Consider the following 72089-nt stretch of genomic DNA (forward strand, 5'->3'; position numbering starts at 1 on the left):
TACTCCAACAAGGAAAGGAGGAGTCCTACTCCCAGTGGGAGTAGGACTCCCCCTTGGTGCGCCCTCCTCCTGGCCGGCCACCTCCCCCTTGCTCCTTTATATACGGGGGTAGGGGGGCACCTCTAGACACAACAATTGACCATTGATCTCTTAGCCGTGTGCGGTGCCCCCCTTCGCCATATTCCACCTCGGTAATATCGTAGTGATGCTTAGGTGAAGCCCTGTGTCGGTAGCGTCATCAACACCGTCATCATGCCGTCGTGCTGACGGAACTCTCCTGCAAAGCTCTGCTGGATTGGAGTTCGTGGGACGTCATTGAGTTGAACGTGTGCTGAACTCGGAGGTGCCGAACGTTCGGTACTTGATTGGTCGGATCGTGAAGACGTACGACTACATCAACCGCGTTGTGCTAACGCTTCCGCTTTTGGTCTACGAGGGTACATGGACAACACTCTCCCCTCTCGTTGCTATGCATCACCATGATCTTGTGTGTGCGTAGGAATTTTTTTGAAATTATTACGTTCCCCAATAGTGGCATCCGAGCCAGGTTATGCGTAGATGTTATATGCACGAGTAGAACACAAGTGAGTTGTGGACGATACAAGTCATACTGCTTACCAGCATGTCATACTTTGGTTCGGCGGTATTGTTGGATGAAGCGGCCCGGACCAACATTACGCGTACGCTTACGCGAGATTGGTTCTACCGACGTGCTTTACACATAGGTGGCTGGCGGGTGTCAGTTTCTCCAACTTTAGTTGAACCGAGTGTGGCTACGCCCGGTCCTTGAGAAGGTTAAAACAACACTAACTTGACGAACTATCGTTGTGGTTTTGATGCGTAGGTAAGAACGGTTCTCGCTCAGCCCGTAGCAGCCATGTAAAACTTGCAACAACAAAGTAGAGGACGTCTAACTTGTTTTTGCAGGGCATGTTGTGATGTGATATGGTCAAGACATGATCCTAAATTTTATTGTATGAGATGATCATGTTTTGTAACAGAGTTATCGGCAACTGGCAGGAGCCATATGGTTGTCGCTTTATTGTATGCAATGCAATTGCCCTGTAATTGCTTCACTTTATCTCTAAATGGTAGCGATAGTCGTAGAAGCAATAGTTGGTGAGACGACAACGATGCTACGATGGAGATAAAGGTGTCACGTCGGTGATGATGGTGATCATGACGGTGCTTCAGAGATGGAGATTACAAGCACAAGATGATGATGGCCATATCATATCACTTATATTGATTGCATGTGATGTTTATCCTTTATGCATCTTATCTTGCTTTGATTGACGGTAGCATTATAAGATGATCTCTCACTAAATTTCAAGGTAAAAATATTCTCTCTAAGTATGCACCGTTGCCAAAGTTCGTCGTGCCGAGACACCGGGTGATGATTGGGTGTGATAAGCTCTACGTTCATCTACAACGGGTGCAAGCCAGTTTTGCACACGAAGAATACTCGGGGTAAACTTGACGAGCCTAATATATGCAGATATGGCCTCGGAACACTAAGACAGAAAGGTCGAGCGTGAATCATATAGTAGATATGATCAACATAGTGATGTTCACCGTTGAAAACTACTCCATTTCATGTGATGATCGGTTATGGTTTAGTTGATTTGGATCACGTGATCACTTAGATGATTAGAGAGATGTCTATCTAAATGGGAGTTCTTAAGTAATATGATTAATTGAACTTAAATTTATCATGAACTTAGTACCTGATAGTATTTCTCTTGTCTATGTTGTTGTAGATAGATGGCCCGCGCTGTTGTTCCGTTGAATTTTAATGCGTTCCTTGAGAAAGAAAAGTTGAAATATGATGGTAGCAATTACACGGACTGGGTCCGTAACTTGAGGATTATCCTCATTGCTGCATAGAAGAATTACGTCCTAGAAGCACCGCTAGGTGCCAGGCCTGCTGTAGATGCAATTGACGACGTTAAGAACGTCTTGCAGAGCAAAGCTGATGACTACTCGATAGTTCAGTGTGCCATGCTTTACGGCTTAGAACTGGGACTTCAACGATGTTTTGAACGTCATGGAGCATATGAGATGTGCCAGGAGTTGAAGTTAATATTTCAAGCAAATGCCCGGGTTGAGAGATATGAAGTCTCCAATAAGTTCTATAGCTGTAAGATGGAGGAAAATAGTTCTGTCAGTGAACATATATTCAAAATGTCTGGGTATAACAATCACTTGATTCAACTGGGAGTTAATCTTCCGGATGATAGTGTCATTGACAAAATTCTTCAATCACTGCCACCAAGCTACAAGAGCTTCGTGATGAACTATAATATGCAAGGGATGAACAAGACAATTCCCAAGCTCTTCGCAATGCTAAAGGCTGCGGAGTAGAAATCAATAAGGAGAATCAAGTGTTGATAGTCAACAAGACCACCAGTTTCAAGAAAAAGGGTAAAGGGAAGAAGAAGGGGGACTTTAAGAAGAACGGCAAATAAGTTGCTGCTCAGGAGAAGAAACCCAAGTCTGGACCTAAGCCTGAGACTGAGGGCTTCTACTGCAAGCAGACTGGTCACTGGAAACGGAACTGCCCCAAGTATTTGGCGGATAAGAAGGAGGGCAAGGTGAACAAAGGTATATGTGATATACATGTTATTGATGTGTACCTTACCAGAGCTCGCGGTAGCACCTGAGTATTTGATACTGGTGTTGTTGCTAATATTTGCAACCCGAAACAGGGACTACGGATTAAGCGAAGACAGACTAAGGACGAGGTGACGATGCGCATGGGAAATGGTTCCAAAGTCGATGTTATCGCCGTCGGCACGCTACCTCTACATCTACCTTCGGGATTAGTTTTAGACCTGAATAATTATTATTTGGTGCCAACGTTGAGCATGAACATTATATCTGGATCTTGTTTGATGCGAGACGGTTATCCATTTAAATCTGAGAATAATGGTTGTTCTATTTATATGAGTAATATCTTTTATGGTCATGCACCCTTGCAGAGTGGTCTATTTTTATTGAATCTCGATAGTAGTGATACACATATTCATAATGTTGAAGCCAAAAGATGCAGAGTTGATAATGATAGTGAAACTTATTTGTGGCACTGCCGTTTAGGTCATATTGGTGTAAAGTGCATGAAGAAACTCCATATTGATGGACTTTTGGAATCACTTGATTATGAATTACTTGGTACTTGTGAACCATGCCTCATGGGCAAGATGATTAAAATGTCGTTCTCTGGAACTATGGAGCGAGCAACAGATTTGTTGGAAGTCATACATACTGATGTATGTGGTCCGATGAATATTGAGGCTCGCGGCGGGTATCGTTATTTTCTCACCTTAAGAGATGATTTGAGCAGATATGGGTATATCTACTTAATGAAACATAAGTCTGAAACATTTGAAAAGTTCAAAGAATTTCAAAGTGAAGTGGAAAATCATCGTAACAAGAAAATAAAGTTTCTACGATCTGATCGTGGAGGAGAATATTTGAGTTACGAGTTTGGTCTACATTTGAAACAATGTGGAATAGTTTCACAACTCACGCCACCCGGAACACCACAACGTAATGGTGTGTCCGAACGTCGTAATCGTACTTTACTAGATATGGTGCGATCTATGATGTCTCTTACTGATTTACAGCTATAGTTTTGGGGTTATGTTTTAGAGACGGCTGCATTCACGTTAAATAGGGCACCATCAAAATCCGTTGAGACGACACCTTATGAACTATGGTTTGGCAAGAAACCAAAACTGTCGTTTCTTAAAGTTTGAGGCTGTGATACTTATGTGAAAAAACTTCAACCTGATAAGCTTGAACCCAAATCAAAGAAATGTGTCTTCATAGGATACCCAAAGGTAACAGTTGGGTACACCTTCTATCACAGATCCGAAGGCAAGACATTCATTGCTAAAAATGGATCCTTTCTAGAGAAGGAGTTTTTCTCGAAAGAAGTGAGTGGGAGGACAGTACAACTTGATGAGGTAACTATACATGCTCCCTTATTGGAAAGTAGTTCATCACACAAACCGATTCCTGTGACGCCTACACCAATTAGTGAGGAAGCTAATGATATTGATCATGAAACTTCAGATCAAGTTACTACCGAACCTCGTAGGTCAACCAGAGTAAGATCCGCACTAGAGTGGTACGGTAATCCTATTTTGGAGGTCGTGTTACTTGACCATGGCGAACCTACGAACTATGAGGAAGCGATGATGAGCCCGGATTCTGCAAAATGGCTTGAAGCCATGAAATCTGAGATGGGATCCATGTATGAGAACAAAGTGTTGACTTTTATTGACTTTCCCGATGATCGGCAAGCCATCGAGAATAAATGGATCTTCAAGAAGAAGACTGACGATGATGGTAATGTTATTGTCTACAAAGCTCGACTTGTTGAAAAAGGTTTTCGACAAGTTCAAGGGGTTGACTACGATGAGACTTTCTCACCCGTAGCGATGCTTAAGTCTGTCTGAATCATGTTAGCAATTGCCGCATTTTATGATTATGAAATTTGGTAAATGGATGTCAAAATTGCATTCCTGAATGGATTTCTGGAAGAAGAATTGTATATGATGCAACCAGAAGGTTTTGTCGATCTAAAAGGTGCTAACAAAGTGTGCGAGCTCCAGCGATCCATTTATGGACTGGTGCAAGCCTCTCGGAGTTGGAATAAACGCTTTGATAGTGTGATCAAAGCATATGGTTTTATACAGACTTTTGGAGAAGCATGTATTTACAAGAAAGTGAGTGGGAGCTGTGTAGCATTTCTAATATTATATGTGGACGACATATTGTTGATTGGAAATGATATAGAATTTCTAGATAGCATAAAGGATACTTGAATAAAAGTTTTTCAATGAAAGACCTCGGTGAAGTTGCTTATATATTGGGCATCAAGATCTATAGAGATAGATCAAGATGCTTAATTGGACTTTCACAGAGTACATGCCTTGATAAATTTTTGAAAAAGTTCAAAATGGATCAAGCAAAGAAAGGGTTCTTGCCTATAATACAAGGTGCGACGTTGAGTCAGACTCAATGCCTGACCACTGCAGAAGATAGAGAGAAAATGAAATATGTTCCCTATGCTTCAGCTATAGGCTCCATCATGTATGCAATGCTGTGTACCACAGACCTGATGTGTGCCTGGCTATTAGTTTACCAGGGAGGTACCAAAGTAATCCAGGAGTGGATCACTGGACAGCGGTCAAGAACATCCTGAAGTACCTGAAAAGGACTAAGGATATGTTTCTCGTTTATGGAGGTGACAAAGAGCTAGTCGTAAATGGTAATGTCGATGCACCGGATACATGTTTATATTGAACGGTGGAGCTGTCAGTTGGTGCAGTTCTAAACAAAGCATCATGGCGGGATCTATGTGTGAAGCGGAGTACATAGCTGCTTCGGAAGCAGCAAATGAAGGAGTTTGGATGATGGAGTTCGTATCCGATCTAGGTGTCATACCTAGTGCATCGGGTCCAATGAAAATCTTTTGTGACAATACTAGTGCAATTGCCTTGGCAAAGGAATCTAGATTTCACAAGAGAAACAAGCACATCAAGAGACGCTTCAATTCCATCAGGGACCAAGTCCAGGTGGGAGACATAGAAATTTGCAAGATACATACGGATATGAATGTTGCAGACCTGTTGACTAAGCCTCTTCCACGAGCAAAACATGATCAGCGCCAAGGCTCCATGGGTGTTAGAATCATTACTGTGTAATCTAGATTATTGACTCTAGTGCAAGTGGGAGACTGAAGGAAATATGCCCTAGAGGCAATAATAAAGTTATTATTTATTTCCCCATATCATGATAAATGTTTATTATTCATGCTAGAATTGAATTAACCGGAAACATAATACATGTGTGAATACATAGACAAACATAGTGTCACTAGTATGCCTCTACTTGACTAGCTCATTGATCAAAGATGGTTGAGTTTCCTAACCATAGATATGAGTTATCATTTGATCAATGGGATCACATCATTAGAAGAATCATGTGATTGACTTGACTCATTTCGTTAGCTTAGCACTTGATCGTTTAGTATGTTGCTATTGCTTTCTTCATGACTTATACATGTTCCTATGACTATGATATTATGTAAATCCCGCTTACCGGAGGAACACTTTGTGTGCTACCAAATGTCACAACATAACTGGGTGATTATAAAGGTGCTCTACAGGTGTCTCCGAAGGTACTTGTTGAGTTGGCGTATTTCAAGATTAGGATTTGTCACTCTGATTGTCAGAGAGGTATCTCTCGGCCCTCTCGATAATGCACATCACTATAAGCCTTGCAAGCAATGTGACTAATGAGTTAGTTACGGGATGATGCATTACATAACGAGTAAAGAGACTTGTCGGTAACAATATTGAACTAGGTATTGAGATACCGACGATCGAATATCTGGCAAGTAACATACCGATGACAAAGGGAACAAGTATGTAGTTATGCGGTTTGACCGGTAAAGATCTTCGTAGAATATGTGGGAACCAATATGAGCATCCAGGTTCCGCTATTGGTTATTGACCGGAAACGTGTCTCGGTCATGTCTACATAGTTCTCGAACCCGTAGGGTCCGCAAGCTTAAAGTTTGGTGACGAAGGTAGTTTGGAGTCCCGCTTAAAGTTCGGTATTATGAGTTTTTGTGTTTTGATGTACCGAAGGTAGTTCGGAGTGCCGGATATAATCACAGACATGACGAGGAGTCTCGAAATGGTCTAGACGCAAAGATCGATATATTGGATGACTATATTCGGACACCGGAATGGTTTCAGACATATACCGGAGTACCGGGGGGTTTCCGGAACCCCTCGGGGGGTTTATTGGGCCTCATGGGCCTGATACGTCTCCAACGTATCTACTTTTCCAAACACTTTTGCCCTTGTTTTGGACTCTAACTTGCATGATTTGAATGAAACTAACCCGGACTGACGATGTTTTCAGTAGAACTGCCATGATGTTGTTTTATGTGTAGAAAAGAAAAGTTCTTGAAATGTCCTGAAAATCCACGGAGGCACTTTTTGGAATTAATAAGAATTTCTGGGCGAAAGAAATACACCAGGGGGCCCAGGGCCTGTCCACGATACAGGCCCCCCCCCTGTAGGGCGCGCCCCCCTATCTCGTGGGCCCCCTGGACCTCCACCGACCTCAACTCCAACTCCATATATTCTGTCTCACGGAGAGAAAAATCAGAGAGAAAGTTTCATCGCGTTTTACGACATGGAGCCGCCGCCAAGCCCTAATCTCTTTCGGGAGGGCTGATCTGGAGTCCGTTCGGGGCTCCGGAGAGGGGGATTCGTCGTCGTCATCGTCATCAACCATCCTCCATCACCAATTTCATGATGCTCACCGCCGTGTGTGAGTAATTCCATCGTAGGCTTGTTGGACGGTGATGGATTGGATGAGATTTACCATGTAGTCAAGTTAGTTTTGTTAGGGTTTGATCCCTAGTATCCACTATGTTCTGAGATTGATGTTGCTATGACTTTGCTATGCTTAATGCTTGTCACTAGGGCCTGAGTGCCATGATTTCAGATCTGAACCTATTATGTTTTCATGAATATATGTGTGTTCTTGATCCTATCTTGCAAGTCTATAGTCACCTATTATGTGTTATGATCCGACAACCCCGAAGTGACAATAATCGGGATACTTCTCGATGATGACCGTAGTTTGAGGAGTTCATGTATTCACTATGTGTTAATGCTTTGGTCCGGTTCTCTATTAAAAGGAGGCCTTAATATCCCTTAGTTTCCACTAGGACCCCGCTGCCACGGGAGGGTAGGACAAAAGATGTTATACAAGTTCTTTTCCATAAGCACGTATGACTATTTACGGAATACATGCCTACATTACATTGATGAACTGGAGCTAGTTCTGTGTCACCCTATGTTATAGCTATTACATGAGGAATCGCATCCGGCATAATTATCCATCACTGATCCATTGCCTACGAGCTTTTCACATATTGTTCTTCGCTTATTTACTTTTCCGTTGCTACTGTTACAATTACTACAAAACCCAAAAACTATTATGTTTACTTTTGCCACCGTTACCTTTATTATCATACTAGTTTGCTACTAAATACTTTGCTGCAGATACTAAGTTATCCAGGTGTGGTTGAATTGAAAACTCAACTGCTAATACTCAAGAATATTCTTTGGCTCCTGCTACGTCTCGAGCTTACGTAGGATTTCCCCGAAGAGGAGAGGATGATGCAGCATAGTAGCGTAAGTATTTCCCTCAGTTTTTGAGAACCAAGGTATCAATCCAGTAGGAGACCACGTGCAAGTCCCTCGTACCTGCACAAAATGATAGCTACTTGCAACCAATGCTTAGGGGTTGTCAATCCCTTCACGTTCACTTGAGGGTGAGATCTGATAGAGATAATATTTTTGGTATTTTTGGTATAAAGATGCAAAGTAAAAAGTAAAAGCAAAAGCAAGTAAATAAAGTGATGGAGATTGATATGATGAGAATAGACCCGGGGGCCATAGGTTTCACTAGTGGCTTCTCTCAAGAGCATAAGTATTCTACGGTGGGTGAACAAATTACTATTGAGCAATTGACAGAATTGAGCATAGTTATGAGGTTATCGAGGCAATGATCATGTATATAGGCATCACGTCCGTGACAAGTAGACCGAAACGATTCTGCATCTACTACTATTACTCCACTCATCGACCGCTATCCAGCATGCATCTAGAGTATTAAGTTAAAAACAGAGTAACACCTTAAGCAAGATGACATGATGTAGAGGAATAAATTCATGCAATATGATAAATACCCCATCTTGTTATCCTCGATGGCAACAATACAATACGTGCCTTGCAACCCTTTCTGTCACTGGGTAAGGTCACCACAAGATTGAACCCAAAGCTAAGCACTTCTCCCATTTCAAGAACTACCAATCTAGTTGGCCAAACCAAACGGATAATTCGAAGAGACTTGCAAAGAAAACTCAATCATACATAAAAGAATTCAGAGAAGAATCAAATATTTTCCATAGATAAGCTGGATCATAAACCCACAATTCATCGGTCTCAACAAACACACCACAAAAAGAAGATTACATTGAATAGATCTCCACGAGAGAGGGAGAGAACATTGTATTGAGATCCAAAAAGAGAGAAGAAGCCATCTAGCTACTAACTATGGACCCGAAGGTCTGAAGTAAACTACTCACACTTCATCGGATGGGCTATGGTGATGATGTAGAAGACCTCCGTGGTAGATGCCCCCTCCGGCGGAGCTCCGGAACAGGCCCCAAGATGGGATCTCGCGGATACAGAAAGTTGCGGCGATGGAATTAGGTTTTTGGCTCCGTCCCCAATCTGTTGGGGGTACGTAGGTATATATAGGAGGAAGGAGTACGTCGGTGGAGCGTCAGGGGGGCCACGAGGCAGGGGGGCGCGCCTAGGGGGGAGGGCGCGCCCCCCACCCTCGTGACCGCCTCTGGCACTTCTTGGAATAGGGTCCAAGTCTCCTGGATCACGTTCGGTGAGAAGATCACGTTTCCGAAGGTTTCATTCTGTTTGGACTCCGTTTGATATTCCGTTTCTTCGAAACACTGAAATGGGCGAAAAAACAACAATTCTGGGTTGGGCCTCTGGTTAATAGGTTAGTCCCAAAAATAATATAAAAGTGGAAAATAAAGCCCATTATATTCCAAAACAATAGATAAAGTAGCATGGAGCAATCAAAAATTATAGATACGTTGGAGACGTATCAGGCATCGCCAAGCTTAATTCCTGCTCGTCCTCGAGTAGGTAAATGATAAAAAGATAATTTTTGATGCGGAGTGATACTTTGGCAAAATTTCAATGTAAATCTTCTTAATTGTGATATGAATATTCAGATCCGAAAGATTCAAGACAAAATTTCATATTGACATAAAAATAATAATACTTCAAGCACACTAATCAAAATAATTATGTCATCTCAAAATAACATGGCCAAAGAAAGTTCATCCCTACAAAATCATATAGTTAGGCTATGCTTCATTTTCGTCACACAAAGATGTTCCCAACTTCTATACCCCCGATGACAAGCCAAGCTATTGTTTCATACTTAAATAATCTCAAACTTTTTCAACCTTCACGCAATACATGAGCGTGAGCCATGGATATAGCACTATGGGTGGAATAGAATATGATGATGGGGATTGTGTGGAGAAGACAAAAAAAGGAGAAAGTCTCACATTGACGAGGATAATCAACGGGCTATGGAGATGCCCATCAATTGATGTCAACATGAGGAGTGGGGATTGCCATGCAACGGATGCACTAGAGCTATGAATGCTCAACAAAAGAAAAGTAGTGGGTGTGCATACAACTTCCTTGCTCATGAAGACCTAGGGCTTTTGAGGAAGCCCATCGTAGGAATATACAAGCCAAGTTCTATAATGAAAAATTCCCACTAGTATGAAAAAGATAACTTATGAGACTCACTATATGAAAAACATGGTGCTACTTTGAAGCACAATATATGAGACTCACTACATGAAGAACGAGGTGCTACTTTGAAGCACAAAATATGAGACTCACTACATGAAGAACATGGTGCTACTTTGAAGCACAAGTGTGGAAAAAGAGATAGTAACATTGCCCTTTTCTTTTTTTTGGGCCTTCCTTTTTTTATTTTGGCATTTCTCTTTTTTGTTTATTTGGGCAATGCTCTAATAATGATGATCATTACACTTCTATTGATTACAACATGAGGATTACAACTCGAAACTAGAACAAGGTCTGACTCTATATGAATGCCTCCGGCGGTGTACCGGGATGGTGCAATGAATCATGAGTGACATGTATGAAAAATAATGCATGGTGGCTTTGCCACAAATACGATGTCAACTACATGATCATGCAATGGCAATATGATAAAATTAATGTATGTCATAATAATGATGAATGGAACGGTGGAAAGTTGCATTGCAATATATCTCGGAATGGCTATGGAAATGCCATAATAGGTAGGTATGGTGGCTGTTTTGAGGAAGATATAGGGAGGTTTATGTGTGATAGAGCGTATCGTATCATGGAGTTTGGATGCACCGGCGAAGTTTGCGCCAACTCTCAAAGTGAGAATGGGCAATGCACGGTACCGAAGAGGCTAGGAATGGCAGAAAGGTAAAAGTGCGTATAATCCATGGACTCAACATTAGTCAAAAGAACTCATATACTTATTGCAAAAATTTAGAAGTCATCAAAAATCAAGTACTACACGCATGCTCCTAGGGGGATAGATTGGTAGGAAAAGACCATTGCTCATCCCCGACCGCCACTCATAAGGATGCACAAGCCAAGTACACTTCATGCTTCAAATTTGTTACACAACTTTAACCATACGTGCATGCTACGGGATTTACCAACTTCAACACAAGTATTTCTCAAATTCACAACTACTCAACTAGCATGACTTTGATATTATTACCTCCATATCTCAAAACAATTATCAAGCATCAAACTTATCTTAGTATTCAACGCACTCAAAAGAAAGTTTCACATATCTTGAACACCAAGTATATTAACATTAAGCAAATTACCATGCTATTAACAACTCTCAAAATAATCTAAGTGAAGCATGAGAGATCAAGTTTCTTTAAAACAAATCCACCACCGTGCTCTAAAAGATCTAAATGAAGCACTAGAGCAAAAATTATCACGCTCAAAAAGATATAAGTGAAGCACTATGAGCAAACTATCAAGCTCAAAAGATATAAGTGAAGCACATAGAGTATTCTATAAAATTCCAAATCATGTATGGCTCTCTCAAAAGGTGTGTACAGCAAGTATGATTGTGGTAAACTAACAAGCAAAGACTCAAATAGTACAAGACGCTCCAAGCAAAACACATATCATGTTGGTGAATAAAAATATAGCTCCAAGTAAATTACCGATGGAAGTGGACGAAAGAGAGGATGCCTTCCGGGGCATCCCCAAGCTTTGAATTTTTGGTGTCCTTGGATTATCTTGGGGTGCCATGGTCATCCCCAAGCTTAGTCTCTTGCCACTCCTTGTTCCATAATCCATCAAAAGAATTCACCCAAAATTTGAAAACTTCACCACACAAAACTCAATAGAAATCTCGTGAGCTCCGTTAGAGAAAGAAAACAAAAGACTACTTTAAAGTACTGTAATGAACTCATTCTTTATTCATATTGGTGTTAAACCTACTGTATTCCAACTTTTCTATGGATTGTAAACTATTTTACTAACCATAGATTCATCAAAATAAGCAAACAACACACGCAAAACAGAATCTGTCAAAAATAGAACAGTCTGTAGTAATCTGTGACTAACGCAAACTTTGAAACCAAAAACTTCTACCAAAATTATACGGCCTGGACAATTTGTTTATTGATCAGCAGCAATTAGAATAATTAATTTATCACGTTCTGGTTATTTTTAACAATTCGGGCACTGAGCACAAAGATTCTGGAAATTACAGCAAGGTCAAATAACTATCATCCAAGAAGATCCAATAGGTCCAACTTGGCGCAAACACTAATTAAAAGATAAAAACACATCTAACAGAGGCTAGGTGGATTATTTATTCCTAAACAGAACCAAAAACAAAAAACACAAAATAAAATTGGGTTTCCTCCCAACAAGCGCTATCGTTTAACGCCCCTAGCTAGGCATAAAAGCAAGGATAGATCTAGGTATTGCCATCTTTGGTAGGCAATCCATAAGTGGCTCTCATGATAGATTCATATGGTAATTTTATTTTCTTTCTAGGAAAGTGTTCCATACCTTTCTTTAAAGGGAATTGAAATCTAATATTTCCTTCCTTCATATCAATAATTGCACCAATCGTTCTAAGGAAAGGTCTACCAAGAATAATAGGACATGAAGGATTGCAATCTATATCAAGAATGATAAAATCTACGGGCACATAATTCCTATTTGCAACAATAAGAACATCATTAACTCTTCCCATAGGCTTTTTAATAGTGGAATCCGCAAGATGCAAGTTTAGGGAGCAATCATCAAAATCACGGAAATCTAGCAAATCACACAAAGTTTTGGAATAGTAGAGACACTAGCACCCAAATCACACAAAGCATAAAACTCAAAATTTTTAATTTTAATTTTAATAGTAGGTTCCCACTCATCATGGAGTTTCCTAGGGATAGAAATTTTCAACTCAAACTTTTCTTCATAAGATTGCATCAAACCATCAACAATATGTTCGGTAAAGGCCTTATTTTGACTATAAGCATAGGAGAATCTAGCATGGATTGCAACAAGGAAATACAACCAATTAAAGAGCAATTTTCATAATTAAATTTCTTGAGATCCAATATATTGGGTTTAGCAACATCTAGATTTCTATTTCTTTCAATCCCACTTTTATCAATTTCATCATTAAGATCTAAAAACTCCGAATTCTTAGAACGCCTTCTAGGTAAAGGAAGATCATATTCAGTTTCATCAAGATTCATATTGCAAAACAAAGATTTAATAGGGGACATATCAATAACTTTTAGATCTTCACCTTGATTTTCATAGGAATCCGGTTTAGCGGCCATCTTATTGACTAAGGTGGCTTGCATATCCGAAATTTCAGCGGTCATCTTTTCAAGACAAGCGATTTGGGCTCTTATACCATCAAATTCTTTGGACATATCATCGAGCTCTTTATTAATATAACTCATAAAACTCTTTTGTTCCTTATTAAGCTTGTTTCTAAAGAAATTATTATGCTCAAATTGCAAAACCATAAACTTCCTGACATTGTTTTCGATCTCCTCTAGCCTTTTATGTTGAAGATCACCAGATTTAGGTAAGGCCATTACATCAAACAAGCAAACTAAAACACGAGCAAACAAAAGGCAAAGGGAAAAAGAGGAGGAGATTGGGAAAGAGAGGGCGAATAAAACGGCAAAGGTGAAGTGGGGGAGAGGAAAACGAGAGGCAAATGGAAAATAATGTAATGCGAGAGATAGAGATTGTGATGGGTACTTGGTATGTTGACTTTTGTGTAAGCCTCCCTGGCAACGGCGCCAGAAATTCTTCTTGCTACGTCTCGAGATTGCGTTGGATTTCCCCGAAGAGGAGAGGATGATGCAGCACAGTAGCGTAAGTATTTCCCTCAGTTTTTGAGAACCAAGGTATCAATCCAGTAGGAGACCACGCGCAAGTCCCTCGCACCCGCACAAAACGATAGCTACTCGCAACCAACGCTTATCGGTTGTCAATCCCTTCACGGTCACTTACGAGGGTGAGATCTGATAGAGATAATATTTTTGGTATTTTTGGTATAAAGATGCAAAGTAAAAAGTAAAAGCAAAAGCAAGTAAATAAAGTGATGGAGATTGATATGATGAGAATAGACCTGGGGCCATAGGTTTCACTAGTGGCTTCTCTCAAGAGCATAAGTATTCTATGGTGGGTGAACAAATTACTGTTGAGCAATTGACAGAATTGAGCATAGTTATGAGGTTATCCAGGCAATGATCATGTATATAGGCATCACGTCCGTGACAAGTAGACCGAAACGATTCTGCATCTACTACTATTACTCCACTCATCGACCGCTATCCAGCATGCATCTAGAGTATTAAGTTAAAAACAGAGTAACGCCTTAAGAAAGATGACATGATGTAGAGGAATAAATTCATGCAATATGATAAATACCCCATCTTGTTATCCTCGATGGCAACAATACAATACGTGCCTTGTAACCCTTTCTGTCACTGGGTAAGGTCACTGCAAGATTGAACCCAAAGCTAAGCACTTCTCCCATTGCAAGAACTACCAATCTAGTTGGCCAAACCAAACGGATAATTCGAAGAGACTTGCAAAGAAAACTCAATCATACATAAAAGAATTCAGAGAAGAATCAAATATTTTCCATAGATAAGCTGGATCATAAACCCACAATTCATCGGTCTCAACAAACATACCGCAAAAAGAAGATTACATCGAATAGATCTCCACGAGAGAGGGGGAGAACATTGTATTGAGATCCAAAAATAGAGAAGAAGCCATCTAGCTACTAACTATGGACCCGAAGGTCTGAAGTAAACTACTCACACTTCATCGGAGGGGCTATGGTGATGATGTAGAAGCCGTCCATGGTAGATGCCCCCTCCGGCGGAGCTCCGGAACAGGCCCCAAGATGGGATCTCGCGGATACAGAAAGTTGCAGCAGTGGAATTAGGTTTTTGGCTCCGTCCCCAATCTATTGGGGGTACGTAGGTATATATAGGAGGAAGGAGTACGTCGGTGGAGCGTCAGGGGGCCCATGAGGAAGGGGGCGCGCCCAGGGAGGGAGGTCGCTCCCCCCACCCTCGTGACCGCCTCTGACACTTCTTGGAGTAGGGTCCAAGTCTCCTGGATCACGTTCGGTGAGAAGATCACATTTCCGAAGGTTTCATTCCGTTTGGACTCTGTTTGATATTCCGTTTCTTCTAAACACTGAAATAGGCAAAAAAACATCAATTCTGGGCTGGGCCTCCGGTTAATAGGTTAGTCCCAAAAATAATATAAAAGTGGAAAATAAAGCCCATTATAGTCCAAAACAATAGATAAAGTAGCATGGAGCAATCAAAAAGTATAGATACGTTGGAGACGTATCAGCTCCCCTTGTGTCGAATCAATAAATTTGGGTTGTACTTCACCCTTGAAAGCTGTTGCGATCCCCTACACTTCTGGGTTATCAAGACTAATTTCTGGCGCCATTGCCGGGGACGCATAGCTCTATTCTCTGAGTCACTTGGGATTTATATATGTTGATCACTATGAAGAACTTGAAAGATGCTAAGACCAAGATTTTGCCCTCAACTACGAGGGAAGGTAAGGAACTGCCATCTAGCTCTGCACTAGATTCTACTTCTGTTATTAGTAAGCTTGCGACACCTAAACCTGCTACTGCTATAAATTCTGATATGTCGCATGTTATTGATGATGCCACTTCTACTATGCATGATGAAACTATTTCTGTGCGTGATACTACTGTGCCATTAGGTGAATTCCTTGACGAACAACTTGTTAGGGCTACAGAGAATGAAAATATTGAAGATGCTATTATTGATGATAGTGATGATGAAAATTCTCCCAATGATTATGTATTTCCTGTTGTTCCTGAGGGTTATGTTATGAATAAAGAAGCTGCTGAAGCTATCTTTGCTTGCAATGATAGATATGATCTTAAGAAATTATTAGCTAAATGGAAGCAGCAATCTCTTAATGCTAGAATGAAACCTGACCCTGCTTTTGCTACTTCACCTATCTGTGTTACTGATAAGGATTATGAATTCTTGGTTGATCCTAAAATTATTACTTTGGTAGAATCCGATCCTTTTTATGGCCTTGAATCTGAAACTGTTGTGGCACATCTTACCAAGTTGAATGATATAGCTACCCTGTTTACTCATGATGATAGATCTCGCTACTTTTATATCCTTAAGATATTCCCGTTCTCATTAAAGGGTGATGCTAAGACTTGGTATAATTCTCTTGCTCCTGGTTGTGTGCGTAGTCCCTAGGATATGATTTATTACTTCTCTGCTAAATATTTCCCTGCTCATAAGAAACAAGCTGCCTTGCAGGAAATATATAATTTTGTGCAAATCAAAGAAGAGAGTCTCCCACAAGCTTGGGGGAGGCTCTTCAGGTTACGTAATGCTTTGCCTGAACATCCTCTCAAGAAAAATGAAATACTTGATATCTTTTATAATGGACTAACTGATGCTTCCAAGGACTACTTGGATAGTTGTGCTGGTTGTGTTTTCAGGGAAAGAACAGTCAACGAAGCTGAATTACTATTGAATAATATGTTGACTAATGAAAATAATTGGACTCTTCCCGAGACAATTCCTGAGGAAATTCTTGAACCAATTGAGCCAACTCCTGAGCCTATTCCTAAACCCACTCCGAAGAAGAGAGGTGTTCTATTTCTCAGTCCTGAAGATATGCAAGAGGCAATAAAATCAATGAAAGAAAAAGGTATTAAAGCTGAAGACGTTAAGAATTTACCTCCTATTGAAAAAATACATGGTCTTAATATACTGCCTGTTGAAGAAACACATTGTCTTGATAACCCGACACAGGTAGTAAAGGTAAATTCTCTCTATAGATACGATAAAGATGAAATCCCATCTACTAAATTTCATAGACCTTGCTTAGATGAATTTGATGATTTCATGAATAGACAAGCAAATTTCAATGATTATGTTGGTAGACAATTGCAGAATAATGCTTATACAATAGTACGCTTGAATGATTATGTACCTAGAGTTAAAAGTGAACTTAAACTCACTAGTAAACATGCTTCCATGATTGCTACTCAAGCTGAACAAGTACTTAAGGCTCAGAATGAATTGCTTGCTGAATTAAATAATAAAAATGACTTTGCTGTTAGAGTGGCTACTAGAACTGGTAGAATGACTCAGGAACCTTTGTATCCTGAAGGCCAGCCTAAAAGAATTGAACAAGATTCTCAGAATAATAATCTAGATGTTTCTAGTTCTTCCAAAAAGAAGAAAAAGAAGAATGATAGGACTTTGCAAACTTCTAGTGAACATAATGTAGAAACACCTGAGAATCCTAATAATACTTCTATCTCTCATGCTGAAACACAATCAGGTGATGAACATGAACCTAGTGATAATGTTAATGATAATGTTCATGTTGATGCTCAACCTAGCAAAAATAATGATGTAGACATTGAACCTGATGTTGATCTTGATAACCCACAATCAAAGAATCAACGTTACGATAAGAGAGATTTTGTTGCTAGGAAGCACGGTAAAGAAAGAGAACCATGGGTTCAGAAACCCATGCCCTTTCCTCCTAAACCATCCAAGTCAAAGGATGATGAGGATTTTGAGCGCTTTGCTGAAATGATTAGACCTATTTTCTTACGTATGCGCTTAACTGATATGCTAAAAGTAAATCCTTATGCTAAGTATATGAAGGATATCATCACAAACAAAAGAAAGATACCAGAAGCTGAAATTTCCACCATGCTTGCTAATTACACTTTTAAGGATGGAATACCAAAGAAACTTGGAGATCTAGGGGTACCCACTATACCTTGCTCTATTAAAAGAAATTATGTTAAAACTGCTTTATGTGATCTTGGAGCCGGTGTTAGTGTCATGCCTCTTTCCTTGTACCGTAGACTTGAATTAAGTAAGTTGACACCTACGGAAATATCTTTGCAAATGGCTGACAAATCAGCTGCTATACCTGTCGGCATTTGTGAGGACGTGCCTGTTGTTGTTGCGAATGTTACTATCTTAACAGACTTTGTTATCCTTGATATTCCCGAGGACGATAGTATGTCTATTATTCTTGGTAGACCATTTTTAAATACTGCAGGAACTGTTATTGATTGCAACAAAGGCAATGTTACCTTTCATGTTAACGGAAATGAGCATACGATACATTTTCTGAGGAAGCAAATGCAAGTTCATAGCATAAATACTATTGAGAAAATTCCATCAGTTATTATTGGAGGTTTTGAATTTCCTCTCCCTACTGTCAAGAAAAAGTATGATATTCTTATTGTTGCATATTTTCATATCCCCGTTGAGGTAACTTAGTGTTATTTGAAATTTCTCCGGTTCCGTGTTATTCGGAATGACTTTGTTAACAAGACTTGATCAACCTTGTTAGTGGATTCATTTTGACGATCACGAGATGGATGAAACTAGAAGGCACAACCTTCTGTACCCTCTTTTTACTTTCTGTTATTTAGAATAAATAAAGCAAAAATAGTATTATCCGTCTGTTTTCTGAATTATCCGTGCATTAAAAAAATAGTCCGAAAATAAAAGTGCTCCAAATGCCCTGCAAATTTAGTATGATTTTTTTCTGGAATATTTGAGGATTTTAGGCATTGAAATTACTGCAGGAGGGGCAAGCACCAGGCCACGAGAGAGGAGGGGGGCCCACCCCTATAGGGCGCGCCCCCCTGTCTTGTGGGCCCCTGGTGGCTCCCCTCCACTTATGCCAGCACCCGCACACTTCATCTTCTATCCAAAAAAATCCCCATCCAGCTCAAGCACGAGCTCTAACTCGTTTTGCTGCGATTTTCGATCTCTTAGCTCAAAGCTCCATTCACAAAACTGATTTGGGAGATTGTTGCTTGGTATGTAACTCCTCCATTGGTCCAATTAGTTTTTGTTCTAGTGCTTTATTCATTGCAAATTTTTGCTGCATAGGTGACCATGTTCTTGAGTTTGCATGTTAAATTTTTGAGGTCCCAAGCAATTCCAATGCATGATATAGGCTCTAGGCACTTGTAGGAGTAGTTGCTATCAATCTTGTTTAGTTTTATGCACTTTTATTTTGAAGTTACTAAAAATTTCAGAAATTTTCAGAAAAAGAAATATGCTTAGAAGAATGTACCAAGGTGGTTCCTCGGTGAAGAAGGGGCCCAGAATTGCTATACGTGAGCAAGATGTTGCATTGCCGAGGGACGCAAATGTCCGAGCTTGTGAGTGGCCATCTGATGATTTTATGGTCAGAGCAGGCTTTAAGGAGCAATTTGACGCGTATGTGTGTAATGCTGAGCTAGAGGACTTCTTACAAGATAAGTGTCCTCAGTACTATTAATTGACTGATTCCTTTGTGCGGAGGTTCAAATATAACTGTACGCGTAATTCTCCTAGTGTCCTATTTGATATTTATGATACATCTTACACCATGGACTTAGAGGATTTTACAAATGCTTGCAAACTCCCGCAGTGGGGTAATATTAATGATCCTCACAAATCTGAATTTAGAGATTTTCTTGCTAGTATTACTGTGGGAGAATCTAGGGACATAGCACAAGCTACCATAGGGAGCATTCATTTTCCTGCTATACATTATTTTGCTCTCTTTATTGGTAGATGTATTAACGGTAAGGATGAAGCATGTCACATGTGTGTCCCTGATCTGAGTATCCTCAAAAGTGCTGTGTTAGGTTATAAAGGTTATAACTTGGGGGCAATAGTTGCACGAAGGTTGCAGAATAATAGTAGAAAGGGAAATTGCTTTGGAGGAATTTATGCAACCCGTATGGCTAATTATCTTAATATAGCCCCACGAGAGGGGGATATGATTTTACCCCATGTTTATTTGGATAAAGAAGCTATGTTTAATCATCATTTTCTTGCGAGGAATGAACAATTCCTCCATTATGCAACTCGGGGTCAAATTTGTTGGGATCTCTAAATTCTTGGTATCACATCGTTCGTTATCTGAAGATTTCCAGTTTCATATCAAGGACGGGATATAATTCCAACAAGACATGACACATATTCTCTACAAGTGTGCTTACATATCATGGCACACTCTGAAATTACATGCACCACTGACAGGAAAACCAACATTTCTCCCATTCCTCCATATAAGCCAGGCGGGATAATAGATACTTATATAACAAAGCTATAATGCGGTCTTTGCAAATGAAGCCCTGCCACTTATGCTAGTACGACATCGCCGCCATTATCTACAGCGTGCAGGGGATGTTGCCATTTTGCTTCAAAGTCCTCCAAGTATTCTCTGCTGTTGAGCTCTGTCAACCTGTAACAACACAGAGCAAATGAAGGGGGGAAACAGGTTTAAGAGGAAACTGAAGTTCAGAATAAGAGCTGATATTATTAACCTCCTAAAGCACGATCTTCATTACCTGCTAATCGTACGATCTTTTGCGAATCCTAGCTCATTGTCCACACAGAGATCGGGATCGTCACTTTTGCGCGAGCGTGAAGATCTAGGTGCACTCTTTTGTGCTTCGGCGACCGTCACAACTTTCTCAAACAGCTCTATCGGCTCGGCCTCAGCTGTGCATAATAGCCTCGCCTTGTTCTCGTACATTACCTGAAAACCATTAGCTCGTCAGAGACAAGATTCTTTGTGCTGCCAGTATACAGTATTTCAGATCAAGTGCAAACTGATTCTACTGCCTACCATTTTATATAATTAGGTCAATACTAGCTTCACCAGAAGCCTCTTTCAAAATGCTAACATGAGAAAGGGCACTACTACTAAGGAACGTGTATATCTGCCAACGCCTGTATGTTTCAGGTCTTCAAGGTGTCTAGTTCCAAATTAGAACTGAAGGATGTCTAAACACAAGGGGTAAGGCAAGTCCAAAACATAGAAGATGACAGACTAAGGAAAGATGAAACATACATCAACCAATGTGACAAACCGATACGCAGCTGTTCTGTTATGATATCCAAACTTAGGGACACCTTCAACTGCAAGGGTGTGAAACTTCTCTGCACATTAACATTTTGGTGTCAGTTAGATCACATCAAGAGTAGCATTTTGTAATCCCTAGCTATAGAAACTGCACTGAACAACTATACTTACTAAATAGCCCGAAATAGTCTGCTGCGCCTATAGGTCTGTCACAAAGATCTTCAAACTGGAAATACGCACATCCATTTGCTCCCAGTGGGACCTGCATAGCCAAGGTTTAGTAATTACAGAGTGATTACACGAAACAAATTAGCCAACTCTAAATATCTAGCTTCTAAGACCTGCAAATGTCGTCCGATAACGACTTCGACACTTTGAGAAGTAGGTTCCTCATCTCCAATCAAAGATTGGAATTTCTGTTTAAGAACTGTACTGCATTAGTTTCCAATAAAATAGAAACCTTCTCCAGCCTGCTCATAAGATTGAAGATGTAATGCAAGGGAAAACTGGAAAAAAACAAATACATAACTTGCAACAGTAGGCAACATACCGAACCCAGTTGACGGTAGTCTACCGCGGAGCCAATGGGGTGTGCAATGCACCTTTCCTGCAACAATCCACAAAAATTAACATGAGCACACTAGCAGATTGAACTTGAGGCAGCAGAGAAACTGACAAATAAGACAATACGTACTTTCAAGGTGTCGATGGAAGGTAAGAAAAGGTTTTGCTGCAAGACACCTTCGTATAGCTGATCTGGAGCACGATTAGAAGTCGAAACTAGAATCTGAACACAAATAACCATGCAAAAGAATGAGTGCAAAATACTGAGGTATTCTTGTGTGAAGGTTGTTTCAGTGCCATAAGAAAATGGAAATGCAGTGGTCACATACAACGCCTTTGCTGAACAGATGTCTGAACAGACGGTTCAGTATCATAGCATCAGCAACATCAGTTACCTGTAAAGTATGTTTCGGATGTGTTAGCAAACGAGCATTGAAAGCTAATACAACTATCACAGTAAGGATACACATACCATAAACTCATCAAGACATAATATTATGGCTTCATCTGAAATCTCAGCTGCTACCATATCAAGGGGGTCTGAAACACCTTTATGCATCTGCATGTAGATGACTGTTTATGAAGAGATCTAGACTGAAGAAGAAAGATGCATATCTCATAACCACAAAAAAATACCTGCAGACGACTATGAACATTCAACATGAAAGTGCATTCGCTTTTTGCTCCAATTAGCTGGCCTAACAAGAAGTAGTACCGTCAGGATAACAATGGATTATTGAAGAAATGCATAAAAGAGAAAATATGTACAAGTACCAAGTTGTTGTCTAGTTAATACCACATAGCAAAAGAACCAAAGTAAGATAGGCTACAGTTTATTTTCCAGGCATTTTCATCAGAACTTAAGACACCATTGGTTATCTTGATTAATAAAATTACAATGATCACCATTGGTTCCTAACAGTTGGAAGTTTGAACTTTGACAGTAAATGGAGCCAACAGCTTGTCAACTGCTTCTAGGAATGTCTCAAAATTACCATGACTGTTTATGAAGAGATCAAGACTTCAGTATGTATGACTAAAGTCATTTCATGAAAGAAAAGAAAAGAAAATTACTGTTACTACTTCTGTGGATTGGATTCACATGCCTTTTCTCTTAAAATGATGTGAATAACATTGAAAAATGAAGAGAATAACTTTGGCCTGTATAGTTGCATATGAGTGTGAACTGTTATATGAACACATTCAGGTAAATCAATCTAATAGAAGAGCACTAAATGTACTTCTGAACTGATACGCCTCCATGAATATATGTGGTGATATGTTCAGCATTAATGTGCACTTTCAAGTTCGTGATTTGGTTGTCTTAAAGCAGCACAAAATAAGTCCAAAAATGTTATAATTGATTCACTTACAGTTGCTCATAGAACAGGTCCATAAGCATCGTCTTCCCTGTACCGACCCCTCCATAGAGATATAATCCCTTTACTGGTGATTGGGTAGAAGGCTGAGCAATGAGGCGAGACCATAGCCATCTTCTCCTGTTAAACAGAAACCACTAGGGTTAGGATCACTCTGATCAGTCCCTTGCTTACTATATGAATTCACCGCTTTCAAATTGCACTTACCTTCCAGATTTCTCAAATGACTGATATCTATCGAGCTGGCAGGCTTCTTCATTCTCTACAAGATCCTCATAAAGCCTTTGTAATTGTTGAATCGTGCCAACTCGCGTCAATTGGTAAAAGTTCAGAAGAATCGTCAGTAAAACACTCAAGGAAATCATGCAAGAAAAACATTGATCAGGTCCAATTCAATAACCTGAAAGCTATCACCATCTACAAGATCTCCTGATGCAATTCTCTTCCTGAGCAGCAAAAATATAGAGAACGTGCATAGCTCTATCCTCGGCTTGGCTCAATCCCGCAACCCGCGGCGCGGCGTGGCGAGGAGGAGCGCACGTGTAGGTCTCCTCTTCTCATGCTCATACAAGTGGTAGAAGAGCTCACCTTATAAAGAGGTGCAACTCCCTCTCAACTTATAAGGTGGGACTAAACTTTAGCCTCACTCACTCCACTCACATGTGTGCATGAATGGGCCAAGAGAATTTCAGAATTTTAGTTGGGCTTTGGGCCAAAACCCCACTAGCAAATTCCAACAGTTGCTGCCTGCTGCCGGGCTCCTCCAAAATCCCCAATCATGATGAGTCAACCTTCCGTTGCGTTGCAGGTCCGTGGCTGGCTCACAACCACGCGGTCGTCCTTCTTCAGTCGCAGGGTCTTCCCCTTCTCTACAATGCATTTCCTGTCTGTACAGTAGTTTTTTTTTGCAGGGAACCCATCGTCCTTATATCTTCTCGGTTTTGTGTGACACCCCAGAGAAGGCGAGGACCGGGGAGTGATTCTAACAAGATTTTGCTGTGGCTTAAGTGTAATTTTTCTTGAGTTGATTTGTAGTATATAACCTACTTACCTCCACACGGTTTCTACTGGCCAGATCAAATAAGCAACCCAGCCAGTTGGTAGGTTTTACTTTGCCTTCTCCACATACGTACGCGTATGCAGCAAGTTGGAGTATATTTTGTTGGTTCTTGGGGGCACGACAAATAAATCGCATAGAGAAAGGGATAATGTCAGGTCAGAGGATAAGAGCATGGTTAATAATATAGCCAACTGATGGCTATACGGAACCACCATGTCATCTATAGTCATCATCTATATGCACTCATACAATAGTGTGGGCTATAAGGTTAGCTATTACATTATCACTTTTTTCCATCTTCTCTCTATCTCTTTCTTCATATTCATTGCATTTACCTACGAATGCGTATATAGCTAGACTCTTGCATGAGAGCCCACTCTCCTTTTTTTTTAAACGGAGGCGAAAGATTTGCCTCATCGGTTAATTAAGCAAAAGAGCCCACTCCCCTTACTGCCATGTAAGCGGACTATAAGCCCACTATTGTACTTGCTATAAGCACGTACACATGTGGGTGTATTATATGTTGGGAAGGCATGAGATGCCATTGGGTGGAGTGGACACTCGTCAAAATTGACAGCTAGGCCATATGCCATCAGATCACAGCCTGGTCAAATGCATAATTAATTTAGTACAAAATGAACTGGCTACAAAAACACAGGCCGAGGAGAAGTTACGAGTAGTTCTCAGAGAAGAAGAAATGAAATGAACACTAAGAGCGAAAGTGTGATAGGTTATCGAGGGAGATGACAACACACAGTTCTTTCCTATGATTGCAAATGAAAAGCATAGAAAGAAGATCTTTCAGCTTGAACAAGATGAGAGTATAATTGTAGGGCATGAGAACCTAAAGTTAACTATTACAAACAGCTTTTTTGGAGCACCAGAGAACAAGATAAGAGTACAATTGTAGGTGGTGTGCTTCCCAATCAATATACATGGGGCTATGTTTCGTTAGCGAGTCCATACCCAGTATTGCATCATATACTCCTAGAGATATGATGAAAAATATTCTGATACAAAGCTTCATTGATTATCTACATGGAGTGCAATGTCTGATTGGTGGTTCTTTTCGTCATTACATTAATAATTCAAATATTTGTACTAATATTTTTACTTTGTCATAACTCATTTTCATATTGAATATTTATTATTATTTATAAACACATAGTTCACTATGCTATTATTAACACTAATTTGCAGGCATAATTTGCATATGTTGCTCCAAAAACTGTTGGTTGTTTCTTGTTCTAAGTGAATGCAACAAAAGTATCCTTCCTTTCTAAAATTAAAAATTATCATTATAAATGCATTTTCTAGTGTTATAATGAAGCTATATTTCACTGAATAACATTATATGTTTAATTTTGCAATTTTAATAAGAATATTTGATTTTAATGGATTGCATTATAAATATAAGTGAACCAATATTATTGCATTACTCCATGAATTAATGTATGCTCCTTAATGTATAGTTGTTTATACTTGTTTTTTTCATAGTGCCTTCAAATATCTACATTACTTGGTAGAGCATATTAGAGTGCATGTATATAGCATAGCATGAATTAGGTTTCTAGAGTACAAGACTTTAATTTTATGTTTAATTTAATAGCAACTTCTAGATTGTATGAAGAGTCAGCTAGTAGTGTGTCCTCAAATCCCATATTTCGCTCTTGTCCGTTGGTTGCGTTTGATGCCTATTTGAAAGGAAAGCTAAGCTTGTTAGGCCTAGTTTGGTAGCACAATAAATTTAAAACAGTGATAAGGTAAAACTTTGGTATTCTAAAGGATTAGCAACAAATACTCTTTTTTTTTAATCTCAGTTTCATTTACAAAAAAGAAGTCAAAACCTATTTTAAAAGTACTGTGTATCACCATAATTTATGGACCTCATCCATAAACGAGCTCGTAGCCTCATATTTGGAGGTCGTGGACGTCTAGTATGGAGCTTGCTCCAAACCTAGTCGTTGATATGTCTCCAACATATCTATAATTTTTTATTGTTCCATGCTATTATATTATCTGTTTTGGATGTTTTATATTATTTCTATATGCTATTTTATATTATTTTTGGGACTAACCTATAAACCTAGAGCTCAGTACCAGTTTCTATTTTTTCCCGTTTTTGAGTTTTGCAGAAAAGGAATATCAAACGGAGTCCAAACGAGCTGGAAATATACGGTGATTTTTTATGGACCAGAAGAAGCCTGTGAAACACAAGAGTTGGGCCAGAAGAGTCCTGAGTCAACGACAAGGGTGGATGACGCACCCCCCTGCCTTGTCGCTGACTCGTGGACCCCCCATGTGGAACTGACGAAAAAATCCTATAAATCTAGAAACCCCCAGAAAGAAACCTAGATCGGGAGTTCCGCCGCTGCGAGCCTCTGAGTTCACGAAAAACCAATCTAACCCCGTTCCGGCACCCTGCCGGGGGGGTCATCACCGGTGGCCATCTTCATCATCCCGGCGGTCTCCATGACGAGGAGGGAGTAGTTCACCCTCGGGGCTGAGGGTATGTACACGTAGCTATGTGTTTGATCTCTCTCTCTCTCTCTCTCTCTCTCGCTCTCTCTCTCTCTCTCTCTTTCTCTCTCTCTCTCTCATGTTCCTAATTTGGCACGATCTTGATGTACCGTGAACTTTATTACTATAGTTGGATCATATGGCATTTCTCCCCCTCTACCTTCTTGTGATGAGTTGAGTTTTACCTTTGACGTTTCACTATTATCGGATTGAATACTATTATGGATTTGATGCCACTGTTGGGGAACGTAGCATGCAATTTCAAAAAAAAAATCCTACGATCATGCAAGATCTATCTAGAAGATGCATAGCAACGAGATGGGGAGAGTGTATCCACGTACCCTCGTAGAATGAAAGTGGAAGTGTTAGTTAATGCGGTTGATGTAGTCGAACGTCTTCATGATCCAACCGATCCAATTACCGAAAGTACGGCACCTCCGTGTTCAGCACACGTTCAGGTCGATGAGGTCCCTCGTGAAGGAAATATGCCCTGGAGGCAATAATAAATTATTATTTATTTCCTTATATCATGATAAATGTTTATTATCATGCTAGAATTGTATTAACCGGAAACTTAGTACATGTGTGAATATATAGACAAAACATAGTATCCCTAGTGTGCCTCTACTAGACTAGCTCGTTAACCAAAGAAGGTTATGTTTCCTAACCATAGACATGTGTTGTCACTTGATGAACGGGGTTACATCATTAGGATAATGATGTGATGGACATGACCCATCCGTTAGCTTAGCATTATGATCGTTACAGTTCCATTGCTACTACTTTCTTCATGACTTATACATGTTCCTCAGACTATAAGATTATGAAACTCCTGAATACCGGAGGAACACCTTGTGTGCTATCAAATGTCACAACGTAAATGGGTGATTATAAAGATGCTCTACAAGTGTCTCCAAAGGTGTTTGTTGGGTTGGCATACATCGAGATTAGGATTTGTCACTCGGTGTTTCGGAGAGGTATCTTTGGGCCCTCTCAGTAATGATTATCACTATAAGCCTTGCAAGCATTGTAACTAATGAGTTAGTTGCGGGATGAAGTATTACGGAACGAGTAAAGAGACTTGCCGGTAACGAGATTGAACTAGGTATGATGATACCGACGATTGAATCTCGAGCAAGTAACATACTGATGACAAAGGGAACAACGTATGTTGTTATACTATTTGACCAATAAAGATCTTCGAAGTATATATGGGAGCCAATATGAGCATCCAGGTTCTGCCATTGTTTATTGACCGGAGATGTGTCTCTTTCATGTCTACAAAGTTCTCGAACCCATAGGGTCCGCATACTTAATGTTCGATGACGATCTGTATTATGAGTTATGTGATTTCATGAACCGAAGTTTGTTCGGAGTCCCAGATGAGATCACGGACATGAAGAGGAGTCTCTAAATGGTCAAGACATAAAGATTGATATATTGGAAGGCTATATTCGGACATCAGAATGGTTCCGGAGAAGTTCGGGTATTTTTTGGAGTACAGGGAGGTTACCGGAACCCCCGGGAGAAGTTATGGGCCTTATGGGCCATAAGAGGGAAGCACACCAGCCCACAAGGGGCTGGTGCGCCCCCCCCCTTGGGTAGGAGGCCGATTAGGACTAGGAGAAGCCCCCCCCCCCTTGTTGGGGAACATAGCAGAAATTCAAAATTTTCTACGCATCACCAAGATCAATCTATGGAGATTCTAGCAACAAGAGAGAGAGGGAGTGCATCTTCATACCCTTGAAGATCGCTAAGCGGAAGCGTTACAAGAACGCGGTCGGTGGAGTCGTTCACGAAGCGATTCAGATCGTGGCCGAATCCGATCTAAGCACCGAACAACGGTGCGTCCGCGTTCAACACACGTACAGCCCGGGGACGTCTCCTCCTTCTTGATCCAGCAAGGGGAGAGGAGAAGTTGAGGGAGAACTCCGACAGCACGACGGCATGGTGGTGATGGAGCTCGTGGTTCTCCGGCAGGGCTTCGCCAAGCACTACGAAGGAGGAGGAGGTGTTGGAGGAGGGAGAGGGCTACGCCAGGGGAAGGGTGTTGCTACCCTCTCTCTCCCTCAAAATATATAGGGGGAAGGGAGGAGGGGGAGGCGCCCTAGGGTTCCCTAGGGGAGGGACGGCGGCCACAGGGGAAACCCTAGATGGGTTTGGGCGCCCCCACCCCCTAGGAAACTTGCCCCCCAAGCCGGGAGGGGCAGCTGCCCTAGGGGTGGCGCCCCCACCTCTCCTGGTTACGTGAGATGGGGTGGGAAGGGCGCTCAGCCCCTTAGTGGGCTGATGTGCCCTCTCCCCTTGGTCCATAAGGCCCCCCCCCAATGCTTGGCGGGGCCTCCAAAACCCCTTTCGGACACGCTAGTCATCACCTGGTACCCCCGGAATAATTTCGGACTCCAATACCCTTCGTCCAATATACCGGTCTTCACCTCCGGACCATTCCGGAGCTCCTCGTCATGTCCGGGATCTCATCCGGGACTCCGAACAACCTTCGGTAACCACATACTGTTTCCCATAACAACTCTAGCGTCACCGAACCTTAAGTGTGTAGACCCTACGTGTTCGGGAACCATGCAGACATGACCGAGATGTTCTCCAGTCAATAACCAACAACGGGATCTGGATACCCATGTTGGCTCCCACATGTTCCACGATGATCTCATCGGATGAACCACAATGTCAAGGATTCAAGCAATCCTGTATGCAATTCCCTTTGTCAATCAGTATGTTACTTGCCTGAGATTCGATCGTCGGTATCCCAATACCTTGTTCGATCTCGTTACTGGCAAGTCACTTTACTCGTTCCGTAATGCATGATCCTGTGACTAACTACTTAATCACATTGAGCTTATTATGATGATGCATTACCGAGTGGGCCCAGAGATACCTCTCTGTCATACATAGTGACAAATCCCAGTCTCGATTCGTGCTAACCCAATAGACACTTTTGGAGATACCTGTAGTGCACCCTTATAGTCACCCAGTTATGTTGTGACGTTTGGCACACCCAAAGTACTCCTACGGTATCCGGGAGTTACACAATCTCATGGTCTAAGGAAATAATACTTGACATTAGAAAAGCTTTAGCAAATGAACTACACGATCTTGTGCTATGCTTAGGATTGGGTCTTGTCCATCACATCATTCTCCTAATGATGTGATCCCGTTATCAATTGTGACGCCCCCGATTCAATCGTACACTAATCATGCACGCAAATGTGTACGATCAAGATCAGGGACTCACGGGAAGATATCACAACACAACTCTAAAACATAAATAAGTCATACAAGCATCATAATACAAGCCAGGGGCCTCGAGGGCTCGAATACAAGTGCTCGATCATAGACGAGTCAGCGGAAGCAACAATATCTGAGTACAAACATAAGTTAAACAAGTTTGCCTTAAGAAGGCTAGCACAAACTGGGATACAGATCGAAAGAGGCGCAGGCCCCCTGCCTGGGATCCTCCTAACTACTCCTGGTCGTCGTCAGCGGGCTGCACGTAGTAGTAGGCACCTCCGGTGTAGTAGGGGTCGTCATCGACGATGGCATCTGGCTCCTGGACTCCAGCATCTAGTTGCGACAACCAGAAAGAAAGGAAAGGGGGGAAAAGGGGGGAGAAAGCAACCGTGAGTACTCATCCAAAGTACTCGCAAGCAAGGATCTACACTACATATGCATGGGTATATGTGTAAAGGGCCATATCGGTGGACTGAACTGCAGAATGCCAGAATAAGAGGGGGATAGCTAGTCCTATCGAAGACTACGCTTCTGGCAGCCTCCGTCTTGTAGCATGTAGTAGAGAGTAGACTGAAGTCCTCCAAGTAGCACCTCCAAGTAGCATCGCATAGCATAATCCTACCCGGCGATCCTCTCCTCATCGCCCTGTAGAAAAGCGATCACCAGGTTGTATCTGGCACTTGGAAGGGTGTGTTTTATAAGTATCCGGTTCTAGTTGTCATAAGGTCAAGGTACAACTCCAAGTCGTCCTGTTACCGAAGATCACGGCTATTCGAATAGATTAACTTCCCTGCAGGGGTGCACCACATAACCCAACACGCTTGATCCCATTTGGCCGGACACACTTTCCTGGGTCATGCCCAGCCGCGGAAGATCAACACATCGCAGCCCCACCTAGGCACAACAGAGAGGCTAGCACGCCGGTATAAACCTAAGCGCACAGGGGTCTGGGCCCATCGCCCTTAGCACACCTGCACGTTGCGAGGGCGGCCGAAAGCAGAACTAGCCCCCTTAATACAAGAGCAGGCTTACGTACCAATCCGGCGCGCGCCGCTCAGTCGCTGGCGTCATGAAGGCTTTGGCTAATACCACGACGCCGGGATAACCATAACTACTCCCGCGTAGATGGTTAGTGCGTATAGATCAAATGGCCAGACTCAGATCAAATACCAAGATCTCGTAAAGTGTGTTAAGTATCCGCGAACGCTGACCAGGGCCAGGCCCACCTCTCTCCTAGGCGGTCTCAACCTGCCTTGTCGCTCTGCCACAAAGTAACAGTCGGGGGCCGTCGGGAACCCAGGCCCGCCTCTACCGGGATGGAGCCACCTGTCCTTTCAGCCCCCTCATCAGAATCACTTGCGGGTACTCATCGAGCTGACCTGACTTTAGTCACCATCTGTATAGTATATATGTATGTATAGTATAAACCCGTGATCACGTCCCGAGTGATCACGGCCCAATAGTATAGCAAGGCAGACTGACAAGAATGTAGGGCCAATGATGATAAACTAGCATCCTATACTAAGTATTTAGGATTGCAGGTAAGGTATCAACAGATGTAGCAACAATGTCAGGCTATGCATCAGAATAGGATTAACGGAAAGCAGTAACATGCTACACTACTCTAATGCAAGCATCATAGAGGAGAATAGGCGATATCTGGTGATCAAGGGGGGGGGGGCTTGCCTGGTTGCTCAGACAAGAAGGAGGGGTCGTCGGTGACGTAGTCGACCACAGGGGCATCAGCATCGTCACGGGGTCTACCGGAGAGAAGAGGGGAGGAGAAACAGTAAATACATAGCAAGCATGTGCATAACAGGATAACAAGCAGAGCTAGACGTGTTCTAACGCGGTCTGAGGTGATACCGGTGAAGGGGGGAAACATCCGGGAAAGTATCCCCGGTGTTCCGTGTTTTCAGATAGATGAACCGGAGGTGAAATGTTGCAGGTTCACTATGCTAGGGACGCGTGGCGGACGAACGGACTGCGTATCCGGAGTCATCTCGTCGTTCTGATCAACTTTCATGTAGAAAACTTTTTCATCTGAGCTACGGTTTAATTTATATGAATTTTCAAATATTAAAACATTTTCTAGAATTAGTATTATTATAAATTCATTATGACATCAGCATGATGTCAGGGTGAGGTAAGCAGTCAACTGACCCGCTGACTGGTCAAACTGACCAGTTGGTCCCACTTGTCATAGACAAAGGGGCATACAGAGGTTTATTTTAATTAAAGAGAGTTAACTAACAGATGGGCCCCACATGTCAGTGACCCATTAAACTAACTAATTAAGTTCATTTACAAAAATTATTTTAATTAATTTAATTACGCAGTGGGACCCGCATGTCAGTGCCACTGGGCTGCCCAGTCAGCAGTTGACTGAGTCAACCCAGTCAATTGGGGCCCGTGGGGCCCGTTGGCAGTGACCCTGGGGGTGGCCCCAGGTCGGCCACGTCGGATGCCAGTGCCGGAGTTGGCTTCGGCGAGCCAAAACACGGCGAAGGGCGCCGGCGAGCCTCGGGATTTTGCCACGGTGGCCCAAAACGGGTGTGGCTACTCCCGTTCGAAAGCTAACGACGTCGCGCGTCACATGGAGCTACGGGTTGGTCTCGGGGATGACCGGAACCACGCCGGCGAGCAGCGGAGGTGGCGACTCGTATGGGTGGATGTCGGAGACGGCGGAGCAGCGTGCTACGGAGCAAAAGAAGAGGCTAGGCAGGCTCTACGTGCACGGGCGAGCCAAACGGGCACTAGAGCGGGACCATTTGGTCGCCGGAAGCTCATCGGCGATGAGCTCCCGCGGTGATGGGCTCGGGCACGTACGAGGCGGCGACTACGAGCACGTTGGGGCGAGGAGAAGAGAGCGGAGAGGAAGGAGAGCTCACCGTGGAGCACACAAGGAGGCTCGGTGGTGGTTTAGGAGCTGCAGGGGCGGCGCCGGAGACGAAGAAGATCGACGGCAGCCGGAGATGGGGACGAAGGGGATCCGATGCTGCAGCGCCTCCGAGCTCCAGCTGAGGCCACCAGCCGAAGGAGTCGACCCGGGCGGAGCTCACCGACAAGGTCAGCGGGCGCGGGGCCGCCGGTGGCCGCGACAACGACGGAGGACGGCGGTGATGGCGCTCGGGCGTCGATGGGGAACGAGGGGGATAGGAAGAGGCGGAGTGGGCGAGGGAAGTGAGCGGGCGAGTGCGGGAGAAATATCTCGGGGCGGCCTCGGTGGAGGCCTTATCCTCATCGCCCTCGACGGCGAGGTGGTGCGGCGGGGCGCGGCACTGTCGCAGTGCGGTCGGAGGAGCAGTGAAGGGGGAAGGCGACTCGGTGGGTTGGGTGGCCTGGCTGGGCCGGGTGGGTGCATGTGCCGGCCCGTTCGGACGGCTGAGGCCGGCTGGGCCACTTGGCCCAGCAGGGGGGGGGGGGGCTTTCTCTTTGTTTTTTTTTGTTGGTTTAGTTTTTCTCTTTCGTATTTTCTTTTCTTTTATTTACTTACTTTTCTGTTTTAAATCATTTTCAATTATATATGCCTTTTATAAAAATGTGTTTACTACACCATATTTATCTATGTAATGTTTAGTACAACCCGAACATTTTTATTTTAATGTTTGAATATTTTCATTATTTACCAAACTTTGAATTTGAATTTTGGACCGGTTTTGATCTAACAATAGATTAGCAGCAGTAACCGTGGTGACGTGGCACCATTAGCGTGGCATCACTGTAGCTTAATTATCTGGGCGTCACAATTCTCCTCGACTACAAGAAATCTCGTCCCAAGATTTAGGAACGGGAGTAAGGGAGAAGGGAATTGGTTACGAAATTCTAACGGGTCTTCTCGGTGTTGGTTGCTCTTCTCGAAGAAGTTAATCCCTTTCGTTGATGTCTTCATTTCTCTGCTTCGGTCATCATGATGAAGTAGGCATCCTTGCTTCGGGAACTCCATCGTACTTATGAAAGGATAAGGTTGTATTCCGGAAGAACGGGTCGCTACAGTGTTGCTTATCTGGTAGATAAATCAGGGAAGGTGGCGGAAAGTAACTCTCAATTTGAAACTTAAGACATTATCGAGAGCAAAGTAAGAAGGTGCCAATAGGAGTTCCAAGTGCATAGGCAATTGTTCGTCGCCTGAAACGAATTGTGGAAGGGATTCAGAGCAATGGAATAAGTATTGTGTCCGGCAACAGATTTGATGATCCCTCGAAAGATGGCTCGTGAATTACATACGAGGCCACACGCGAGGAGCAACCTTGGGATTAGGGGGTGCAGGAGAGTCGGGTTTCGATCCTGTGGAACTGTGGGTTATGGGCCCACCATATGGTTGAAAGTAGGAAGGGGGCCGACATCTTGCACGGTCACGATATTAAGGCGTGTCAGAGGGTAGCCTATCAGTTATGTCGGCAACAACATCGATACCAAGGGCGAGGGACGAAGAGAACCATTTTCCCACTCGTTGAACGAGGCGGGCCAATAGGCAAGGTTCTCGTCCATCGGTGGCTACCGGAATGTCATCAACAATAGTAACAGGGTCTTACTGCAGAGCGGTACCACGAGGTGTTTACATAAGCAGGAGAATATTACTGCTTAGGTCATATAGATCACAAGAAAGGTTAAATCAAACAATGGAAAGGAAAATATGATTATCAGATTAAACAGAACAAGGGAAAGGAAACTGTGTTAAGACACATATTTCGGGGTATTTCCTTCCCAAGGACAAACAGAGCAAGATATCCATGATAGGATATAAAGTAGAAAACACTTTAGGTAAGGGGAGAGAAATTTCAGGACATTACCCCGGCAATGGTGTTTGGGTAATTGAGCAAGAAACATTTAGCATTGGGCTTCAAATGTTCTTGTTGAAAATCGGAGTACCATAGACATGCTTCGAGATAGCATTGACATGGTCATCAGGTGAAGATCAGACTTTGGAAACACAAAGGATCCATGAGGAACAACTTATAGAATAAGTCTTACAATTTCTCCAGGAAGAATGGTTATCCTTGCAAAAGAAATTATAATGATAAGTCCTCCAGCCAGGGGGGTGCTAGGCATGACGTCATATTACCGGGTCATCAAAGGACCAACATCATAACTCCTGGAAATATGTCCCAGCCATCATATCTTACCGAGATTCAGATCCGATTGATGTCATGATACCTCAGACTCAGGATGTCCGAGAAGAAAAGGTGCAACACCAATCGACGAAATGACATTGCAAGATTCTTGGGAAATGAACTATGGGAGCGAGTTCCTGAAACAGTTGTCCATCAATAAACCAAGGAGGGGATGAGAAGGTGGCTGATGGGCTCAGCGACAATTCATCGAGAATTCCAAACGGATGGATTTCCACAATAATGTGAACAAGAAGATGACACTTGTCAATTCAAATGATATAATGTTGTATGCTCTAGGAAAACATACACCATCAATCATTAGTTGAAAGGTGTGCCTGAAATATGACCTTAGGCAGCAAGATCAATGTTAGAGTGACGATTCAATAATCAACGGTCCAAGAACGAACTGTCGATCGTTAACTTCAAAGCAATAGGGTTGCTAGAAGTATAGAACTCAAACAGCATCTATTGGTATGCTGGTTAAAAACAACACGGGGACCAAGGAAGAATGGTGATGATGAGAAGTATCATCATATCGTGAATTTCTAAGAGGTGGAGCAATCCCCACAACATTCTCGACATAAAAGACAGTAATACTTCAAGGCAGAACACAACACTAGCTGGAGAGCAAGTTGTATTCAGAATGTGGACAAGTTCGCGAGAAAAGGAAGTCAAGGGTGTTGTCGATGATAATAAAAATCATCAAGGGCAAGGAGGGTATTTCTCATCATGAACACAATTGATATCTAATCAAAGGAATGATGAAGTGAAATTTTATTGGAACCAAGGGTACGACGCCAACTCGAAATCAAGCTTGTTGTTCAAGGCAAAATGATATGACAAGGAAAGTTGATGTAAGCTTAGCTCAACGTCGAAAATTGTGCTTCGAGAATAAGGACCAGGTAGCACAGTTAGAATCATCACGACAATGATATAGTCAAACAGGCTAGGAATGGCATGATCGGGTACAAACTCGTACTTATAGAAGCTTACTGAAGAGTTGTTGAACCGTAGTGCGGACTTGGTTCAGTTATTGGTGTCTTTGAGTGTTTAAAAACTCAGAGACCGTGAAAAAAAATGGAATCAGTGGGAATGTAGCACTAGATGAAGAACTCATAAGAAGTTACGCAGTTCCATGATAATCTCGAGATACCAGGGGGTAATACTCGACGACAGATCAAAGTAGAGGTTGGACTGGGGTATTGCTCTGCAGAAGACAAGTGCTTAAACTTGCACGAGAAATGGTATTTAAAGGAGAACATGGTCGGAACCACGATTGAAAAAGGCCAGATCCCAGATATAAGAAGAACTTATACCAAGGGAATAATTAATTTTAAAAGAAGCTTCGATGAAAAGGTCTACATCATGTCTATGGGCATGAACACAAAGTTCAAGGTCGACTCCCACTTCTCCAATGCATAACCTTTCATTTACTTCTCGCGTTCGATGAAGTTGTAGTGTTGAAATTTTATCTTGGTAAAATACCAGAAGAGTATGACTCGTGGAAACTTTCGAGTTCACACATATTAAGGAAGGCATAGGTTCAAGCCATCGGGGCTTCTTAGAACATATACCACGAACTTCAGGAGTAAATAACACCAGCTCAAAAGTAGAGCATCGTTGACAAAGCAAAGGATACAATTTACCAAAGGCATTATATATCCTAGGAAAGGCTCAAGGTTATTGAATATGAAGGACATTGTCGGATAAAATCCAACAAAGGATCTGGGATGAGTATCGGCACACAACCAGAGGAAGAATCAAGGCAAAGAAATTGGATTATAGAAACAACTGAATAACTTAGAGCTCAATTGCTAAGGAATTATGATTTACAAAGCGAAGGATCAGAAGCAGACGCTCTAATCAAGGATGGATAAGTTCAATAGACTTAGGGGCACAATCGACGGTAATTTAATTGGCGAGAACCAGTTCATGACTAAAACGACGTCTGAGCTGGAAGGATGAATTCTAGGATCTGTTTGGGGATTGCGAGCATTCGCAACAAATCGAAACAATGGACTCAAAATGATAATGACAATGGATGTCAACAAGATAACTAGACTTATGGGATTAACCATAATGCAAGCAATCAAGAATTTCAAGAGCAATAGGATGCTCAGGATTTTCGGAAGATCGAATGGTATTTCAAGGATTGGTGACATACATGAATCAACTGGGGATGAGTGGATACTCGGTAAGTGCGAGAAATTATCCGTAGGGGTATTCATGTAACAAAGAACTGCAAGGCAATAGTCACAAAGTATTCTCGGAACACTAGAGAGAATTTCGAGGTATCTTGTAATAACAAGATCGACTGGGTATAAAGTAAGAACGACGGGTGTAAGTATTTATCCATAGGGATATTGCAATGGTAGGGAATTGCAAAAGCAACGGGCACAAGGTCTCGAGAGAATATCGAAAGGTATCTTCGGAATCCTTCGGTGCACAAGGTAATCATCTGGACTAAAGAGGCTCTCCGGGAGAAAGTGTTTTCGAGAAGCTAAAGTTAGATTTTAGTAAAATTCATTTAACCCGAATAGAAGAGAGATCAGAGTCCCAGAGTATAGGTCGGGGAATAAAAGATCCTAATACCACCCAATGGCGACGTGGGCCCATGGGCCGCACAGCCAAGTTAATAAAACATTTTTCATCGACTAGACTCAACTTCGGCCAAGGAGTTGGAAAGGGGGATTCCTACAGGCAGTCGGCTCTGATACCAACTTGTGACGCCCCCGATTCAATCGTACACTAATCATGCACGCAAATGTGTATGATCAAGATCAGGGACTCACGGGAAGATATCACAACACAACTCTAAAACATAAATAAGTCATACAAGCATCATAATACAAGCCAGGGGCCTCGAGGGCTCGAATACAAGTGCTCGATCATAGACGAGTCAGCGGCAGCAACAATATCTGAGTACACACATAAGTTAAACAAGTTTGCCTTAAGAAGGCTAGCACAAACTGGGATACAGATCGAAAGAGGCGCAGGCCCCCTGCCTGGGATCCTCCTAACTACTCCTGGTCGTCGTCAGCGGGCTGCACGTAGTAGTAGGCACCTTCAGTGTAGTAGGGGTCGTCGTCGACGATGGCGTCTGGCTCCTGGACTCCAGCATCTGGTTGCGACAACCAGAAAGAAAGGAAAGGGGGGAAAAGGGGGGAGAAAGCAACCGTGAGTACTCATCCAAAGTACTCGCAAGCAAGGATCTACACTACATATGCATGGGTATATGTGTAAAGGGCCATATCGGTGGACTAAACTGCAGAATGCCAGAATAAGAGGGGGATAGCTAGTCCTATCGAAGACAACGCTTCTGGCAGCCTCCGTCTTGTAGCATGTAGTAGAGAGTAGACTGAAGTCCTCCAAGTAGCACATCCAAGTAGCATCGCATAGCATAATCCTACCCGGCGATCCTCTCATCGTCGCCCTGTAGAAAAGCGATCACCGGGTTGTATCTGGCACTTGGAAGGGTGTGTTTAATTAAGTATCTGGTTCTAGTTGTCATAAGGTCAAGGTACAACTCCAAGTCGTCCTGTTACCGAAGATCACGGCTATTCGAATAGATTACCTTCCCTGCAGGGGTGCACCACATAACCCAACACGCTTGATCCCATTTGGCCGGACACACTTTCCTGGGTCATGCCCGGCCGCGGAAGATCAACACATCGCAGCCCCACCTAGGCACAACAGAGAGGCCAGCACGCCGGTCTAAACCTAAGCACACAGGGGTCTGGGCCCATCGCCCTTAGCACACCTGCACGTTGCGAGGGCGACCGAAAGCAGAACTAGCCCCCTTAATACAAGAGCAGGCTTACGTTCCAATCCGGCGTGCGCCGCTCAGTCGCTGGCGTCACAAAGGCTTCGGCTGATACCACGACGCCGGGATACCCATAACTACTCCCGCGTAGATGGTTAGCGTATAGACCAAAAGGCCAGACTCAGATCAAATACCAAGATCTCGTTAAGCGTGTTAAGTATCCGCGAATGCCGACCAGGGCCAGGCCCACCTCTCTCCTATGCGGTCTCAACCTGCCCTGTCACTCCGCCACAAAGTAACAGTCGGGGGCCGTCGGGAACCCAGGCCCACCTCTACCGGGATGGAGCCACCTGTCCTTTCAGCCCCCTCATCAGAATCACTTGCGAGTACTCATCGAGCTGACCCGACTTTAGTCACCATCTATATAGTATGTATGTATGTATAGTATAAACCCGTGATCACCTCCCGAGTGATCACGGCCCAATAGTATAGCAAGGCAGACTGACAAGAATGTAGGGCCAATGATGATAAACTAGCATCCTATACTAGGTATTTAGGATTGCAGGTAAGGTATCAACAGATGTAGCAACAATGTCAGGCTATGCATCAGAATAGGATTAACGGAAAGTAGTAACATGCTACACTACTCTAATGCAAGCAGCATAGAGGAGAATAGACGATATCTGGTGATCAAGGGGGGGGGGCTTGCCTGGTTGCTCAGACAAGAAGGAGGGGTCGTCGGTGACGTAGTCGACCTCAGGGGCATCAACATATCATGGGGTCTACCATAGAGAAGAGGGGAGGAGAAACAGTAAATACATAGCAAGCAGGTGCATAACAGGACAACAAGCAGAGCTAGACGTGTTCTAACGCGGTCTGAGGTGATACCGGTGAAGGGGGGAAACATCCGGGAAAGTATCCCCGGTGTTCCATGTTTTCGGACAGATGAACCGGAGGTGAAATGTTGCAGGTTCACTATGCTAGGGACGCGCGGACTGCTTATCCGGATTCGTCTCATCGTTCTGATCAACTTTCATGTAGAAATTTTTTTCATCCGAGCTACGGTTTAATTTATATGAATTTTCAAAGATTAAAACATTTTCTGGAATTAGTATTATTATATACTCATTATGACATCAGCATGATGTCAGGGTGAGGTAAGCAGTCAACTGACCCGCTGACTGGTCAAACTGACCAGTTGGTCCCACTTGTCATAGACAGAGGGGCAGACAGAGGTTTATTTTAATTAAACAGAGTTAATTAACAGATGGGCCCCACATGTCAGTGACCCATTAAACTAACTAATTAAGTTCATTTACAAAAATCATTTTAATTAATTTAATTACGCGGTGGGACCCGCATGTCAGTGCCACTGGGCTGCCCAGTCAGCAGTTGACCGAGTCAACCCAGTCAACTGGGGTCCGTGGGGCCCATTGGCAGCGACCCTGGGGGTGTCCCCAGGTCGGCCACGTCGGATGCCAGTGCCGGAGTTGGCTTCGGCGAGCCAAAACACGGCGGAGGGCGCTGGCGAGCCTCGGGATTTCGCCACGGTGGCCCAAAATGGGTGTGGCTACTCCCGTTCAGAAGCTAACGACGTCGCGCGTCACATGGAGCTACGGGTTGGTCTTGGGGATGACCGGAACCACGCCGGCGAGCAGCGGAGGCGGCGACTCATACGGGTGGATGTCGGAGACGGCGGAGCAGCGTGCTACGGAGCAAAAGAAGAGGCTAGGTAGGCTCTACGTGCGCGGGCGAGCCAAACGGGCACTAGAGCGGGACCATTTGGTCGCCGAAAGCTCGTCGGCGATGAGCTCCCGCGGTGATGGGCTCGGGCACGTACGAGGCGGCGACTACGAGCACGTTGGGGCGAGGAGAAGAGAGCGGAGAGGAAGGAGAGCACACAAGGTGGCTCGGTGGCGGTTTAGGAGCTGCAGGGGCGGCGCCGGAGACGAAGAAGATCGACGGCAGCCGGAGATGGGGACGAAGGGGATCCGATGCTGCAGCGCTTCCGAGCTCCAGCTGAGGCCACCAGACGAAGGAGTCGACCCGGGCGGAGCTCACCAACAAGGTCAGCGGGCGCGGGGCCGCCGGTGGCCGCGACAATGACGGAGGACAGCGGTGATGGCGCTCGGGCGTCGATGGGGAACGTGGGGGAGAGGAAGAGGCAGAGTGGGCGAGGGAAGTGAGCGGGCGAGTGCGGGAGAAATATCTCGGGCCGGGGGTGGCCTCGGTGGAGGCCTTATCCTCATCGCCCTCGACGGCGAGGTGGTGCGACGGGGCGTGGCACTGTCGCGGTGCGGTCGGAGGAGCAGTGAAGGGGGAAGGCGACTCGGTGGGTTGGGTGGCCTGGTTGGGCCGGGTGGGTGCATGGGCCGGCCCGTTCGGACGGCTGAGGCCAGCTGGGCCACTTGGCCCAGTAGGGGGGGGGCTTTCTCTTTGTTTTTTTTTGTTAGTTTAGTTTTTCTCTTTCGTATTTTCTTTTCTTTTATTTACTTACTTTTCTATTTTAAATCATTTTAAATTATTTAGGCCTTTTATAAAAATGTGTTTACTACACCATATTTATCTATGTAATGTTTAGTACAACCCGAACATTTTTATTTTAATGTTTGAATATTTTCATTATTTACCAAACTTTGAATTTGAATTTTGGACCGGTTTTGATCTAACAATAGATTAGCAGCAGTAACCGTGGTGACGTGGCACCATTAGCATGGGATCACTGTAGCTTAATTATCTGGGCGTCACATCAATGACATCCAATGTCCATGGTCAGGAAACCATGACCATCTGTTGATCAATGAGCTAGTCAACTAGAGGCTCACTAGGGACATGTTGTGGTCTATGCATTCACACATGTATTACGGTTTCCAGTTAATACAATTATAGCATGAACAATAGACAATTATCATGAACAAGGAAATACAATAATAACCATTTTATTATTGCCTCTAGGGCATATTTCCAACAGTCTCCCACTTGCACTAGAGTCAATAATCTAGTTCACATCACTATGTGATTGTAATGAATCAACACCCATGGGGTTTGATCATATCTTGCTTGTGAGAGAGGTTATTAGTCAACGAATCTGAACCTTTCAGATCCGTGTGTGCTTTGCAAATCTCTATATCATCTCCTAGATGCACCTACCACGCTCTATTTGGAGCTATTCCAAATAACTGTTCTACTATACGAATCCAGTTTACTACTCAGAATAATCCGGATTAGTGTCAAAGTTTGCATCGGCGTAACCCTTTACGACGAACTCTTTTACCACCTCCATAATCGAGAAAATTCCTTAGTCCACTAGCTACTAAGGATAAGTTTGACCATTGACCTGTGATCCATTCCTGGATCACTCTTGTAACCCTTGACTGACTCATGGCAAGGCATACTTCAGGTGCGGTACACAGCATAGCATACTATAGAGCCTACGTCTGAAGCATAGGGGACGACCTTCGTCCTTTCTCTCTCTTCTGCTGTGGTCATGTCTTGAGTCTTACTCAATATTCACACCTTATAACACAGCCAAGAACTCCTTCTTTGCCGATCTATTTTGAACTCCTTCAAAATCTTGTCACGGTATGTATTTATTTGAAAGTACTATTAAGCGTTTTTGATCTATCCTTATAGATCTTGATGCTCAATGTTCAAGTAGCTTAATCCAGGTTTTCCATTGGAAAACACTTTTCAAATAACCCTATATGTTGTCCAAAAATTCTACATCATTTCTGATCAACAATATGTTAATAACATATACTCATCAGAAATTCTATAGGGCTCCCAGTCACTTCTTTTGAAATACAAGTTTCTCATAAACTTTGTATAAACCCAAAATCTTTGATTATCTCATCAAAGTGTATATTCCAACTCCAAGATGCTTACTCCAATCCTTAGAAGGATTCCTGGAGCTTTGCATACTTGTTAGCATCTTATAGGATTGACAAAACCTTTTGGTTGTACATATACAACCTTTCCTCAAAAATCGTCGAGGAAACAATGTTTTGACATCCTATCTGCAAGATTTCATAAATAATGCAGTAACTGCTAATATAATTCCAACAGACTCTTAGCATCGCTACGAGTGAGGAAGTCTCATCATAGTCAACTCCTTCAACTTGTCGAAAAACATCTTAGCGACAAGTCGAGCTTTCTTAATGGTGACACTTACCATCATTGTCTGTCTTCCTTTTAAAATCCATCTGTACCCAATAGCCTTACGACCATCAAGTAATTCTTCCAAAGTCCACACTTTGTTCTCATACATGGATCCTCTCTCGAATTTTATGACCTCGAGCCATTTGTCGGAATCCGGGCCCACCATCGCTTCTCCATAGCTCGTATGTTCATTGTTGTCTAGCAACATGACCTCCAAGACAGGATTACCGTACCACTCTGAAGCAGTACCTCTCCTTGTCGTCCTACGAGGTTTGGTAGTGACTTGATCCGAAGTTTCATGATCACTATCATCAACTTCCACTTCAATTGGTGTAGGTGCCACAGGAACAACTTCATGTGCCCTGCTACACACTAGTTGAAGTGATGGTTCAATAACCTTATCAAGTCTCCACCATCCTCCCACTCAATTCTTTCGAGAGAAACTTTTCCTCGAGAAAGGACCCATTTAAGAAACAATCACTTTTGCTTCCAGATCTAAAATAGGAGGTATACCTAACTGTTTTGGGTGACCTATGAAGATGCATTTATCCGTTTTGGGTTCGAGCTTACTAGGATGAAACTTTTTCACATAAGCATCGCAGCCCCAAACTTTTAAGAAACGACAGCTTAGGTTTCTCTAAACCATAGTTCATACGTTGTCATCTCAACGGAATTACGTGGTGCCCTATTTGAAGTGAATGCGGTTGTCTCTAATGCCTAACCCATAAACGATAGTGGTAATTTGATAAGAGACATCATGGTATGCACCATATCCAATAGGGTGCAGCTATGATGTTCAGACACACCATCACACTATGGTGTTCCAACCGGTATTAGTTGTGAAACAATTTCCACAATGTCTTAATTGTATACCAAACTCATAACTCAGATACTCATCTCTATGATCATATCATAGACATTTTATCCTCTTATCACAACGATCTTCAACTTCACTTTGAAATTACTTGAACCTTTCAATAATTCAGACTTATGTTTCATCAAGTAAATATACTCAGCATCTACTCAAATCATCTGTGAAGTAAGAACATAACGATATCCACTGCGTGCCTCAGCACTCATTGGACTGCATACATCAAAATGTATTACTTCCAACAATTTGCTTTCTTGTTCCATCTTAGTGAAAACGAGGCTTTTCAGTCATCTTGCCCATGTGGTATGATTTCCATGTCTCAAGTGAGTCCAAATGATCCATCTGCATGGAGTTTCTTCATGCATACATACTAATAGACATGGTTCGCATGTCTCAAACTTTTCAAAAAACGAGTGAGTCCAAAAGATCCATCAACATGGAGCTTCTTCATGCGTTTTATACCAATATGACTCAAATGGCAGTGCCACGAGTAAGTGGTACTATCATTACTATCTTATATCTTTTGGCAGAACATGTGTATCACTACGATCGAGATTCAATAAACCATTCATTTTAGGTGCAAGACCATTGAAGGTATTATTCAAATAAACAGAGTAACCATTATTCTCCTTAAATGAATAACTGTATTGAGATAGACATAATACAATCATGTCTATGCTCAACGCAAACACCAAATAACAATTATTTAGGTTTAACACCGATCCCGATGGCAGAGGGAGCATGCGATGTTTGATCACATCAACCTTGGAAATACTTCCAACACATATCGTCACCTCGCCTTTAGCTAGTCTCCGTTTATTCCATAGCCTTTTATTTCGAGGTACTAACACTTATCAACTGAACCGATATCTATTACCATGGTGCTACTAGGAGTACTAGTAAAGTACACATCAATATAATGTATATCCAATATACTCCTATCGACCTTGCCAGCCTTCTCATCTACCAAGTATCTAGGGTAGTTCTGCTTCAGTGACTGTTCCCCTCATTACAGAAGCACTTATTCTCGGGTTTGGGTTCGACCTTGGGTTTCTTCACTAGATCAGCAACTGATTTGCCATTTCATGAAGTATCCCTTCTTGCCCTTGCCCTTCTTGAAACTAGTGGTTTCATCGACCATCAACAATTGATGCTCCTACTTGATTTCTACTTTCGCGGTGTCAAACATCGCGAATTGCTCAAGGATCATCGTGTCTATCCATGATATGTTATAGTTCATCATGAAGCTCTAATAGCTTGTTGGCAGTGACTATGGAGAACCATCACTATCTCATCTGGAAGATTAACTCCCACTCAATTCAAGTGATTGTAGTACTCAGACAATCTGAGCACATGCTCAACAATTGATCTTTTCTCCCTTAGTTTGCAGGCTAAGAAACTCGTCGGAGGTCTCATACCTCTTGACGTGGGCACGATCCTGAAATCCCAATTTCAGCCCTTGGAACATCTCATATGTTCCGCGACGTTTCAAAAAACGTCTTCGGCGCCACAATTCTAAACCGTTTAACATTACTGAACTATCATGTAGTCATCAAAACGTGTATGTCAGATGTTCGCAACATCCACAGACGACGCTCGAGGTTCAGCACACCGAGCGGTGCATTAAGGACATAAGCCTTATGCGTAGCAATGAGGACAAGCCTTAGTTTACGGACCCAGACCGCATAATTGCTACTATCAACTTTCAACTATATTTTCTCTAGGAACATATCTAAAAAAGTAGAACTAAAACGCGAGCTACGACATAATTTGCAAAGACCTTTTGTCTATGTTCAGGATAATTAAGTTCATCTAATGAACTCCCACTCAGATAGACATCCCTCTAGTCATCTAAGTGATACATGATCCGAGTCAACTAGGCCGTGTCCGATCATCACATGAGACGGACTAGTCATCATCGGTGAACATCTTCATGTTAATCGTATCTACTATACGACTCATGTGCGACCTTTCGGTCTCTTGTGTTCCGAGGCCATGTCTGTACATGCTAGGATCGTCAAGTCAACCTAAGTGTTTCGCGTGTGTAAATCTGGCTTACACCCGTTGTATGTGAACGTTAGAATCTATCACAGCCGATCATCACGTGGTGCTTCGAAACAACGATATTTCGCAACGGTGCACAGTTAGGGGGAACACTTGCTTGAAATTTTAGTGAGGGATCATCTTATTTATGCTACCGTCGTTCTGAGCAAATAAGATGTAAACATGACAAACTTCACATGCAAATCATAAAGTGACATGATATGGCCATCATCATCTTGCGTCGTTGATCTCCATCTTTGAGGCGCGGCATGATCACCTTCGTCACCGGCATGACACCATGATCTCCATCATCATGATCTTCATCATCGTGTCTCCATGAAGTTGTCTCGCCAACTATTACTTCTACTACTATGGCTAACGGTTAGCAATAAAGTAAAGTAATTACATGGCGTTGTTCAATGACACGCAGGTCATACAACAAATTAAGACAACTCCTATGGCTCCTGCCGGTTGTCATACTCATCGACATGCAAGTCGTGATTCCTATTACAAGAACATGATCAATCTCATACATCACATATCATTCATCACATTCTTTTGGCCATATCACATCACATAGCATACCCTGCAAAAACAAGTTAGACGTCCTCTAATTGTTGTTTACATGTTTTACGTGGCTGCTATGGGTTTCTAGCAAGAACGTTTCTTACCTACGCAAAAGCCACAACGTGATATGCCAATTGCTATTTACCCTTCATAAGGACCCTTTTCATCGAATCCGATCCGACTAAAGTGGGAGAGACTGGCACCCGCTAGCCACCTTATGCAACAAGCGCATGTCAGTCGGTGGAACCTGTCTCACGTAAGTGTACGTGTAAGGTCGGTCCGGGCCGCTTCATCCCACAATACCGTCGAAACAAGATAGGACTAGTAACGGTAAGCATATTGAAAAAATCAACGCCCAGAACAACTTCTGTTCTACTCATGCATTGAATCTACGCAATAGACCTAGCTCATGATGCCACTATTGGGGAACATAGCAGAAATTCAAAATTTTCTACGCATCACCAAGATCAAACTATGGAGATTCTAGCAACAAGAGAGAGAGGGAGTGCACCTTCATACCCTTGAAGCTCGCTCAGCGGAAGCGTTACAAGAACGCAGTCGGTGGATTCGTTCACGAAGCGATTCACATCGCGGCCGAATCCGATCTAAGCACCGAATAACGGTGCCTCCGCGTTCAACACATGTACAGCCCGGGGACGTCTCCTCCTTCTTGATCTAGCAAGGGGAGAGGAGAAGTTGAGGGAGAACTCCGACAGCACGACGGCATGGTGGTGATGGAGCTCGTGGTTCTCCGACAGGGCTTTGCCAAGCACTACGGAGGAGGAGGAGGTGTTGGAGGAGGGAGAGGGCTGCGCCAGGGGAAGCTTGTGGATGCCCTCTCTCTCCATCACTATATATAGGGGGAAGGGAGGAGGGGGAGGCGCCCTAGGGTTCCCTAGGGGAGGGGCGGCGGCCACAGGGGAAACCCTAGATGGGTTTGGGCGCCCCCACCCCCTAGGAAACTTGCCCCCCAAGCCGGGAGGGGCGGCTGCCCTAGGGGTGGCGCCCCCACCTCTCCTGGTTACGTGAGATGGGATGGGAGGGGCGCTCAGCCCCTTAGTTGGCTGATGTGCCCTCTCCCCTTGGCCCATAAGGCCCCGCAACGCTTGGCGGGGCCTCCGAAACCCCTTTCGGACACGCTGGTCATCACCTGGTACCCCCGGAACAATTCCGGACTCCAATACCCTTCGTCCAATATACCGATCTTCACCTCCGGACCATTTCGGAGCTCCTCGTCATGTCCGGGATCTCATCCGGGACTCCGAACAACCTTCGGTAACCACATACTATTTCCCATAACAACTCTAGCGTCACCGAACCTTAAGTGTGTAGACCCTACGTGTTCGGGAACCATGCAGACATGACCGAGACGTTCTCCAGTCAATAACCAACAGCGGGATCTGGATACCCATGTTGGTTCCAACATGTTCCACGATGATCTCATCGGATGAACCATGATGTCAAGGATTCAAGCAATCCCGTATGCAATTCCCTTTGTCAATCGGTACGTTACTTGCCCGAGATTCGATCGTTGGTATCCCAATACCTCGTTCAATCTCGTTACCGGCAAGTCACTTTACTCGTTCCGTAATGCATGATCCCGTGACTAACTACTTAATCACATTGAGCTTATTATGATGATGCATTACCGAGTGGTCCTAGAGATACCTCTCCGTCATACGGAGTGACAAATCCCAGTCTCGATTCGTGCTAACCCAACAGACACTTTCGGAGATACCTGTAGTGCACCTTTATAGTCACCCAGTTACGTTGTGACTATCGGCACACCCAAAGCACTCCTATGGTATCCAGGAGTTACACAATCTCATGGTCTAAGGAAATGATACTTGACATTAGAAAAGCTTTAGCAAACGAACTACACGATCTTGTGTTATGCTTAGGATTGGGTCTTGTCCATCACATCATTCTCCTAATGATGTGATCCCGTTATCAATGACATCCAATGTCCATGGTCAGGAAACCATGACCATCTGTTGATCAACGAGCTAGTCAACTAGAGGCTCACTAGGGACATGTTGTGGTATATGCATTCACACATGTATTACGGTTTCCAGTTAATACAACTATAGCATGAACAATAGACAATTATCATGAACAAGGAAATACAATAATAACCATTTTATTATTGCCTCTAGGGCATATTTCCAACACCCCTTTCCTTCTCCTTCTCCCTTCCCCCTTTCCTACTCCGTGTGGGAGGTGGAATCCTACTAGGACTAGGGAGTCCTAGTAGGACTCCACACCTTGGCGCGCCCCCTTAGGGCCGGATGCCTCTCCCTCTCCCTCCTTTATATACGGGGGCAGGGGGCACCCTAGAACACACAAGTTGATCTTTTAGCCGTGTGCGGTGCCCCCTCCACAGTTACACACATCGCTCATATCGTCGTAATGCTTAGGCGAAGCCCTGCGTCGGTAACTTTATCATCACCATCGCCACGTCATTGTGCTGATGAAACTCTCCCTCGACCTCAACTGGATCAAGAGTACAAGGGACGTCATCGAGCTGAACGTGTGCTGAACGCGGAGGTGACGTACGTTCGGTGCTTGGATCGGTTGGATCACGAAGATGCTCTGAGCTCGGTAGCGAGTTGTCTCTCCTCTCCACCGCCGCTTCATTGGCTGCCAAGATCTGTGTGTCCGCTGTGCCATCCCTGTTAGGTAACTGATGTAAATATCATACAGCCTCTGGATTACACTCACACGAGATGTGGCAGACTACTGGTACGATATACACTTGGGGAAAAGAAGAAAAGAAACAGGTAGTCGGGTGCCATGTCGTTGCCTTGATCCAAGCCCACATGCCTCCTCCTATGATACTCTGCGCTTAAGTAGTATTGTCCCACTCCGGGCCCACAAACCCGCAGTTGGTGTGGCGAATCCTAGTTGGCTTAGCGATGACACGTCCTTCGCCTTGATTTGTCCACTTGTCTGCCAATGTGGCCCGGTCGGCTTCCATGACAGTGCCTTTGCCTTTCGCTGCTAGGGAAGAAGTTTCACCGTCTCGCGGTCTATAGTTTGGATGCTGACATCCCCTCCTCCTTGACTTGCAGCTTGCCCCCAAGCCAGGAGATGAGGTGAACAAGATTGTAAATCACTGGCAACATACGAGGTCTTGCTCTCGGCGCCCTGTAGGTGTTTGGCGCCATCTTGTTTGCAAGATCTCCACCGGAGTGAGAGCAGCTTGTGGCCACACTGGTAGAGTCAAAGAAGTTGTTGTTCCTGGAGATAGAGCTTGTCGTAGCCGAGAGACATGAAAAACTGGCTGAACTTGCGAACCTGGTGGTAGTGTGAGCTCATAAGCGACCGGGTTGATAGCTCTCAATACTTGGAATGGTCTGAAGTATTTAAATGACAGCTTGTGGTTGGCTCTGCGGTGAACTGAAGATTGTACATATGGCTGGAGCTTGATGTAAACCTCGTCGCCAGGTTGAAAGGATTGGTCAGTGCATTTCTTATCTGCTTGCACCTTCATGATGTGGCGAGCTCGATGTAGGTGCTGCTTAAGGACTTGCTGCATGGTTCTTATTTCCTCCAGCCATTCCTTCAGAGCAAGGCTCTTACAAGTAGATGCAGTTTCAATACCCTAGTGCCTGGGCTCATGGCCATACTGAGCATGGAATGGTGACATGTCTAAAGCGGAATGGTAGCTCGAGTTATACCAAAATTCAGCCAGTTCCAGGAATTGACTCCAATGGTTTGGGTAGGCATGGATGAAGCAATGAACATATATCTCCAAGCAATTGTTGACACTCTGGTCGTCCGTCTGCTGATGATACGGTGTGATCATATTCAGTTCTGTCCCAATGATCTTGAACAATTCCTGCCAGAATCTGTTGGTAAACACTGGATCTCGACTTGAGATAATTGCCTTAGGGAGTCCGTGCAGCTTGTAAACATTATCCAATAAGCTCGAGCGACCTTAGCTGCCGTGAAAGGATGATTCAGTGGCAGAAAATGAGCATACCGTGTGAACTTATCCACAACGACGAGGATGCAATTGGCCCTATTGGATTGTGAGAGGCCATCAACTTCTTTGAAAGTTGGAAACTACTCATGAGTACGAACTGGCCTAACAAGTCCAATCCTTTCGTCCAAAGCAAACATGTCCATTTTGTCGGTCTCTATGTTGTGTGTTTGAAACTTAGCACCAGTTGCCTGGCAGGGGACGTTAAAACTCCAAAGAACTCTCAAGTAGCATCGACACGACAAATTTAGCTAAAGGACGCAAATTTTCCTCCTGCATGCAGTTTAATGCTAGACAAGTGGTTCTTCTCTTCATTGTACTAAAAAATTTAACATTAAAATTTTCTAAATATTTATACCAAACTTTTTTACTTTGTCATAAATCATTTTACTATCAAATGCATATTGTTTTTAGCGAAATAGACTTTAATATACTATTGTAGATACTAACTTGAGGTATAGAGTGAAAGTACAACAATGATTTCAATAACTTATTAAATATTCTTATTTACTAGCAGATGCTTCAACAACTAGCATAGATACTAATTTGTTGGTCTACTTTGCAGGTGATCGGCCAAACATAATTGGTTGTTTCTTGTTGTAAGTGAATGCAACAAAATGATCCTTCATTTCTAAATTTATAATTACAAATGCCTTTTCTAGTGCTAAAATGAAACTATATATTGTCAAAAAAAATATTAAAATTAAGATTTTTTTAAAAACATTTTTGTATGATGTATTTCACTATAAATATAGGCAAACATATATTATCACATTACTCCACAAATTAATGCATGCCCCTTTATTTATAGTTTTTATACTCTTTTTCTCCACAATATCTATAAATATCTACACTACTTGGTAGAGTATTTTGGAGTGTATGAATTTAGCAAAACATGCATTGGGTTTGTAGAGTGCACGATTGTGATTTTATCTTTTTAATAGCTAATTCAAAATTGTATGAAGTGTCATCAGTAGTTTGTCCTAAAATCCCATTATTTCCTCTCGCTTGTTGGTTATGCTTGATGCCAAGTTGTAAGGAAACCTAAGGTCCTAAGACCTAGTTCGGTTGCATCGTATTTTTATGACCATGCTAATGTGAAACCTCGGCATTCGAATGGCCGACCAATGGATACTCTAGTTTATAAGAAAACATAATTCTCTAAGTTTGTTTTAGGAAAAAAAGGATCCAAACCTCATTTTAAAATATTATGAAATAATAAACTATTGGAGATACCACCGTTTATAAAACTGTGATATTTGTGATGCCAAACACATCAAAGTTTTTAAAGCTACGGTTTCTAAAAACAACCACGGTATTAATAAAAAAACACTAAAAAATACTTATCTGCCAAACATAACATAAGTGGATTTTGGTGTAAATGACGAATGCTTAGGGGACAAAGGACGTTTAGAAGTCGTATGAATATGTATTGGTCCCATGGTTGAAAAGAAAAGATGGCCGGGGACCTCCCAAGCAAAAAAAAATCATATGTTTTGATCTGTGCATTTCATCTTATGTTGAATGGTAGGAAAGCCGGACTATCAAAAGGGGTATACGTGATGAACTTCAGTGTGGCAGACAATCAATTTTAAGATCATACACTAAGATCTTGTCCGCGGGAGAAAACCACAAGCGATAGCTAAGTGTGAAGCCTCTAGATTTACCTAGTTTTGCTCTACGTGAGGCCCAGAAATCCGAAGGATATTCCGGATGCTTCAAGGAGCTACCGGATTCGCTCAGAGGCTCGAATGGATTCTTGCATGGCGGTTCGGAGGTTCCGGACCAGCTCGCATATAAAGCTTGACAATTGAATTTTGATGGGGCCTATAAAAAGCTCACTCCCTTCTTCCCCGGAGGATCACAGGTCTAAACAGCAAGAACACTCACTCTTCCACCAGCCTTGACTTTCGAAAGCTGAAGAAGCCCCCCTATGGCTCTAAAGCCTTCGTGACTTTGATTTGACCATGTTTATTAAAATTCTGTGAACTAAACATCAAAGTTAACAGAATCCATGTGTTTACCAATTCTATGTTTTGTACATGCATTCCTAGAGTATTGAGAATTACCAAAGTGCTATTGCCACGCATGGGTGAGTGTTCGATCATGCCGAACTTGTAAACAGAAGTTTCTATGATAATGATATTTTTAGTTGAGAACCACCTCTTGGTAGGGTAACTACAAAGAAGATGTACTCTCATGGTGGTTGTTCCTCTCCTCCTGTATTCTAGTGCTGTAATCTCCCTCCCCTTACCTTGTCTCTGCCTTTGTCACATTTCGACTATTGCAGCCTTTTCAGCAATATATTCAGGCGAACTCCACCCCCCCCCCCCCCCCATTCGTGTGATTCTCAAAAAAAAACTATTGCATTGTGGCTCAAATTTACATGAGCGTGCATTATCGGCTTTAACATAGGAATTCAGTGAGATTCGTGAACTTATCCACAGTCCATGTCTGTCTAGCTATGGTTCGGTGGTGCACTCGTGACCGTGAGGGTGTATTGTTTATGTGTATCTTCGATGTAACACACACAAAAAAAGGATTACCACATGTTCTTTTTGATACAACATCATGCATGCAAGTTTGTGTTCTTTAAATGATGGGTTCTGCATATAAGGATTGTTCATCCGTCGACATGTGCATCAAATACAAATGTGTTGCGATAGTCGACAAAGAATATCCTCGACCGTTGTGAATCCTGGCACTTGTCCAGAACACAATGGAATACTGGTTGGTTTTGCGACTTTGACAAGAAGGAAAATGTAGGAATGGAGAGAGTTATGATACTCAAGTCGGATGGATCCTACGGTGGCACGCCGGTTTTCCTAGATTACAAGTGTTCGACGTCTAGGTTACAATGAAGTACGGTGTTCTCTGAAAGTGCCGCTAGCTATATGCATTTGCACTTGCACTACTAGTAGCTAATAGTTTTGATTCCGCAAACAAAAAATAATGGAGTATTAGCTAATAGTTTTTGGCGTGATTCTTTGGAGTAATATAGTTTTGGCGCGAGATACCAAAAGTTCAAGAGGAAGAGACGGGAGCGAGAAAGGACGGACGGTTCCAAAAATGTGCGGACCGGATAAACCTGCCGTGGTTCTTCACGCGGCCGCGCGACGCGCTTGATCGAGGGAAAAAAATTATATGAGACCAGATCTCATATAAATCAGGTAAGACCCGCCTTGATGGATGACATGTGGCATTCACAAATCACAAAGTATCTAATCTCTCCCCCCCTGATTTCAGGTGGGGGTGGGGTGGATGCTTTGTGATTTACGTCGACCTGGTCTCATAGAATTTTTTTCCCTTGATCGAGGGTCCCTGATACGACCCGACGCAGACAGCTAGCACATCGATTCAGAGGCGTGGGGACAGCTAGTTAGCCCGACTTCATAGACTGCACGTTGAAAACCGAAACATACTCCTGCTAAGATCAGGGTTCGGACATCACAGCGAGGGGACCGAGTAGCTCCTGCACGTCGAAAATGGGAACATATGAGTAGATCAGGATTCAGAGATCAGAGTCAGGGGACGGGCCAGCTAACCCACCAGGCCACCAGCAGTTAAGTTGGCAACGGTGGCCGCGGTTGGAACGCTGGAGATCCATCCTGGCCACGGCACATGACATTTGACACGCATGACACGGTAGTGTGCAAGTCGCGTCGGTCGATCAGATTAGCACGATCGAGAGTGAACGCGACGACGACTACGAAGATCGCAATAGCACGAGAGTGACCCATGATACTGCTCGCAACCTGACCACAATTATGACGAGTCAAACTTCCAGCGCGTTGCAAGTCCCGGCCGGCTCCGTCTCCGTGGGTGGCTCACATCCAAGCGACGGCGGCTTAGGTCGTCGCTGTCGTCCTTCACAGGGTCTTCTCCACAATGCATTTCCTTTTTCCATAGGGAACCCCTTGTCCTTTCATAGTTCTGCAGTCGTGTACAACAGGAGCACACAGACAGCGAGGACTCTGGAGTGAATTTGAGCACCAAGATTTCATCTGAACGTAATTACCTCTACGCGGTTTCTACTAGCTTTAGCTACCCAGATCAAGAAGCAACCCAGCTGATAGGTTTTACTTTCTCTTCCACATACGTAGAGTACGTGCTCAGCAAGTTGGAGGTGCTGGCTACCATCGGCTGGCCGGAGGTACCGGATGCCATGGGGTCCCCTTGTCTGGATCTGAAATTGCCGGACCTGACGGCGCGACCCCCTCCTCTCCCGATAGCGCTAGTTGGCAGCTGGATGATGGTGTGGGCTGGCCGCCGGGGCAGGGGCCGTGGGCTGGTTACTCTTATGCGCTTGTCTCGACCTTCTCTGTCCAGGTCGAGGTGGAGGCTCGTGCCTTGGTTGGGAGGCGGCTTCGTGTTTTGGCATTGGTGTTGAGTTGTCGAAGGATGCCGGGGCGGTGGCCCCGGATGGCAGGTGTCCCACGGTGGGCTTTCTAGCAGGCCTCGTGGTGACTCTCACTGTGGGGGTGGCAGTGGCTCTTCGTGGTGGTATTGGTGAGTTCCCGAGCCAAAGCTTCGCGATTGGCGCCAGTGACGGCGGCTCCCGTGGGTGTCGTTTCCTTTTTGAAAGAGTAGTCGTGGGGTCTTGCTCATGTGCTAGGGCTCCGGGTGAAAATCCTTCTCTATTCTCAGACACGGCAGCGGAGATGCTTTGCGTTGTCACCCTCTTGGGGTGTTGCCGTGGAGTTTTGGTGTCGTCGGTTGGTCCTAAGCGAGGTGTTAGGCTAGCTCTAAGTTCCTTGTTGTATCTTTTGATCTGCTTTGTAAGAGAGTCTTCTCTTCATATTGTATCGTTCGACTGTGTATTATTAAACGTTGTTGCTTTATATATAAAGCGCTGCGAATGCCTGTTTCAAAAAAAAGCAACCCAGCTGGTAGGTTTTACTTTGTCTTGTCCACAAACGTAGAGTACGTACTCAGCAAGCGGGAGTATATTTTGTTGGTTCTTGGGGCGCACGAAATAAATTAATCATACAGAAAAATTGGACGTATATACGTCAAAGGTACACATGTGGATGTATACATGTGAGAGAGGATGGGATGGGATGCCATTGGGTGGAGTGGACAGTCGTCAAACTTGACAGCTAGGCCACGCCCATGTTAGCATATCAGACCAGATCACAACCTGGCCTGGTCAAATGCTTAATTAATTTACTACACTCCCACTAAGGCGCCATTATCCGTCCATTAGTTGTTGGAGTGCATACTACATAGCAGTATTTTCTTCGTTCCTAAATACAAGTCTTTTTAAAGATTTTAATATAAACTATATATGAAGCAAAATGAGTGAATCTACACTCTAAACTACGTTAATATATATCCGTCCATTAGTTGTTGGAGTGCATACTACATAGCAGTATTTCCTTCGTTCCTAAATACAAGTCTTTTTAAAGATTTTAATATAAACTATATATGAAGCAAAATGAGTGAATCTACACTCTAAACTACGTTAATATATAGCTCATTTGTGTGCAGTCCATATTGAATGGAGGGAGTAGTATGATTTGGTTGGAAGAAAATGCAGCAGATCATCATATGTCTGTCTTACAGAAGGTTGAATTTTTAGCAGGGAAGAACATGGTCCGTGTCATCCCATGTTTTCTCTAAGGAGAAAGGAGAAATGTATACTTAATTAACAAACAGTCCCCATGAGTAAATAAGTCCAGTGTCGACGAGCTTAAATTACCAAACAATTCATATGTCAGAATCGATCCATTTTCTTGAGGTCGATTTGACGGTGATCCTCTCATCATGTGATTTCAGCACGTAAACAAAAAAAATACGTGTTCCAGAGTAATAACATCTAGCATTGAGCACAGATGTACGTATGTTGTGGACGAACAGCCACGGAATGGAATTTCATACTGCACATCATATTCAAAGAAACCAAATGCTATTCTGCTCCAACACAAATTTGGTGTTAAAATGGAATCGATCACTTCTTTTTCTCCTTAGAAGAATCGGATGGAGCTATCGAGCTAGCTATACGTCTACAGTAGCTTCACATATCTTGGGCACATCAAGCAACCACGCATGTGTGGCTTCCCTGTTTAGCTGTTCTGCTTTGTTTCTGCAAGCTAGCATCAGGTGCCAAACACACAGGGAGTTCAGACTTCAAAGAACTCTCAAGTAGCACGAACAGCGACGGCCTAACATTGTGATTGGCAAGTGGGGCCACAAACGGCGGGCAGTATATCTATGCTCATGATAATATTTTGCTTACCGAATCATGTACGTATGTAGTCATGGAAAATTCAAACAGGCGGGAGACTGAAGCGAAAGTTGATCATCATCTTCTATCACCGAAGTAAAATAAGTATGGCTGACATCTAAACCTTTGAACTACGACAAAAATACTTCCTGGCAAGAAATATTTTTGTTTTGTCTTGAGAGACATCAAGTACTATTATTCAGCTTGGCCTCCCGGGCAAAGAAAGTTAGAAGTCTCAAGTCTAAGTCGTCGTGTGAGACAGAGCTCGCGGTCTTCTCCGCCTCCATGTGGGTGATGTCTCCTGGTGCACACACATTCGTTCTAGTCAAGTTTTGCAGGTCGTCGATAGAGGCCTAGTGATGTATCCATTCAAATCTTGTCGGTCTGTATTCAGACTGCATTGATCCCAAGAGCTTACGGCATCTACAACTGAATTTTGGCCTCTCAAACGTTTGCGGACGCGTCCAGTCAATGTCTCAATGTGTCCATTTCAGCCCCTTCAGTAGCTACACATGGCGCCCTAGCTAGCTTCACGCATCTTGGTTTGAGGAGAAGTGCTCTCAAGAATTTTCGGTCGGCTCACGTAGCCATCCGGAGATATTCCTTCCCGACCTAACAAGTCCAACGATTTCTTCCAATGCAACCAGTACGCACGCGCTTTCCCGTTTGTCTTTCCTCTGCGTGGGCTTCCCTGTGCACTTGTTCCGTTCTGTTTCTGCAAGCCAGCATCAGGTGCGAGACACACAAGGAGTTCAGACTTCAGAGAACTCTCAACAAGCAACAACATGAACAGCGACAGCCCAGTTGGCAGCGCTGGCAAGTGGGCTATTCAAATAAGCTAGTGATCGCAGCACAGAGGTGATCATCATCGGCTACTATTACTGAAGGAAAGATGAGCATGGCATCTAACCTTTCAACAGCGACAGTCGACAGAGAAAAGTTACCTGGCACTGAGTAGTGAATAGTCAGTACTACTAGTAGCTGATGATGATGTATCTCCTTCGGGACCAAGAAAGTTATATGAAGTCTCAAGTCCAAGTCGTCGTCGTCGTGTCCGGCTAAGCTCGCAGTTTTCTCCACCTCCATGTGGGCGATGTCTTCAGCACCGCTGCACACAAGTCCGTTCTAGTCGAGCTCTGCGGGTCGTAGATAGGAGCCTGATGGAGTGATGGATCCATTCAAACGTTTCCGGTCTGTGTTCAAACAGCGTTGATCCCAAGAGCTTACAACCACATGACCAAGCGGCGGGCCACGGAGGGAAAACGATTATTAGGGCCTTTTTTGAATGCGCGGTGTGTACGAACACATGGAAATGGAAAAAGAGAAAAAACACCCGTATAAATAGAATGTTGGCGCATGTTTAATTCGACAGAAATTGAGAACACTGGAATGTCATGTGTAGTAGATGTCATTTGTTGCATCAGAAGAACACGGAAAAAAATTATGTAACATTAGATTGATGACATACTTGTCATTGGAACAAACAAAACAGATCCACGATGTTATTGTCTCGATGGAAATTTTATTTTAGAATTGCATGTAAGTAGTCTTAGACGGAATTTCTATAGTTTTCAGTCCTACAAATCAAAGAAGATATCCCTCAAAGAGGCCCTAGCTTTGCCAAACTGTATAGATCTCTTTCACATGCCTGACTACTCAAGCCATTCAGCAGTTCCAAGAGCTCAGCACTGCTTTGCATCAAATTCTAACAACAACAGCTTTAGAGCATCTCCAGCCGCGCCCCCAGCAGCCCCCCCCCCCCCCCCCCCGGTGAATTTTTAGCGCCGGTGGCCGAAAATCGGCCCAGTCACGCCCCCAAGGACCTCGTTTAGCGCTGGTTTGGGCCAAATCCAGAGCCGGCGATCCCGCCCCGAACCCAAGCGCTCGGGTGTCGCCGGCCGAAGCAAAAGTGGCGTTGGTCCGCTCTGTCGGCGAGAGGAGGCACTTTTCCTGCCATTTCCTCCCGCTTTCCCCCTCGGCTTCCCTCTCATTCTCCATTCCTCCCGCCAAACTCCGCCTCCTCCCTTCCAAGCTGCCCGCCATGCCGTCGAAGAAGTACGTGATGCTCCGCGCCGCGACGGATCCCACAACCACTGTCGTCGCCCAGCCGAAGCAAAGGAAGCCGAGGGCGCCACCGTCCAAGCCCCCGGGCATGACCAACGCTGACCGGAAGGTGGATGTGCAGCGCCGGGAGGCCGTCACCGCCGATAGACGCAACAGGGCCAACAAGGCCAGGGAGAGGGCGGCGCACGCGGCTGCCGCAGCGGCAGCGACGGAGCTGGTGGAGCGCGCGGCCGAACAAGCGGAGGTGGCTCGCGCGGCGATGATGAATCCACCCCGTGGGCACGACCCGCACGCCTCGAGCCAGCAAAGTGTCGGCTCTCCGGCCGGGTTCTCGTCGTCGCCACACCCATGGAGCACGCTGTCGCCGGGCTATGCCGATGGCGACGTCCACGGTGGTTTCAACCCCAACATCACCTTTCCCCATGGGCCCCGGTCCAGCGCACGCCATCGCCCGCGTTTGCCGGCGTGCAGTACCCTCCGTACACGTACTCGCCGCCGGACTACGCAGCTTCACCGATGCTACCTCTCCGCCGCGGCCTTTACTCGCAAGCGTCGTCCTCGTCGCATCTTGTCGACGCCGACGCGATGGAAGCCGACATGGAAGACATCATCGCAGCCGGCTCGGCAGCTGCCGCCGCTTCCCCCGGGTTTACTACCCAAGACGGCTCGATTGATCTCGGCGACATGGACGCCGAACTCGACTATGGCGAGGAAGAGCCGGATGAGGAGGAGGAGGAGGAGGAGGAGGAGGAGGAGGAGCCGGCGCCGACGAGGAAAGGCAAGAAGAAGAAGAAGAAGAAGAAGAAGAAGAAGAAGAAGAAGAAAGGGGCGGCCAAGACCGGCGAGCCGCGCATCAAGTGGGCGACCAAGGAAGATGAGTGCCTCGCCGAAGCGTGGAAGGTCGTCTGCCTCGACCCGATCACCGGCACGAACCAGAGCTTCGACACGTATTGGTACCGCATCAAGGCCGAGTTCAACGAGCGCAAGCTCGTCGACCCCTACTTCAAAGTCATCCACATGCAGCGGGGGTCGAAGGCGATGGCGAACCACTTGGGGCTTGATACGTCCATTTTTGCATCATGCTTTTATATTGATATTTATTGCATTATGGGATGTTATTACACATTATGTCACAATACTTATGGCTATTCTCTCTTATTTTACAAGGTTTATCATGAAGAGGGAGAATGCCGGCAGCTGGGATTCTGGCTGGAAAAGGAGCAAATATTGGAAACCTATTCTGCATAGCTCCAAAAGACCTGCAACTCCACGAAAGTCATTTTTGGATTTAATAAGAATTATTGGGCAAAGAAAGTACCTGAGGGGGCCCACACCCTGGCCAGGAGGGTGGGGGGCGCCCCCCTCCCTACTGGGTGCGCCCCCCTGTCTCCTGGGCCCCCTGGTGGCCCTCCGGTACCCATCTTCTGCTATATGAGCTCTTTTACCCTGAAAAAAATCATAAGCACGCTCACGAGACGAAACTCCACCGCCACGAGGCGGAACCTTGGCGGAACCAATCTAGGGCTCCGGCGGAGCTGTTCTATCGGGGAAACTTCCCTCCGGGAGGGGGAAATCATCACCATCGTCATCACCAACGATCATCTCATCGGGAGGGCGTCAATCTCCATCAACATCTTCACCAGCACCATCTCCTCTCAAACCCTAGTTCATCTCTTGTATCCAATCTTGTATCCAAAACCACAAATTGGTACCTGTGGGTTGCTAATAGTGTTGATTACTCCTTGTAGTTGATGCTAATTGGTTTACTTGGTGGAAGATCATATGTTCAGATCCTTTATGCATATTAATACCCCTCTGATTATGAACATGAATATGCTTTGTGAGTAGTTCCGTTTGTTCCTGAGGACATGGGTGAAGTCTTACTATTAGTAGTCATGTGAATTTGGTATTCGTTCGATATTTTGATGAGATGTATGTTGTCTCTCCTCTAGTGGTGTTATGTTAACGTCGACTACATGACACTTAACCATTATTTGGGCCTAGAGGAAGGCATTGGAAAGTAATAAGTAGATGATGGGTTGCTAGAGTGAAAGAAGCTTAAACCCTAGTTTATGCGTTGCTTCGTAAGGGGCTGATTTGGATCCATTAGTTTCATGCTATGGTTAGGTTTACCTTAATACTTATTTTGTAGTTGAGGATGCTTGCAATAGGGGTTAATCATAAGTGGGATGCTTGTCCAAGAAAGGTCAGTACCCAAGCACCGGTCCACCCACATATCAAATTATCAAAGTAACAAACGTGAATCATATGAGCGTGATGAAACTAGCTTGACGATAATTCCCATGTGTCCTCGGGAGCACTTTTCTCATTATAAGAAATTGTCCAGGCTTGTCCTTTGGTACAAAAAGGATTGGGCCACCTTGCTGCACCTTATTTACTTTCATTGCTTGTCACCCGTTACAAATTATCTTATCACAAAACTATCTATTACCTACAATTTCAGTGCTTGCAGAGAATACCTTACTGAAAACCGCTTGGCATTTCCTTCTGCTCCTCGTTGGGTTCGACACTCTTACTTACCGAAAGGACTATGATAGATCCCCTATACTTGTGGGTCATCAAGACTCTTTTCTGGCGCCGTTGTCGGGGAGTGAAGCGCCTTGGTGAGTGGAACTTGGTAAGGAAACATTTATATAGTGTGCTGAAATTTTCTGTCACTTGTTACTATGGAAACTAATCCTTTGAGGGCTTGTTCGTGGCATCTTCGCCCCGACTAGTAGAGCAAAGAGTTGCTCCTCAACCTACTGAACCTACTGAAAATGTTCACGTTGAAATTCCTTCGGTTATGATAGAGAAACTACTAGCTAATCCCTTTGCAGGAGATGGAACATTGCATCCCGGTTTACACCTTATCTTTGTGGATGAAGTTTGTGGATTATTTAAGCTTGCAGGTATTCCCGATGATGTTGTCAAGAGGAAGGTCTTTCCTCTATCTTTGAGTGGAGACGCATTGACATGGTATAGGCTATGTGATGATACGGGATCTTGGAATTATAAACGATTGAAGTTGGAATTTCACCAGAAGTTCTATCCTATGCATCTTGTTCATCGTGATCATAATTACATATATAACTTCTGGCCTCGCGAAGGAGAAAGCATCGCTCAATCTTGGGGGAGGCTTAAGTCAATGTTATATTCATGCCCCAATCATGAGCTCTCAAGAGAAATGATTATTCAAAAAAATTATGCTCGGCTTTCTCTCAATGATCGCACCATGCTCGATACTTTCTGTGCTGGTTCTTATATGTTGAAGACTACTGAATTCAAGTGGGATTTATTGGAAAGAATTAAATGCAACTCTGAAGATTTGGGTTCCGACGATAGTAAGGAGTCAGGTATGGCACCTAAGTTTGATTGTGTTAAATCTTTTATGGATACCGATGCTTTTCGTGGATTTAGCGCTAAATATGGACTTGACTCTGAGATAGTAGCTTCTTTCTATGAATCTTTTTCTACGCACGTTGATCTCCCTAAGGAGAAGTGGTTTAAATATAATCCTCCCATTGAAGTAAAAGTAGTTGCACCTATTACATTTGAAGAAAAGACTATCACTTATAATGATCCTATTGTTCCTACTACTTATGTTGAGAAACCACCTTTTCCTGTTAGAATAAAGGATCATGCCAAAGCTTCAACTATTGTGCGTAAGAGTAATACTAGAACTTACACACCTCCTGAGCAAATTAAAGTTGAACCTAGTATTGCTATGGTTAAAGATCTCTTGGATGATAATATAGATGGGCATGTTATTTATTTCTGTGGTGAAACTACTAATATTGCTAAACCAGATGCTAGGATACATAGACCTGTTGTAGGCATGCCTGTTATTTCTGTTAAAATAGGAGATTGTTGTTATCATGGCTTATGTGATATGGGTGCTAGTGCTAGTGCAATACCTTTTTCCTTATATAATAAAATTATGCATGATATTGCACCTGCTGAGTTAGAAGAAATAGATGTTACAATTAAGCTTGCCAATACAGATACTATTTCACCAGTTGGGATTGTTAGAGATGTTGAAGTCTTGTGTGGGAAAGTTAAATACCCTACTGATTTCCTTGTTCCGGGTTCCCCATGATAACCCACAAGTATAGGGGATCGCAATAGTTTTCGAGGGTAGAGTATTCAACCCAAATTTGTTGATTCGACACAAGGGGAGCCAAAGAATATTCTCAAGTATTAGCAGCTGAGTTGTCAATTCAACCACACCTGGAAATTTAGTATCTGCAGCAAGGTGTTTAGTAGCAAAGTAATATGATAGTGGTGGTAATGGTAACAAAAGTAAAGACGGCAAAAGTAATGTTTTTGGTATTTTGTAGTGATTGTAACGGTAATAACGGAAAAGTAAATAAGCGAGAACCAGTATATGGAAAACTCGTAGGCACCGGATCAGTGATGAATAATTATGTCGGATGTGGTTCATCATGTAACAGTCATAACATAGGATGACACAGAACTAGCTCCAGTTCATCAATGTAATGTAGGCATGTGTTCCGAATATAGTCATACGTTCTTATGGAAAAGAACTTGCATGACATGTTTTGTCCTACCCTCCCGTGGCAGTGGGGTCCTATTGGAAACTAAGGGATATTAAGGCCTCCTTTTAATAGAGAATCGGAACAAAGCATTAGCACATAGTGAATACATGAACTCCTCAAACTATGATCATCATCGGGAGTGGTTCTGATTATTGTCACTTCGGGGTTGCCGGATCATAACACATAGTAGGTGACTATAGACTTGCAAGATAGGATCAAGAACTCACATATATTCATGAAAACATAATAGGTTCAGATCTGAAATCATGGCACTCGGGCCCTAGTGACAAGCATTAAGCATAGCAAAGTCATAGCAACATCAATCTCAAAACATAATGGATACTAGGGATCAAACCCTAACAAAACTAACTCGATTACATGATAAATCTCATCCAACCCATCACCGTCCAGCAAGCCTACGATGGAATTACTCACACACGGCGGTGAGCATCATGAAATTGGTGATGGAGGATGGTTGATGATGATGACGTCAACGAATCCCCCTCTCTGGAGCCCCGAACGGACTCCGGATCAGCCCTCCCGAGAGAGATTAGGGCTTGGCGGCGGCTCTGTATCGTAAAACGCGATGATTTCTTCTCTCTGATTCTTTTCTCCCCGAAGGCCAATATATGGAGTTGGAGTTGGCGTCGGAGGGCCACCAGGGGGCCCACGAGGTAGGCGGGCGCGCCCAGGGGGGCTTCCCCACCCTCATGGACAGGGTGTGGGCCCCCTGGTCTTCTTCTTTGGCGAGGATTTTTTATTAATTATCCTAAGACATTCCGTGGAGTTTCAGGTCGTTCCGAGAACTTTTATTTTCTGCACAAAAACAACACCATGGCAATTCTGCTGAAAACAGCGTCAGTCTGGGTTAGTTCCATTCAAATCACACAAGTTAGAGTCCAAAACAAGGGCAAAAGTGTTTGGAAAAGTAGATACGACAGAGATGTATCAACTCCCCCAAGCTTAAACCCTTGCTTGTCCTCAAGCAATTTAGTTGACAAACTGAAAGAGAAAAAGAAAAACTTTTACAAACTCTATTTGCTCTTGTTGTAAACATGAAAAGCCAGCATTCAAGTTTCAGCAAATATTATGAACTAACCATACGCACAATAACACAAAGGTCTCACAATTACTCATATCAATAGCATAATCAGCTAGCGAGCTATAATAACAAAACTCAGATGACAACACTTTCTCAAAATAATCATAACATTATATAACGGAATGGTATCTTGCTAGCCCTTTCTGAGACCGCAAAACATAAATGTAGAGCACCTTCAAAGATCAAGGACTGACTAAATATTATAATTCATGGTAAAAGAGATCCAGTCAAGTCATACCCAATATAAACCAATAATAATGAATGCAAACGACAGTGTGCTCTCCAGCGGGTGCTTTTTAGTAAGAAGGGTGATGACTCAACGTAAAAGTAAATAGATAGGCCCTTCGCAGAGGGAAGCAAGGATTTGTAGAGGTGCCAGAGCTCGGTTTTAAAATGGAGATTGAATAACATTTTGAGCGGCATACTTTTGCTGTCAACGTAACAACTATGAGATGACGATATCTTCCATGCTAAACAAATTATAGGCAGTTCCCAAACAGAATGGTAAAGTTTATACTCCCCTTCCTCCACAAGCATCAATCCATGGCTTGCTCGAAACAACGAGTGCCTCCAACATTCAACGGGTCCCACGGGGAGTTTTGTTTGCAATTATTTTGATTTAGTTTGCATAAAGCATGGGACTGGGCATCTCGGTGACCAGCCATTTTCTCGTGAATGAGGAGAGGAGTCCACTCCTCTTGAGAATAACCGCCTAACATGGAAGATAAGGATAGCCCTAGTTGAAACATGAGCTGCTCGAGCATACAAAACAAAATTTTATTTGAAGGTTTGGAGTTTGGCACATACAAATTTACTTGGAACGGCGGGTAAATACCGCATATAGGAAGGTATAGTGGACTCATATGGAACAACTTTGGGGTTTCAGGAGTTTGGATGCACAAGCAGTATTCCCACTTAGTACAGGTGAAGGCTAGCAAAAGACTGGGAAGCGACCAACTGAGAGAGCGACAACAGTCGTAAACATGCATTAAATTAATTTACACCGAATACAAGCATGAGTAGGATATAATCCACCATGAACATAAATATCATGAAGGCTATGTTGATTTGATTCAACTACATGCATGAACATGTGCCAAGTCTAGTCACTCAATTCATTTAAAGGAGGATACCATCCCATCATACCACATCATAATCATTCTAATAGCATGTTGGCACGCAAGGTAAACCATTATAACTCATAGCTAATCAAGCATGGCACAAGCAACTATAATCTCTAAATGTCAATGTGAATATGCTCACTTCATAATAGCTAACTCGGGAACGATGATCATCATATTTACAAAAACAAGAGAGGTCGAGTTCGTACCAGCTTTTCTCATCCCAATAAGTCCATCATATATCATCATTATTGCATTTCACTTGCACGACCAAACGATGTGAATAATAATAAGAGTGCACGTGCATTGGACTAAGCTGGAATCTGCAAGCATTCAATGACCAGGAGAAGACAAGTAATATGGGCTCTAAGTTAAATAAACAATCATGCATATAAGAGCCACTTCAACAATTTAATCATGATCTTCTCCTACTGACCCCCAAAGAAAAGAAAAGGAAAACTATTTACACGGGAAAGCTCCCAACAAGCAAAAGAAGAACGGGAAATATTTTTGGGTTTTCCTTTTTAATTACTACAGCAAAGAAATAAAATACTACTAATTTTTTGGTTTTGTTAAGGTTTATAAACACACAAGAAGAAAGCGGGAAAAAGAAAATAAACTAGCATGGATATTACAGTGAAAGAGTATGAACGCCGACATCTAGTAATGAGTGTGTGTGAACATAAATGTAATGTCGGTGGGAGATACGTACTCCCCCAAGCTTAGGTTTTTAGCCTAAGTTGGTCTATTGCCAGGGATAGCCTGGTGGATACCCGTAAGTGAAGTTGGGGTCATACTGTGATGCAGCGGCTATAGCCTCCTGAGCCGCAGCGTAGCGTCGGGCTGCCTCAGCTCTTTTCTCGTACTCATCTGCCTCCTCTCTGGTAATAATATATCTTCCTTTTATCTGCGAATCAAAGAAGACAGGAGCAGGAAGAGCAATATGGACTACATGTCGTTTGTTAAAGATTAGTCGATATTGGAAAGGTGGTTCAGTCCTCTCAACAAACTGGTGGGAAACCATAGAATCAAAATCCAAATAAGTAGAGGGTAACTCTGTATCACCCTCTCGAATGTCTATTTCAAGAAAATTAGCTAAGCGGGTTGCATAAATTCCTCCAAAGAAATCTTCGTTATATCTGTTATGATGCAACCTACGAGCTACGATGGCTCCCAGATGATAAGATTGGTCTCCTAACACAGCACTTCTGAGAATGCTGAGATCAGGGGCACACAAGTGACATACTTCATCCTTAGCATTAATGCATCTACCTATAAAGAGAGCGAAATAATGTATAGCAGGGAAATGAATGCTCCCTAAAGTGGCTTGTGTTATATCTCTAGATTCCCCCACAGTTATTTTAGCAAGAAAGTCTCTATATTCAGATTTAGGGGGATCCCTGACATTACCCCATGATGGAAGCTTGCAAGCAGAAGTGAAATCCTCTAAGTCCATGGTATAAGATTTGTCATAAAGGTCAAACATGACTGAAGGAGAATTACGCGAAGATGAAAACTCAAACCTCCTCACAAATGAACTTGTGAGATCATGATACTGGGGGCATTTGTCATCTTCAAAGTCCTCAAGACCGGCATTGCGCAAATATGCGCTAAATTCTTCTTTGATTCCCACTTGATTCATAAAATTTTCCGAAGGCCATTCACAGGGCCTAACAGGAGCATCTCTTGGTGGTTCCTCGCAGCATCACGTATGGCAAGCCTGGGACCTTGTTTCCTTGAAGGGCCACCTTGGAACATCCTCCTAAACATATCATTTCCTCTGAAAAACTTCTGAAATTTTTAGTAACTTCAAATAAAAGTGAACCAACTTCAATAAAATTGATAGCAACAACTCATGCAAGTGCCTAGAGCCTATATAAAGCATTGGAACTACTTGGAACCATATAAATTTGACATGCAAGCACAAGAGCATGGTCACCTATGTAGCACAAATTTGCAATGAATAAAGCACTAGAACAAAAACTAATTGGACCAATGGAGGAGTCACATACCAAGGAACAATCTCCCCAAGCAGTTTTGTGAGAGGTGCTTTGAGCAAGGAGATCGAAAATCACAGCAACGGGGGCTGGAACTCGTGCTTGAGTTGGTTTTTCGTGTTTGTGTGAGGCAGACGAAGAAGATGGGTGCAGGAATAAGTGGAGGAGGGCCACCGTGGGCCCACGAGGCAGGGGGTAGGGCACGTCCTCCACCCTCGTGGCCAGGTGGCAGCTCCCCCCGCGGTGCTTTTTGCACAGTAAATTCTTAAATATTCCCGAAAAAATCATATTAAATTGGCATGGAATTCTGAGGACTTTTATTTTCGGGATATTTTTATATTCCACGGATAAGTTAGGAAACAGACAGAGAAATACTATTTTACTTCATTTCTACTAAATAATAGAAAATATAAAGAGGGTACAAAAGGTTGTGCTTCTAGTTTCGTCCATCTCATGTTCATCAAAAAGAATCCACTAACAAGGCTGATCAAGTCTTGTTAACGAGTTCATTCCGATTAACACAGAACCGGAGAAATTTCGAATAGCACTAAGTTACCTCAACGGGGATATGAAAATCCCCAACAATAAGAATATCATACTTTTTCTTGACAGTAGGGAGAGGAAATTCAAACCCTCCAAATATAATCGATGGAATTTTTCCAATAGAGTTGATACTGTGGACCTGAGGTTGTTTCCTCGGAAAGTGTATTGTGCGCTCATTGCCATTAACATGAAAGTGACATTGTCTTTGTTGCAATCAATAACAGCCCCTGTAGTATTAAGGAAAGGTCTTCCAAGAATAATAGACATACTATCATCCTCGGGAATATCAAGAATAACAAAGTCCATTAAAATAGTAACGTTTGCAACCACAACAGGCACATCCTCACAAATACCGACAGGTATAGCAGTTGATTTATCAGCCATTTGCAAAGATATTTCAGTAGGTGTCAACTTATTCAAGTCAAGTCTACGATATAAAGAGAGAGGCATAACACTAACACCGGCTCCAAGATCACACAAAGTAGTTTTAACATAATTTCTCTTAATGGAGCATGGTATAGTAGGTACTCCGGGATCTCCAAGTTTCTTTGGTATTCCACCCTTGAAAGTATAATTAGCAAGCATGGTGGAAATTTCAGCTTCAGGTATCTTTCTTTTATTAGAAATAATATCCTTCATATACTTAGAATAAGGATTTGTTTTGAGAACATCAGTTAATCGCATACGCAAAAAGATAGGTCTAATCATTTCAGCAAAGTGCTCAAAATCCTCATCATCCTTTTTCTTGGATGGTTTCGGAGGAAAAGGCATGGGTTTTTGAACCCATGGTTCCCTTTCTTTACCATGTTTCCTAACAACGAAGTCTCTTTTATCATAACGTTGATTCCTTGATTGTGGGTTATCAAGATCAACAGCGGGTTCAGCTTCTACATCATTATCATTACTAGGTTGAGTATCAACATGAACATTATCATTAACATTATCACTAGGTTCATGTTCATCTCATCTGATTGTGTTTCAGCATCAGAAATAGAAATATCATTTGGATTCTCAGGTGGTTCAGCAATAGGTTCACTAGAAGTTTGCAACGTCCTATCATTTTTCTTTTTCTTCTTTCTAGAAGAACTAGGCACATCAATATCATTTCTCTAAGAATCTTGCTCGATTCTCTCAGGGTGGCCTTCAGGATACAAAGGTTCCTGAGTCATTCTACCGGTTCTAGTAGCCACTCTAACAGCATAATCATTTTTCTTACTATTCATTTCATAAAGCACTTCTTTTTGAGCTTTAAGTACTTGTTCTACTAGAGTGGTAACCATAGAAGCATGTTTGCTAACAATTTTAAGTTCACCTCTAATATCGGTCATATAATCACCCAAGCGTTTAATCATATAAGCATCTTGTTTTTAATTGTCTACCAAAGTAAGCATTAAAATCATCTTGCTTAAACATAAAGTTATCAAACTCATCCAAGCACTGACTAGCAATTCTAGTAGGAGGGACTTCAGCTTTATCATATCTATAGAGAGAATTTACCTTTACTACCTGTGTCGGGATATCGGGAGGTTCTTCAGTAAATAAGTAATTGAGATCATATACTTCTTCAACAGGCGGTAAATTAAGACCGTGTATTTCTTCAATAGGAGGTAAATTCTTAACATCTTCAACTTTAATACCTTTTTCTTTCATAGATTTCTTTGCCTCTTGCATATCTTCGGGACTGAGAAATAGAACACCTCTCTTCTTCGGAGTTGGTTTAGGAATAGGCTCAATAATTGGCTCAGAAATTGGCTCAGGAGCTGGCTCAGGAGGTGCCCAATTATTTTCATTTGTCAACATATTTTTCAATAGAATTTTAGCTTCATCCGGTGTTCTTTCCCTGAAAAGAGAACCAGCACAACTATCCAGGTAATCTCTGGAAGCATCGGTTAGTCCATTATCAAAGATATCAAGTATTTCAGGTTTCTTAAGAGGATGATCAGGCAAAGCATTAAGTAACTTGAGAAGCCTCCCCCAAGCTTGTGGGAGACTCTCTTCTTCAATTTGCACGAAGTTATATATTTCCCTCAAGGCTGCTTGTTTCTTATGAGCAGGGAAATATTTAGCAAAAAAGTAATAAATCATATCCTGGGGACTTTGCACACAACCAGGATCAAGAGAATTAAACCATATCTTAGCATCACCCTTTAATGAGAACGGAAATATTTTGAGTAAATAAAGGTAGCTCGATCTCTCATTATTAGTAAACAGGGCAGTTATATCATTCAACTTAGTAAGATGTGCCACAACAGTTTCAGATTCATAGCCATAGAAAGGATCAGATTCAACCAAAGTAATTATATCTGGATCAACAGAAAAATCATAATAATCCTTATCAGGAACACAATTAGGTGAAGTAGCAAAAGCAGGGTCAGGTCTCATTCTATCTCTAAAAGATTGTTTACTCCATTTAACTAGCAACCTCTTAAGTTCATATCTATCCTGGCAAGCAAGGATAGCTGCAGAAGATTCTGCATCAAAAAGATAACCTCCAGGAATAGGAGGCATATTTTCATCATCACTCTCATCATTGTATTCAGGTGCAATAATTTCTCTTTCTCTAGACCTAGCAATTTGCTCATCAAGAAATTCACCAAGGGGCACAGTAGTATCAAGCATAGAAGTGGTTTCATCATAAGTATCACGCATAGCAGAAGTGGCATCATCAATAACATGCGATATATCAGAATTCATAACAGTAGCAGGTTTAGGCGTCGCAAGCTTACTCATAACAGAAGGAGAATCTAGTGCAAGGCTAGATGGCAGTTCCTTACCTCCCCTCGTAGTTGAGGGCAAAATCTTGGTCTTAGCGTCTTTCAAGTTCTTCATAGTGTCCAGCAGATATAAATCCCAAGTGACTCAAAGAATAGAGCTATGCTCCCCGGCAACGGCGCCAGAAAAAGGTCTTGATAACCCACAAGTATAGGGGATCGCAATAGTTTTCGAGGGTAGAGTATTCAACCCAAATTTGTTGATTCGACACAAGGGGAGCCAAAGAATATTCTCAAGTATTAGCAGCTGAGTTGTCAATTCAACCACACCTGGAAATTTAGTATCTATAGCAAGGTGTTTAGTAGCAAAGTAATATGATAGTGGTGGTAATGGTAACAAAAGTAAATACAGCAAAAGTAATGTTTTTGGTATTTTGTAGTGATTGTAACAATAATAATGGAAAAGTAAATAAGCGAGAACCAGTATATGGAAAACTCATAGGCACCGGATCAGTGATGGATAATTATGTCGGATGTGGTTCATTATGTAACAGTCATAACATAGGGTGACGCGGAACTAGCTCCAGTTCATCAATGTAATGTAGGCATGTATTCCGAATATAATCATACGTGCTTATGGAAAAGAACTTGCATGACATCTTTTGTCCTACCCTCCCGTGGCAGCGGGGTCCTATTGGAAACTAAGGGATATTAAGGCCTCCTTTTAATAGAGAACCGGAACAAAGCATTAGCACATAGTGAATACATGAACTCCTCAAACTATGGTCATCACCGGGAGTGGTTCCGATTATTGTCACTTCGGGGTTGCCGGATCATAACACATAGTAGGTGACTATAGACTTGCAAGATAGGATCAAGAACTCACATATATTCATGAAAACATAATAGGTTCAGATCTGAAATCATGGCACTCGGTCCCTAGTGACAAGCATTAAGCATAGCAAAGTCATAGCAACATCAATCTCAAAACATAATGGATACTAGGGATCAAACCCTAACAAAACTAACTCGATTACATGATAAATCTCATCCAACCCATCACCGTCCAGCAAGCCTACGATGGAATTACTCACGCACGGAGGTGAGCATCATGAAATTGGTGATGGAGGATGGTTGATGATGACAACGGCGACGAATCCCCCTCTCCGGAGCCCCGAACGGACTCCAGATCAGCCCTCCCAAGAGATATTAGGGCTTGGTGGCGGCTCCGTATCGTAAAACGCGATGATTTTTTCTCTCTGATTTTTTTCTCCCCGAAGGCCAATATATGGAGTTGGAGTTGGCGTCGGAGGGCCACCAGGGGGCCCACGAGGTAGGCGGCACCCC

At 43.2% G+C, this 72089-nt stretch overlaps 1 pseudogene; it reads right to left on the reverse strand.

The window, feature by feature from the left end:
* Positions 1–20299: 20299 nt before the first annotated feature.
* Positions 20300–58688, reverse strand: LOC123080889 (AFG1-like ATPase; annotated as a pseudogene).
* Between the last annotated feature and the right edge of the window lie 13401 nt (positions 58689–72089).

Source organism: Triticum aestivum, chromosome 1B (genome assembly GCF_018294505.1).
Source record: "Triticum aestivum cultivar Chinese Spring chromosome 1B, IWGSC CS RefSeq v2.1, whole genome shotgun sequence".
NCBI lineage: Eukaryota > Viridiplantae > Streptophyta > Magnoliopsida > Poales > Poaceae > Triticum > Triticum aestivum.